The following is a 72,089-nucleotide window of genomic DNA, read 5'->3' on the forward strand; positions in this document are numbered from 1 at the left end:
CTGGCTACTACACGCCATCGAGTAACAGGGAAAGAAGACATCAGTATTAGAAAGAGAGCCTTTTCCTTCCGCAGTGTCCCTCCAGTGTTCTCCACTGATTAGCTTAATATTGTCCAGCTGCAAAAGGGGAAGTGTTTATAGTGTCCAGGTCCAATATCACTACAGCAAGGCAAATGTGGATGGATTTGGAGCTGAGAGACAAAAAATTTACAACTGGTATATTGTTCTCAAGGAGAAAAAATGCAAATTATGACTACCTTCAGAGAATATTTTCCAAATTTTAGATGGTCCTATATGTGTGTGTGTATATATATATATATATATATACATATATATATATATAGAGAGAGAGAGAGAGAGAGAGAGAGAATAGGTAGGTAAATTTAGATGAGAAATACAAATAGTTGACAACCAATTTTATTGAAAAGACTGTGGGGAAATAAGCACTCTTGTACATAGCTGGAAGCAAACTGGAATATTTAGCAAGTTGCATATTAAATTTCCCTTTGACCCAACAATCCAACTTCTAGGAACCCACTCAGGTGATGTACTGGTCAAAGAAGGAAAAAGCATATGCATTAGGCTATTTATTATTGTATTTTTTTCTTCTAATAGCAAAAGATCAGAACCAACTCAAACGTCTAACAGGAAACTTTATAAATAAACAACGGTACATCCACACAATGGATTATTATGCAGCTAGACAAATGAGAGACAAATATTTATTTCAAACCAAAGTTTGACTTGAAAACAAATATTATAGGCCCGTCCATGGCTTAGCGGTTAAGTGCGTGTGCTCCACTACTGGCGGCCTAGGTTCGGATCCTGGGCGTGCACCGACACACTGCTTCTCCAGCCATGCTGAGGTGGCGTCCCACATACAGCAACTAGAAGGATGTGCAACTATGACATACAACTATCTACTGGGGCTTCGGGAGGAAAAAAAAAAGGAGGAGGATTGGCAATAGATGTTAGCTCAGAGCCGGTCTTCCTCAGCAAAAAGAGGAGGATTAGCATGGATGTTAGCTCAGGGCTGATCTTTCTCACAAAAAAAAAAAAACGAAAAAGAAAACAAGTGTTATAGGTAAAAGAACATGTCAATGTTATTAGGAATTAACTTTTCATCATAAAATGAGATTTAAGAATAAAATTAAAGTAGCTGGATTGAAAAAAAACAAGATCCAACTACACGCTTTCTACAGGAGCCCGCTTTATGTTTACAGACATACAGAGGCTGAAAGTGAAGGAATGGAGAAAGGTATCACAAAGATTCTTTTTATTAACTTCTATGATTTTATTTTTGAATCTCTTTTTTTTTAGGAGGAAAATTTCTCTAAAATAATATAGCATTTCCAAATTAAGTGGCTTTTTAAAAAAAATTGTATAGGTAGGGAGATTTTACAACTGCCCATTTTTGTTTTTCTTTATACAACAGGAAGCTGAAACAAAGTTGCATGCCATCTCTTGAAATTAAATAAAGGTAAAGCACACATATTTTTTACTAACTTAATGCCATTTTTAATGTTTGAATTTTATCTTTCCTTCATCCTATTTTTCTTACAAATATGTACATGAGATAAGAAAATAAAATTTTTTGGTAAGCTACCCTAGATATCTTCCTGGAATAAGAATCTTTGCCTTATGAATGGCAGTGACCTATCGAGGGTGGAGCATTACACTGCCCAGTGCTCCTTTGAGCATGGGTTTGCTTGGTACCAGACCTATGCCATTTTAAAGTTTCAAAAGGAGACATGGACTATATCTTGGCTTTTAGGTATCTCATAATAAGTCTGAATTCAGAAAATACTAGAATTGGAAAGTTCCAAAGAGTTTGCATTCTCCACCCCATTCATTTCACAGATAAGGAAACTGCAGCTCATACAGCAATGCATCAGTTAACTAGTGCAAAAAACAAAACTACAGCCAGGATTCCACACTCTTACTCCAATATTGTTTTCATATACACAAAAGCTGGCAATAAATAGAAATCTAAAATATATTTGCCCTGTATTTGCTTCTATAAGACAATACTTTTGCTGGTCTTTTAAAAATATTCGAGTTTAGTCATTGGAATATGCTTATGTAATCACTATTCTACCATTTCTTCAAGAGTCAGATCTGCTGAATTTTAGCTACATGAGACTAAAAAGAAAAATATAAAGGTTTTCTTTTCTTTTGTCTTAATCAGCCTTGATTTTGAATTTTATAGCTTTATCTCTACTTGTTTTATCATTTAATAGAAGTGCTGTAGAATTAAAACCACACTTTTCCTAAAGGTTAAGGCAGACCGTGATTCATCACCCCATGGAATAAGGATTGAACCTTTTTTTTCTGGGAGTTATGAGTGTGCACTCATCTACTGAATTAAATTATCTACACTCACATACAATTGCCAATGCATTGAGCACTTAGCACATCACAGTCACTGAATTCAGCACTATGTGTGTGTGTATATATATACGTGTGTATACACATATACACATACACATAATTTTTTGTGGAAAATCATTGAGGTAAGCATCAATCTCATTCAACAAATGAAAAACTCATTCCAAGAAGACAGGTAGTGTGCTAGAAATCAATAGTAGTAAGTGGCAAAGCCTGGATTTGTCTGCACATTATAAGAGAGAACAGGCAGGGTGCTTTAAGATTGATGAAGCACCTCTCAGATCCTTCCTCATTTAACTGGAACCTTGAATCTGTGAGGGAGGAGAGAATGATTTTCTAATCACATATTCTAACTGGGTGCGATGAATTGGTCAGCACATACCGAGCTGTGGATCCGTCCTGGCTCCCTGTGCTGTGTTCTTACCAGGCGTCTGATACTCCTCTAAGACAAAGTCTAATACCACTCCTGTAATTTCAAGCTTGATGTCTGGGTCTGTTTTCTCATTTATAAAATTATGAGATTGGACTAAACGACTCCCTCCAGTGTCAACAATAGGATTATTTACTCTCTCGCTAAAGTGGAAGAACAGATGAGAAATGGAAGGATTATGGTAGATCTTTTGCTTTTCTTTTTTCACGGTGAACTGTTTTTAAATTCCTATGTGAAGTGGGGTAAAAAACAACACAGCACTATGTATGAAATTGGCAGTCCCAGATTCAATTGCTGATTCTGCAACTACCCAACAAAATAACTAACTGTGTGACTTTGTAAGTCCCCTCAGCCAAGGTTTTCGTTTCCTTGTTGACATAATCTATGAAGTTACATATTCATTCACATGTAGTGAGAATGAGCTGAAATGGGGTAGGGAAAATAGTTTCTTCTTTTTTCAGTTTTATTGAGGTATAACTGACATACAATAAATCAAATAAATTTAAAGTATAACATTTGATATGATTTAATATATGTAGGAAACCATCATCTCAATCAACCCATCACTGCCAAAACTTTTCTTGTGCCCCTTGGTAATCCTTCCCTCCTGCTCCACCTCACACACTCCTCTACCCAGACGATCATTGATCTACTATCTGTCACTATTGATTAGCTCACATTTTCTAGATTTTTATAAATGGGATCATATGAGGTTGTTTTCTCTCAGGCTAATTATTTTGAGATTCATTCATCGTGTTGAATGTGTCAATAGTTTATTCCTTTTAATTGCAGAGTAGTATTCCATTTTATGGACATACTATAATTTGTTTATCTCATCACCTGTGGATGGGCCTTTGGATTGTTCCCAGGTTTTTTTAGAATGGTTGAATCATAGGGTAGACATGTGTAGGTTTAATTTTCTACTGTCAAAATGTTTTCCAAAGTGGTTGTACTGTTTTACATTCCCACCAACAGTGATGAAAGTTCCAGTTCCTCTACTTCCTTAACAACACTTAGTATGGTCTATCTTTTTAAATTTTAACCATTCTAACAGATTCCTAGTGACATCCCACTGTGATTTTAATTTGTACGTCCGTAATACAAACAATTTGAGTATTTTTCATGCATTTATTTGCTAGTCAGATATTTTCTTTGCTAAAGTGCTGTTCAAATCTTTGGCCCATTGTTTTTGGCTTGTTTTCTTATTAATGAGTTTTGAATTTCTTTATATATTGTGGGTACAATTTCTTTATGAGAAATAGATTTTTAAAATAATTTCTCCAAGATTTGTCTTTTCATTCTCTGTTTCCTGATTGATCTAATGTGTGAAATGGTGAACACATTCACAACATACTAAGAATGAGTTGAATGGGAGTAGATATAAGTACTTTATAAACTATAAACTCTTGGGCAGATATACAGGGTTGTTATTCATTATTAGAGCCCCTTCTTTGTTGCAGTTGATTATATTCTATGCAGAAATTGAGAGACGAGGGCACTACTGTCAACCACCCCAGGATTTAAGACAGCCTGTTGTGAGTGTCCACACCCCCATGAAAGACACATTCTACTGCTCTGCTTTCTTGTCTTTCTTGAGCAGAAAACAAAGTAGATACAGCCTGAGTTCTCACTTCAGGTTTAGGTGGAGGATGCTACTTATTTCTAGATCACTTTGTGTTTTATTTTGGTTTAATTTTGCCTACTTCCTTCTTAGAATTCTTCAATGGACCAGATATTCAGCCAACCAAAGAGAAAAAGTTGAATAAATACATGCTCCTGTGTGCCCACGGAGTTGGATAATGCTCTCTCTATTCCCTTTGAGTGAGGGATCCTTGAATCTTAACTCTGAACTGAGCTATACAACAACCTGTTGGCTAGACAATAGAATTATCCAAAGACACAGCTGTGTCTTCACCCTGATCATGTCCCATGCCAAACTTCTGGGTGCTTCCAAAGATCAGGGAAACCAGAAAACTAATTCTGCGTCCATGTAAGATAGGCAAGACAGGAAAAAGAAAGGCAGGCACAAAAATAAAGAAACTGAACCTCCATCAAGTCATATACACATAGAAGACAATAAAGTGAAGTGGACTCTAGAGCCAGACAGACCCGGCTCTGCTACTCACTGGCTGTTGACTTTGCTGAAGTTACTTAATATCTAGTCTTCTTTTCAGATATGAGATGGAGATAATGGTGGTACCTACTTCACAGAGTTGCTGTGAGGATGAAATTATGTAATGTGTGCAAAGCACTCAACTGTCAGGCATATAGTTAACACTCAGTAATGCCTGGCTTTTTAAAAATTATTACTATCCATTGCCTTTTCTAATATTTCTCACCCTTTGCTCCAAGTATTTCCCTTTCTGTATGTGCGTGTGCATGATATGTTATACTTTGAGATCCCTAAGTCTTTCATTTTTCTTTTTGTGCCTACCTACACTGAGAGTTCATGTTTATTCACTATCTTCTTTCGTATTTGCTTTGTTTTAGAAAGAAGGAAGGGACACTCAAAACTGCTCTTCTTTGCTAATTAATAAGACAGATAATTGCACAGATCAGGTCAAACATTTGGTACCATGTGATAAATGACCTCAGAGCACCAAGGTCTTTGGAGAAACAGAATTTGCCATCCCTAAGACACTAACACTTTCTCCTATTTGTACTGGGCATATGAAAGGGGAGACAGGACCATCACCTTCACCAAAGCCATTTGAGTTATCTTAGGGGTCACAGAATCTAATTACTGGGAAGATTTTTAAGAATCACCCCAAATAATAAACCAACTCCAGGCACACATAAAATTGAAAAGATGGATAAAGAAAACCACTCAGTGGTGACTGAGTTTATTTTTATGGGCATCACTCAGGACCCTCAGCTGCAGATCATCTTCTTTGTGGTCTTCCTGTTGGTCTACCTGATCAATGTAGTGGGAAATGTTGGTATCATTATGCTAATCATAACAGACACTCAGCTTCACACACCCATGTATTTTTTCCTCTGCAACCTCTCCTTTGTAGACCTGGGATACTCCTCGGCCATTGCACCCAGGATGCTGGCTGACTTCCTAACAAAACACAAAGTTATCTCGTTCTCCAGCTGTGCCACCAGTTTGCTTTCTTCGTGGGTTTTGTGGATGCTGAGTGCTATGTCCTTGCTGCCATGGCCTATGACCGTTTTGTGGCCATCCGTCCACCCCTCCACTATAGCACTCTCATGTCCAAGCGAGTCTGCTTGGCTCTCATGTTGGGGTCTTACCTGTCTGGCCTGGTGAGTTTAGTTGCCCACACTTCCCTCACCTTCAGTTTGAGTTACTGTGGTTCCAATATCATCAACCACTTCTTCTGTGAAATCCCACCACTCTTGGCCCTCTCCTGCTCAGACACCCACATCAGTGAGATCTTGCTCTTTAGTCTACGTGGCTTCATTGAATTCAGCACCATCCTCATCATATTCATCTCCTATGCCTTCATCCTCATTGCAATCATCAGAATGAGCTCAGCTGAAGGCCGCCTTAAGGCTTTCTCCACCTGTGGGTCTCACCTCACTGGCGTCACACTTTTCTATGGCACAGTCATGTTTATGTACCTGCGGCCAACATCCAGCTACTCCCTGGACCAAGACAAGTGGGCCTCTGTGTTCTACACCATTATCATCCCCATGTTGAATCCCTTGATCTACTGTTTATGGAACAAGGATGTGAAAGCTGCTTTCAAAAAACTAATTGGAAGAAAACCTCAATGACAACAAAAAATGAAATTATGTCATCACCATGTCACCATAGGTAAATGATAGTGGTAGAAGGATTGTGGCAGGAGATAAGAAATGCAAATAACTTTCCAATGAACACTACCCAAATTATCATCTATTTGCTGAGTGAATCTTAATCCCTAAAGAGTTTTCTGTAAACTTTAACTCTATGATCTGAAGGAAATAAAAATTAATGTTTTTGAAAGACATGAGAGCAAGTATACATTATAAGTATCCGTTATAATTGAAAGATCAGTTGCTTTAGAACCAGGAAGATCTCTGAATCTCATTTTTACATCTCTAATCAGTGACAGTGTTGCTAAAGGACTACCTTTTCTCTGTTTTAATTGATTGTTGTATCTAGTCAATACACAAAGCACTCTAAATTGCATTAAATGCTTACAACAATTATTAGAGATAGGCATTATCCTCATTTTAAAGATAGTAAAAGTAAGCTCAGACAGGTAAACAAACTTGTCAAAATTAAGTGATAGAATCAAAAATTGATCCAAAGTCTAGACTTTCCTTTCTGACTAATGGCAAACATTCAATCTTTGGACTATTTAGTAATAAGCCCTCATCTAGGCTCTGCTATTTTCTAGCGATGTGATCTTGGGCAACTTACTTGATCTCTATAAGCCTCAGTTTCTTCATCTACTAAGTGGGGATAACAATGCTTATCTTTTAGTATTTTTCAAAGGATATGCTGTAATCTATGTAAAGAATGTCAAATAAAAATACTTAATAAACATTATTTGCTTTTATTTTTCCTTCATTTCTATCTTAACTATCCAGAATTATGCTATCAATGTGATGTAATAAAGTGAGGGAATTAATTTTTACCCATGTAGTTGGTGGTAGAGCATGCATATCAACTTATAATGGCAACAGAAAAATGGATAGAAGTTGGATGACCTTGGTCTTAGTCCTACTCTCGCCAATAATTCTCTCAGATAAATGCCTTAATATCTCTATACTTCAATCTCTTCATCAATAAAAAAAAGGACTATTATTTTTATTTTTATTATTTCTTGTTCTTTTGGTGAGGAAGATCGGCCCTGACCTAACATGTGTTGCCAATCTTCCTCTTTTTTGCTTGAGGAAGATTGACCCTGAGCTAACATCTGTGCCAGTCTTCCTCTATGTTGTAAGTGGGTCACTGCCATAACATGGCTTGATGAATGGTGTAGGTCCCCACCCAGGATCCAAACCTGTGGACCTGGGTCACCAAAGTGGAGTGTGCTGAACTTAACAACTATGCCACCAGGCGGGCCCAAGAACTATTATTTATACCTTACCATCCAATTAGTTTAAGTGATAAATAAATGCCTTCTGTTTCAAAAAACCTGAATTCTCTTTCATACATTAAACCTTTGTCCAGTAATAAAATCATAACAAAGATACATATGTCAATCATGTTCTCTATAATAGACTGCAACAATCACATGGGTTGGTGGTGTCTTTAATCAAAAAAGAGTTGGTAATCACTGTACTAGGGGCTAGGAAAGGCAAAAATTGATGCAGAAGTGGCTAAGAAGGGATATATCAGAGTGAGATAAAGCGGAGATTCAATTATGCTTCCTCCCTGGTCAAGCTATATAATCTCAGGTGAGATTTTTTTTAAACAATCTGTGCTTAAGACTTGGTGGACCATGTGATTTTAAAGGAAGAGAGAAAGACAGATAGATAAATATAGATGTATGTATGTCCTGACCTCATGCAATTTATATCCATAAGAAGATAAGATAAAATGCAAATACCTTGATTCACAGGGAAAAAAAATGAATAAACACAAAAAGTGCAGTCAAAGTGCTGTGGAAGCTCACACTAGAAAGACAGTACTTCGTCTTGGGAGATTAGGATATCTTTATGAAGGAGGGGGCAACTGAGTTGGGTTTGAAGCATGGCTCAGAAATTAAAGAGGAAAGCAAATGTAGTAGGGAATCCCAGAAGGGGAAAACATAGTTAACAAAGGCAAAGAGGCTGGAACCATGGGACATGTCCATGGGCCATTTTGACTGCTTTGATGGAAAGGTTTGATGGTGAAGCTGGAATGTAGCTTGAGATCCGGCACCAATTTAGGGACACATGAGTTTATTGCTTGGGGCGTAGGGAGTTTATCATTTATGGATTCTAGAGAAGATTCCTCTTTGCTCCCTGAAATCCTGTCACATATCCATTAGCAGTGCAACCTTTGGGGAAACCAGTGGAGAACCATAGCCCTTAGACTGGTAAATCTGAGTAGACTCTGGCTTCTTCAAGCAGGTTTTCGATGGTGTGCTTTTCTTGATGGGGCTTGGACAAAACTCCCACATTTAGCCTTATGACTGGTCTTCTCCTGGGGGAAGAATTTAAACTTAAGAAGTCCCTGGTTTTAATTTCTGCTTTAGAGAAGATAGCTGGAATAATTAGGGTCTAAGCTTCCTTATCTATCCCATAGCTACGCCTCTTCCCTAACTCAGGAGCTATAAAATTGCCAAAGTCCTTTCCTTAGCATTCCAGGCCCTCCTCTTCCTTAAACCACCTCTCTGATATTATTTCTCCCTGCTCTCGTTGTGCAACATATTCTTTTGTAAAACTATTTCTTGAATGACTTTCATATTTTTCTACCTCTGTATCCTTCCCAATTCTCTCCTTTCTCTACTCTCTGATTCTTTGATATTCTTAACTCCATGTCTCAGAATATCCAAACTCTTCTCTTCCTTCAAGGATCAGCTTAAGTACCACACCTTAAAAAGCCCTCATTGAGCTACTGGAGTGGTAAAAAAACACTTTTCTGAACAGCAACATCCTTTAATTTATAGCTTTTTTATGGCTGTATGTGTGGACATTACAGTCATGCACATACGTGTGTAAATGCTTTAAAGGCAGACACTATGTAAGATGTATCTGGATTTCTCCCATTGCAATAGTGAACTCATAATGGACGCCTAAGAAATGCTTATGAAAAGAAAGGAGTGGGATGAAATGTTTGTTGGCTAGACTGTTTCAAACAGCTACATGCACTACAGAAATGTGCAGCCACATGATGTACTCTGGAAGCAGCTGTGTTGTTGTCTGTGTGCTTAACTCTGTTAGAATAAGTGTTAATGAGCCTAATAAGCCCCTTCACCAGACCTGGTTCTAGGAGACTGGAATAGGAGCCAATAATGAATTCAACACTATGAATGGCATCCACAGATGACATCTGAAATTCTACATTGTCAGCTTTATCCTAGCCATTCCCTTCCATATCCCACCTCCCAGAAGTTCAAGTCCCATTGAACTCAAGTACACCATGAAATTTCTCCCTTTGTATACTGTTGCTTATACTAGTCCTATGCTTCAAACACCACTAACTCACCTAGAAAACACAAACTTCTGTTTTATGTCACAAATCAATCATCACTTTATCTATAAAACATTCTTGGACTCACTTTCCAGGGTTTTCTCATCTGTCAAGTGGTCCCAATAACACCTACAACATAGAGTTGCCGTCACAGCTGAGTAAGATATTGTTACCATGGCCAGTTGTCCCTCTTGCTCAAGGCAGTTTTGCTTTTTGCCTACTGTCCTGGAGTAAGTATCAATAGTGCCACCTTTCACTCTCAAAAGTACCCAAGTTCAGATATTAAAATATATGAAGGAGGAGACTCTCACAAGATGACGACGTGAGCAGACTCTGAGCTCACCTCCTCCCGTGGACACAGCCAATTTACAACTACTCGTGGAAAAATTACCCCTGAGAGAGAACTGAAAACCGGATAAGAGGAACTCGTGCAACAAAGGACAACCCTAATTGAGGTGGAAGAAGGAGAAACTCCCTTCGGGAAAGAGAAAACGCCGCCTTCACAAGCCACCAGCTGCACGGCTGCCCAGGAGCGGCCCACAGGTACGCAGCCCTCCCTGGATGAGCGGGGCCCTGAGCTGGGGAGCGCCCCCACTGGGGGCATTTTGTGGACCCAGCACAATCAAGATGAGTGGCAGAATAACTGACTTTGCCTGCTACTAAGACACTGTGGAGTACCCCCAGAAAAGCTGGTTCACAAAGAAATTAAAACCGGCTCTTAAAGGGCCCACGTGCGAACACACGCATTTCGGAAAGCAACCAAAAATCACCAGAAAGAAAGGTGCACAGTGTTTTGGTGAAAACAGACTCACCTGATAGGCCCTGAGTACATCTCAGTGAGAGGTGAGACCTCTCCAGGGACTGGGACGTTGGCGACGGCCGTTGTTGTGGCCCGGTGTGGGCGTGCTGACAGACGCCATTGGAGTTCTCCCTGGGGCCTGCTAGCCCCGGTCTGCCCCACACATTAGAGCACTGATTTAATCCAGCTCAGTCAGGGCAGGCAGCCCACCCTAGAGACTGGCCCCACCCAACAACAAGCTCTCAGGCAACTTGTGGGCCTGCATAGATTGGTGACTGGATTCTTTGCAGCCTGGCATCAGAGCCCACTTCAGTGGGGCAGGGCGTGCACAAGGAGCAGGTGGAGAGTGTGGGGCAGTGGTGGAGAGTGTGGGGCTCCCACTGTGGAGAGTCTGGGTCCACTGCAGGAGGTCGGGGCACGCACTCAGGGCAGGACTGTGTTGACTGTGTGTGTGGGCCTGTGGGCGGCAGGGCTTGTCAGCTGCAGAAGACTTGTGCTTCTCAAAGACCCACATAGGGGGTTTGCCCCACCTTCCAAAGCCTGAAACAATTGGGTGCTCCCGTGCCTGAGGCCAGCCCCACCCAGCTGCAATCCTCAGAGAGCTGACAAGAGACCTAAAGGCTGGAGGCTTATAGCAACTGTAAGCCCCTGAGCCTAACAACCTGCCATGCTGGGGGCCTACTCACCTAAAAGAAATACTGCAACACAAATGTGGTATTAGAACTTGCAGCCAACTGTGCTGGGGCTCCCCACACCTGAGAAAGAAACTGAAGGGCCCATAACAACTACAAACAGCTGAGCATTACAACAGCTGACCAGGAGCATAACTCAGCCTACCTGGGTGCCTACAGGGAGAGCAAACAGGCCACAAGAGAAGGACACACGTAGCCAACATAGGGGTCACCCCTGGAACATTAAGAACTGAGGGAAGCACACTGCACGACTCCTAACGCATCACTTGTATAAGGTCACCTATGCAAGAGCAGGAGACGTAGCTGACCTACCTAATACATAGACACAAGCACAGGGAAAGAGGCAAAATGAGGAGGCAAAGGAATACATTCCAAGTAAGAGGACAGGACAAAACCCCAGAAAAGGAACTAAGTGAAACAGAAATGAGCAACCTACCCGACAGAGAGTTCAAACAAAGAGTGTTAAGGATGCTCACTGATGTGGGGAGAAGAATAGATGAACTCACTGAGAATGTCAACAAAGAAATGGAGGATATAAAAAGGAACCAATAAAAAGGAACCAATCAGAAATGAAGAATACGATACTGGAAATGAAAAATTCACTAGAGGGACTCAAAAGCAGGGTAGAGGATACAGAAGAACGGATCTGCGAGCGGGATGAAAGACTAGAAGAAATTACCCAAGCTGAACAGGTAAAAGAGAAAAGAATTAAAAAGAGTGAGGACAGTCTAAGGGACCTCTGGGACAACATCAAATGCACTAACATCCGTGTTATAGGTGTCCCAGAAGGAGAAGAGCGAAACAAAGGGGCAGAGAATCTATTTCAAGAAATAATAGACGAAAACTTCCCTAACCTAAGGAAGGAAACAGACATCCAGGTACAGGAAGCACAGAGAGCCCCAAACAAGATAAACCCAAAGAGGCCCACACCAAGACACATCATAATCAAAATGTCTAGAATTAAAGATAAAGAGAGAATCCTAAAAGCCGCAAGACAAAGACAAGTTACATGCAAAGGAAGCCCCATAAGGCTATCAGCTGACCCCTCAGCAAAAACCTTACAGACTAGAAGAGAGTGGCATGATATATTTAAAGTGCTAAAAAGAAAAAACTTACAGCCAAGAATACTCTACCCAGCAAGGTTATCATTCAAAATGGAAGGAGAGATCAAAAATTTCCCTGACAAGCAAAAATTAAAGGAGTTTGTCACCAAGAAATCAGTGCTACAAGAAATGTTAAAAGGACTGATTTAAGGGGAAAAGACAAGACCACAAATAGGAAAAATGATCTATTTCCATGATAAGAGGGTAATGGATGCAAATGCACAAAAAAGAGGTTAGATATGTACCAAAAACATAAAATGAGGTAAGAGGGGAGTTAAAGAGTAGAGCTTTCAGACAGAGGTCAAACTAAAGAGACCATCAATTCTGTATAGAAGGAGAAAGGAACAGAGAAGGACTATTAAAACACTGAGAAAAAAAAGTTAAAAAATGGCAGTAAGTACATACTTATCAATAGCTACTTTAAACGTCAATGGACTAAAAGCTCCAATTAAAAAGCATAGGGTGGCTGATTGGATAAAAAAACAAGACCCATATATATGCTGCATACAAGAGACACACTTCAGACCTAAAGACACTCACAAACTGAAAGTGAAGGGATGGAAAAAGGTACTCCACGCAAGTGGCAATGAAAAGAAAGCTGGGGTAGCAGTACTCATATCAGACAAAATAGACTTTAAAACAAAACTGTAAAAAGAGACAAAGAAGGGCATTACATAATGATCAAGGGAACAATCCAACAAGAGGTTATAACACTTGTAAATATCTATGCATCCAATGTAGGTGCACCTAAATATATAAAGTAATTGTTAACAGACATAAAAAGAGAAATAGACAGTAACACTGTAATAGTAGGGGACTTTAACACCCCACTTACACCAACGGATAGATCATCCAAACAGAACATCAATAAGGAAACATTGGCCTTAAATGACACAGTAGAACAGATGGACCTAGTAGATATATACAGAGCGTTCCATCCATAAACCAAAGAATACACGTTCTTTTCAAATGCACATGGAACATTCTTCAGGATTGATCACATATTAGACCACAAAACAAGTCTACATAAATTTAAGAAGATTTTAATAATGCCAAGCATCTTTTCTGACCACAATGGTATGAAACTGGAAATCAACTATAGGAAGAAAATCAGAAAAGCCACAAACACGTGGAGATTAAACAAAATGCTACTGAACAATGACTGGGTCAATGAAGAAATCAAAGAAAAAATCAAAAAATACCTGGAGACAAATGAAAATGAAAATATGACATACCAGAATTTATGGGATACAGCAAAAGCGGTTCTGAGAGGGAAGTTTATAGCAATAGAGGCCTATCTCAACAAACAAGAAAAATCTCAAATAAACAATCTAACAATGCACCTAAAGGAACTGGAAAAAGAAGAATAAACAAAACTCAAAATCATATAAGAAGGGAAATAATAAAAATCAGAGCAGAAATAAATGAAATAGAGACTAAAAAAAAAATAGAAAAAATTAATAAAACCAAGAGCTGGTTCTTTGAGAAGATGAACACAATTGACAAAGCTTTAGCTAGTCTCACCAAGAAAAAAAGAGAGAAGGCACAAATAAGTAAAATCAGAAATGAAAGAGGAGAAATTACAACAGACACCTCGGAAATACAACAGATTATAAGAGAATACTATGAAAAGCTATATGCCAACAAATTTGACAATCTGGAAGAAATGGATAAATTCTTAGAATCATACAACCTTCCAAAACTGGATCAAGAAGAAGTAGAGAATTTGAATAGACCAATCACCAGTAAGGAGATCGAAACAGTAATCAAAAACCTCCCCAAAAATAAAAGTCCAGGACCAGACGGCTTCCCTGGTGAATTCTACCAAACATTCAAAGAAGACTTAATACCTATCCTTCTCAAACTCTTCCAAAAAATGGAGGAGTGGGGGAGGCTCACTAACTCATTCTACGAAGCCGACATTACCCTGATACCAAAACCAGACAAGGACAACACAAAAAAAGAAAATTACAGGCCAATATCACTGATGAACATCGATGCAAAAATCCTCAACAAAATACTAGCAAATCGCATACAACAATACGTTAAAAAGATTATACACCACAATCAAGTGGGATTTATTCCAGGTATGCAAGGATGGTTCAACATTCGCAAATCAATCAACGTAACACACCACATTAATAAAATGAAGAATAAAAATCACATGATCATCTCAATAGATGCAGAGAAAGCATTTGACAAGATACAGCATCCATTTATGAAAAAAACGCTGAATAAATAGTGTATAGAAGGAAAGTACCTCAAAGTAATAAAGGCCATATATGAGACAACCACAGCTAATATCATCCTCAATGGTGAAAAACTGAAACCTATCACTCTAAGAACAGGAACCAGACAAGGATGTCCACTCTCACCACTGCTATTTAACATAGTACTGGAAGTCCTAGCCAGAGCAATCAGGCAAGAGAAAGAAATAAAAGGGATCCAAATTGGAAAGGAAGAAGTGAAACTGTCACTATTTGCAGATGACATGATTTTGTATATAGAAAACCCTAAAGAATCATCCAAAAAACTTTTAGAAGTAATAAACGAATATGGTAAAGTTGCAAGATACAAAATCAACATACAAAAATCAGTTGCATTTCTATACAGTAACAACGAAGTAGCAGAAAGAGAAATTAAGAATACAACACCATTTACAATTTCAACAAAAAGAATAAAATACCTAGGAATAAACTTAACCAAAGAGGTGAAATATCTGCACACTGAAAACTATAAAACATTGCTGAAAGAAATTGAAGAAGACCCAAAGAAATGGAAAGATATTCCACACTCTTGGATTGGAAGAATTAACATAGATAAGATGTCCATACTTGCTAAAGCAATCTATAGATTCAATGCAATCCCTATCAAAGTTCCAACAACATTTTTCACAGAAATGGAACAAAAAATCCTAAAATTTATTTGGAACAACAAAAGACCCAGAATAGCTAAAGGAATCCTGAGAAAAAAGAACAAAGCTGGAGGTATCACACTCCCTGATTTCAAAATATACTGCAAAGCTATAGTAACCAAAACAGCATGGTACTGGCACAAAAACAGATACACAGATCAATGGAATAGAATCGAAAGCCCAGAAATAAACCCACACATCTATGGACAGCTAATCTTTGACAAAGGAGCCAAGAACATACAATGGAGAAAAGAAACTCCTCAACAAATGGTGTTGGGAAAACTGGATAGCTACATGCAAAAAAATGAAAGTAGACCCTTACCTTACACCATACACAAAAATTAACTCAAATGGGTTAAAGACTTGAATGTAAGACCTGAAACTATGAAACTTCTAGGAGAAAACATAGGCAGTAGACTCTTAAACATCGGTGTTAGCAACATATTGTCAAGCACCATGTCTGACCGGGCAAGAGAAACAATAGAAAAAATAAACAAATGGGACTACATCAAACTAAAAAGCTTCTGCACAGCAAAGGAAACCATTAACAAGACGAAAAGACAACCTAACAGTTGGGAGAAGATATTTGCAAACCATACATCTGATAAGGGGTTAATCTCCAAAATATATAAAGAACTCATGCATCTCAAGAACAAAAAAACTAACAACCCAATTAAAAAATGGGCAAAAGACCTGAACAGACATTTCTCCAAAGAAGATATACAGATGGCCAACAGATACATGAAAAGATGTTCAAAATCACTAACTATCAGGGAAATGCAAATCAAAACTACAATGAGATATCACCTCATGCCAGTCAGAATGGCTATAATTAACAAGACAGGAAACAACAATTGTTGGAGAGGATGTGGAGAGAAGGGAACTCTCATACACTGCTGGTGGAGTGCAAACTGGTGCAGCCACTATGGAAAACAGTATGGAGATTCCTCAAAAAATCAAGGATAGAACTCCCATATGATCCAGCTATTCCACTGCTGGGTATTTATACAAAGAACTTGAAAACACCAATGTGTAAAGATACATGCACCCCTGTGTTCATTGCAGCGTTATTCACAATAGCCAAGACTTGGAAGCAACCTAAGTGCCCATCGAGGGATGAATGGATAAAGAAGCTGTGGTATATGTACACAATGGAATACTACTCAGCCATAAGAAATGATGAAATCCAGCCATTTGTGACAACTTGGATGGACATTGGGGGTATTATGCAAAGTGAAATAAGTCAGAGGGAGAAGGTCAAATACTGTATGATTTCCTTCATTAAGTAGTAGATAATAACAACAATAAACCAAACACATATAGACATAGATTGGATTGGTGGTTACCAGAGGGGATGGGGGGAGGGAGGAGGGTGAAAGGGATAACGAGGCACATGTGTGTGTTGATGGGTTGTAATTGGTATTTGAGTGGTGAACATGATGTAATCTATGCAGATATAGAAGTATAACGATGTACACCTGAAATTTGTACAATGTTATAAACCAATGTTACTGCAATAAACAAAAATTAAAATAAAATAAAATAAAAATAAATAAATAAATACATTTCATTATCGTGTTTCATATCAGTTTCCAAAATGCATTTTCTACTTTCTAGAATCATTTGCCAGCTATAGTTTACTTGATTTCTCAAAGTTGCAATGAAAAAAAATCTGACTTTTTTTATGCTTAATTTAAAAGAACACATTTGAAACTTAGAAAGGGAGAAAGAAAAGCTATAGGAAGCTAAAGAGATTCTCATACAATTAATTAATATCACAAATAAGGATAGATACACAGCCAGCAGTGGTAGTCTAGAGGTTACAATCTCTCATTGCGGTGGCCTGGGTTTGTTTCCCCGTCAGGGAACCCTAGGAGTCGGAATCCATTCCATGGCACTAACAACAACAACAAAATATATACACACTAAAGATGCCTAACACCACCTGCCTACAAGTTATGTTTAAATTAGTATAACTGTAACTAATCTTGCCCATTTTATCTTTCTCTTATTCATATGAAATTTACCAGAGAGTATAAATAAAATTGTGACCTAATCAATCATAGCTATCTTAACAGGCAAAACAAGCTATCAACACTGCACTTAACACTCTTCTGTTTTGACTGTGCAACTCAGGGAACACTCAGTCTCTAATTCTAAAAGTTTTTGTTAATACTTGTGGACTGTATCATTTATATAACAATTATGTCACTTGATAGGTTTCATTATCCTTGTACGTATTTGCCACTTCAAATTAGTTTCTCTTTATAAGAGCTTTAATTTTAATCTTAACATTTGTTATATAACTTTGAATTTTCATTTTCAAAGGCTTATATTTTAACATTACACTGGTTAACATGATGCTTATATCATCTTTGATTTTTATGTATATGTGAAGGCAAATATCTTAATCTACTTCATGTATTTTCTTGCATGCGTCAAGAATTAAATACGTTCTACATGGTGATAAAAATAAATAAATAAATAAATAAAATAAAATATATGAAAAACCTAAGGAGTATTTTAAACACCTTGGGGCTTAATTAAATGGCCGCTTTCCTCTGTGTTAGAGAATTACCGTATACATAATTCTGCTATAACATTAAAACATATGCAGTTATGCATCACTTAACGATGGTGATACGCTGAGTTGACTGAAGTGTTGTTGCAGGGCTCATGACTGTGTTCCTCAGTATGAAGGCTTCCTTGCTAGACTGAGAGACTTTAAGATAGTCTTATTTTTTTATCCTCAAGTCCTGGGATAAGTGCGTAACAAATGTTCGTTGAACAAATGAATGACCATGACCTGCTAGACTAAAGAACTACCGAAACCTAGTCCCAATTCCAGATCTCAGGAAACCTATTAAAAATATGTGTAAGATCCAAAAGTTCATAGGACATTATTGCATCATATTTTAAGATGATGAATTTATAGAAGTTTAAATATCATGCTAATGTGCTCTTAGTTTACAAGTAGTACAGCTGGGATTAGAACTAATTTTTACTGATTCCTAGTTCAGGGTTCTATAGCATAGGGAAATGTCCAGCATTGTAGAAAGTGAAGACATGATCAGAATTGAGGAAGAGGCTTGGAGAACCTCTATAAAGGTCTAGTTCATGGCTATATTCCATCTGATGATTTGATTAGATTGATTAGTCAGGATTTAAACAGGCTTGTATTGTGAAACCCTTGTTGAAAGACTCACATTTGCCTATGGCTATGGCTAGCTGAATCTTTGCAAGATTAAATGGGCTAGAGAAGTCACCATAGCATGAGTAAGTGAGGAAAAGACACAAAATAGGGGATGATATCAAAGAAGCAGTTCAGCTTTCAGATTATGCTGAAAGAGTGGTATTGATGAGGAATAATTAGGTTCACCATGACTTTCTTCCCTTTCAGTATTTTACAATTCTCATACTTACTACCTGGAATATTAAAATGTTGTTATTTTTTTACTTTAAGAGAAAATATATCCAAAAGTAAATAGTAAAGCTGGTAACATGATGTGTGATGGTGGTGTTTATTATATCCGCCACACCTACAGTGACGACATTTAACCATTCAACATTGCATTATTGTCCTTAAAACTAATCAACCAAACCCAAAAAGTGAAACTATAAAGCCATTTCATAATAAATTTTGACAGGTTTATAACATATAAATTTTATAATACATTTATAAAAAATCTATTCTAGAGAGGATAGAGATAGCTAGATATAGATAGAGAGATTGATAGATATCTAAAGATTATCTAATCAAACAACTTTCATTTTGCAAATAAAAGGAATGAAGTCTGTAGAAAAGTGTTCTCATAATACACAATAAAACTGGTAAATCAAGTACTGAAAAAGTGTAGTTCATGACAGTAGTTCACTCTCTAATTATTTTGTTTACTCTGGGCTTTACTTTTATTTAGAAATGAGCAAAGCACTAGTTAGTATATTTCCTAGCTATGCTGTCTTCATGTTGCCATAATCCCAAACAAATCGAGGGGAAATAACTCAATAGAACATTTGATGTTGTGAAGGACCAGTAATTGTTGAGTTCACCGTTACTTGTGTTAGTCTTAAAATTAATTGTTGTTTGTTTTAGCAATGATTGTAACATAAAGTACATAGAATCATCAGTTAAATGTCTTTAAGTGTTATTTTTCCTTTTAAGTCAAAAGAAGCAAATACAGGAAGGGAAGAAAATGTGTCCTGAAGTGTCTAGATGAGAACTAGGATAGGACGTGGGCTGTTTGGATGGCATTATTTTTCTTAGTTCACCTGACTCCAAGTTACCAATCAAAACAAACCAGTCAAAATGAATTGACCAGGTCAAGCAATTGCTCTAAATAATGACTTTTTTAGAAAAACAATACAAAAATATTTACTTCTAGTTGTTTATGTGTTTTGGCTATGTGTGGCCCCTATGAGAACGGTTTTGTAATTTTTTTCTGCATTTTTAACTAATTCATCCATTTATAGAGTTTGAGGGGTAAGGACTGGTAATGTTTTTTATATTTAATTTTTTTATTGATGTCATAATAGTTTATAACATTGTGAGATTCCAGTTGTACATTATTGTTTGTTGGTCACCATATAAATGCGCCCCTTCACCCCTTGTGACCACCCTCCAACTCCCTTCCCCCGGTGACCACCAAACTGTTCCCTCTGAAGGACTGCTAATTTTTGTAAAACAAAAAAGCTTTCCATTTTATATACCTTTAGGCATTTCACGTTTCTTTATCAAGACTAATTGAATGCTATGTTTCCAATTTACAAATAGCCAACTTAGCATGTATTTCTTATTTGCTAATGTTTGGGAGAGTTTTAAATAGTACTTTTTACTTTAAATAAATCGTTTGAAGAAAGTTAGTTAGAAGTATACCTTTCTAATCCTCATTCATGTATTAAGCAAATATATAATATATAAAGTCATTTGTGTATCAAGGCAAATATACAAAAAAAAACCCTACTGTTTGACGAATATGGTTGTTTGGTTAGTGATTTCGCTTTTTACTTTTTAAATCAACTTTAAACCAACGATGTCTACTTTCCCTATTCCATCAGAGATGCTACATTTACTGATTATATATAAACTTTATATTTAGGGAGAAGAAATAGTTACATTTTAGTTGTATATCTGTGAAAGGAAAATTACATTCTTTTTATTTTATTCTAAATTGTGAAATAAAGTGAGAAAATTTTAGAAAAATTTATCTTTAATTTAATAACACGTTAATCAAAGGCCATATTTAAGCTTAAGTATATTAATTCTAAATTATATTTTGATATTCTCTTAATTCAAGGAATAATTATTTTTAAAGATACCACTGGTTGAAAAGCTTCAAAACACAAAAAACATTGGTTTCCTCAAATTTGTGATTATATATATAACTATCTGTGTTTGACACAGCATCTAGAGAGTCCTTTCAAAAAAATAAGTTGTGTCATATCACCCTTCTTCACAATACTTACATTTTACCAAGAATAAATCCCGACTTCTTACCTCAGTCAACTCAGCCCTGTATGGTCTGGCTGCTGCCTCCCTCCCCAGCCACACCTCCCTCTGCCCTGCTTCTCACTAGTTTCCTTTATTCTCTCAAATAGAGCAAACTCTCTCACACTGCCACAGGCTTTGTTCACAACCATCCTCCACCTAGAAAGTTCATCTCCTCAATCTCACTCCTATCTTTCCTGATCTTTGCATGCAGTCTCCTCAGAGAAGGTTACCCTACCTGTTATTGTCTGTCACTGCCTCTTGATGATTATTTCCTTTATTACATTGATCACAATTTGTCAGTATAAGTGTCTATATTGTATGTATATTATAAATATTTGTGTATATATGAGGAAAAGAAGTGTTTCTCTTTTATTTAACATTATGTTACATAGTATTTCAAAAATATGTAGCGAATGAATGAATTAATCCGTTAATTAACATTTGACTAAATCTTCTGCTTCTGATCATTGCTATCCTCTTGTTCATACAGTCAGCCTAAGACCACCAGGAACAAAGCTACAGACAGATAAAACCAGATTTATTGATCCATTGCAAAGAGGAATACCACATTCCAGGATTTGGAGGGAAGGGAGGAGTTAAAATTTAAATGAAGCAATATTGGGGCCGGCCCCGTGGCTTAGCAGTTAAGTGCACGCGCCCCGCTGCTGGCGGCCCAGGTTCGGATCCGGGAGTGCACCGACGCACCGCTTCTCTGGCCATGCTGAGGCCGCGTCCCACATACAGCAACTAGAAGGATGTGCAGCTATGACATACAACTATCTACTGGGGCTTTGGGGAAAAAAATAAATAAATAAAATTATAAATGAAGCAATATTTTGACAGATTTGTTGCAAAGCAGAGCTGTATATAAAGGGGTCAAAATCAGTTGTAAACCACAATGTAGGTGTAGGTTCTTGTTTTCTTGGAAACTACAAAATTAAGACAGATGTGAAATGCTGCTTCCAAAAACCCTTATGTGAAGTTCTGATCCTGAGTTGAAAACTAAGACTGCTTCTCTATATCAAGGTGCTTTAGATCCTCCAGGCAGGAGTAAGAAGTTTCATCTTACTGGTATAATTTCAAGCAATTAATTCCAGATAGTCTATAATTTTAGAGAACCAAGATTTCTTGAAGAGTAGGGAAATAGTAGTCACTCAATGAGGGGAGATGGTTTGACACATTAAAGCTGTGGCTTGTTCCTGGGGGAGACATTTCCTGTTGAATTTGCAGCTGGATTTATGTGTCTTTTATGAATGGCAGGGCAGATATTGACAGTCCAAGCTATTTTTTTCCTCTCTTCATATTCAGAAGTCAATTATCTTAGATTAGCAGTTAACCTTAGTGTCCCATTAAGAGCTCTCATGTCCTCTGTTTTGCGATAGCTCTCCTTAAAACTCCTTTCACATCCTGGGTCCTTAGGCTATAGATCAAGGGGTTGAGCATAGGTATGATCACAGTGTAGAACACCGCAATGATCTTGCCTCCAGCCCTGGAGGACTTCGACTGGGGTCTCATGTACATGAAGATGGCAGTTCTGTAGAATAAGGTCACCACTGTCATATGAGAGGCACAAGTGGACAGTGCCTTGTGCCTCCCAGAGGCTGACTGCACGTTGAGAACTGATAGAAGGATTCAGGCATAGGAAACAGCAATGAGGAGAAAAGGAATGAAGACAATGATAATACTGAAGATAAAAACAACCAGCTCGGTAAATGAGGTGTCAGCGCAAGCCAACCTCAGGACGGAAGGTACCTCACAAAAAACGTGATTCAGGACATTGGGCCCACAGTAGGGCAAACTCAAGGTGAGGACATTGATAATCAAGGAACTCAGGAAGCTACTGGACCAAGAAATGGCTGCCAGTTGGACACAGGTGCATTGGTTCGTAATGACAGTATAATGAAGAGGATGACAAATGGCTACACATCTGTAATAAGCCATGACACCAAGGAGAACACATTCAATCATGCCAAAGGAGAGGGAGAAGTACATCTGAGCAGCACAGCTGGAGAATGGAATGGTCTTCTTTTTTCCCACCATGTTGGACAGCATTTGTGGGACATTAGTGGATATGTAGCAGATATCCAGAAAGGATAAATTAGTGAGGAAAAAGTACACGGGAGTTTAGAGACGAGGTTCTATCTGGATAATAGTGATAATAATAATATTACCAGCCACCGTTAATAAATAGAAGAACAAGAACATAATAAAAAGAATGAGCTGCATCTTTGGCTGAGATGAGATCCCCAGAAACACAGATTCAGTCACCGTGAAGTTTGTTTTTATCATATCCATTTTTCCGGCCACCTCCCTCTTCCGGAACCATCCACTCACCTGAAGACAAAAATCAAATGCGTTATATGTCACAGTGTTGGAAATTCAAGACACAATTAAGAAAGCAAGGAGAAGTCTTGGTATGAGATTATATCCTGAGTATCTGAATTGTACTACAAATGGAAAGCTTTTTTTCGGCTTTTGGTTGGAATAGTCTCTTGATGAGATTAAGAATTTCAAACTCAAGTGCTGATTAAGTTAAGCAGATATTCTTGCCTTTTCTCTAAGAGTATGCTCTTTTGCTTGTTCATAATCTTTCTAAACCCTACTCGTTTTTCAAAGCCTTCCTCATGCCTCATCTCTTCAAAAAGACCAGATTGTGTCTTGGTTCTACACCTGACAACAGAGCAGCATGATGCAGCACTCACATAAAAAGCAGTGAAGGGCCTTGCTTCATGCGCTATCCACCAACCTAAAGGTACAGACAGAAACAGCAGCCTGTGGTTCTTCTGTATCGTCCTGATGCAACTTTCTAGTGCTTAGACACCCTGATACCCTAAAGAACAAAGACTGTGCACACCAACAGCAAAACCACTCATGGATCACACTAATTGCCAATTTTCCCAGCTTCACCACTTCCAGACTGTGGAGTCTTGGATGGTTTCATTATGTATAAAATGAGAATAATGATGGAACCGATTTTTTTGAGGATTGAACTAAATAATGTGTATAAAGAATTTAAGACAATGTCTATATGTAGGGGACAATCCACAAATAACATCTATTATTAATAGCCCTAGTAACATTCAGTAATTCTATGTTTATCTGAAATTCACCTCCTCTAAAAAAAAAATTGCAGAGAAATAATATTATTAAAAAGGATATAGACCATTTAAAAGAACTAGGTCTTGGGGCCAACCTGGTGGCACAACCAGTTAAGTGCTCGTGCTTTGCTGCGGTGGCCCAGGGTTTGCCGGTTCGGATCCCGGGCGCGCACTGACGCTCCACATGGCTAAGCCATGCTGTGGCGGCATCCCATACAAAGTAGAGGAAGATGGGCACGGATGTTAGCCCAGAGCCAGTCTTCCTCAGCAAAAAAAAAAAAAAAAAAAAAAGAGGAGGATTGGCAGATGTTAGCTCAGGGCCAATCTTCCTCACACACAAAAAAAAAAGAAAAGAAAAAGGAAAAAAAAAATGAACTAGGTATAGTCACTGAGAGCTTGTTAGCCCCCACCCTCTGCCTACTTACTCTTAGCTTATGCACAGAGTTAGTATGTTTGGTTAACTGACTTGCAGCCCTGAGCAGATTAAAAGCAATGACTTAGAAAAATTGAGGGTAATGAAGAGTTCTAGAGGTAGGCACAGTTACGATAGCATGAAGAAGTTGCCAATCATTCATTCACTCACTTGTTCATCTTTTATTTTTTTATTTCTTCCTTCCCAAAATACGTCTTTGATAATCTAGTACGTACCAGATGCTGGGCATACACTGGTAAACACAACAAAAATTTTCAATCTTTCATAGAGTTTACGGATTGGTAGAAAGTTGCGATGAAGGAAACAAACTGATTCCTGAGGGAGTGGGGAATCTTATCTAGAAGACATTTAAGAACCAAGTAAGTAGTTGTGGGTCATGAAAAAGACCACTCTATGCAAAACATCATTTTTCAAATAATATTGATTCATATGTAATATGTTTTAGAGGCCTTTCTGATATTTTGATTTAAGTCATGGTTTTTCAAATCAAATAATTCGGCGAACTGGTTAACTAAATTATCTAAAATATGATGTCCAGGGATAAAGGAGAGACGGGTCTGGGAAGAGGAGAGAGGAGTTAAGTCACTGTCCTGTTTTCATCAAGAGTAGCAAGAAAGGGAGTGAGCAGGAGAGGCTATAGAGTTCCCTTCCAGACCCTCCAAACAGTGGTAGAAAGCTCTGCTCCAAATAAGAAAAAGTTTTGATGATTTTTAGGAGTTGCTAATGACAACAAATGACATCCACAGTGAGTTTCTCAGATGACAACAAGATGGCACACAATCAGGAGGTCACATGACTAGAAGTGAAGGGCATGGGATCCGCCATTGGAGCGCTGAGGTTACATGCCTGGCTCCACCATGAGCCAGCTGAGATGCCTTGCACAATTCATGCACCAATCTGTGCCTAACTTCCTTTATCTGTAGGATGGGGGCAAGAGTAGCATCCTCATAGAATTGACAGACAAGGTAAATGAGATAATGCATGTAAAGCATCTAAAAGAGAATTAGGCATATGTAGTAAGGGCTCAATATTTGTGAACTATTATCATTATGATCCATGGGATCCTCATTAGAGGATCTTTGTTAAGTGTACAGAACAGGAATTACTGGCACTCCTCACCCTCCACCCAATGACAGAGAGACTAAGGCTTTAAGACAGTAAAAAACTTGGCCGAAATCACTTGAAGAATTTCTGAATATTCATGCAAACACCTACAACACACATGTGTATAATGTATCTACTATAGGAAAAAAAAAAAAACAAGCCAGAAATAATAGTCTTGGTTCCATAGGCATGCGTGTGTATCTAGAATCTTGTTCATGTAAAGGAACATAAATATATTGGTTCAACATTTAAACACTTTCTATTTTGAAGACAATAAAATAAGATACTCTCTAGTTCCTCTAAATGCACAGGTGCCTCAAAGAGAATTTTTAGTCACTTTATGGCTGCAACTACTGAAAGTCAGCTAGAACCCATTCAGTTGTCAATTTTTCAGGATATAAATCTTTCTTTCTTATCAGAACACACAGAGTTGCATATCTATCATAAGGATAAGAGCAATAAAGACATTTTTGTAAATAAATACCCACAATGTGAAGTAAATTCATCAAATTAAATATGCGGCTGCAAAAGCCCTGGATATTTTGTAATTACCTGTAGATTCTATATAGACATCTCAATCAAGCAAGCAGTCTCCTAGTTAACTGTGCACACTTCATTTTACCTCACAAGGCAAGAGCTACTATTGCCAAATGCTTTCTTCCAATTTGTCTGCCTGGAAAACTCTTATTCAACCTTTTAAATATTAGGCATGCATGATATCCTCTTTGAAACTCTCCTTAATTTAATTCCCCCAGACAGGGTTAATCAGAGACCTCTCTGCTGAATCATTTCCATTCTTTGAACAGACTCTGTTGTTGTATATGTGTGTGTGTGTGTGTGTGTGTGTGTGTGTGTGTGTGAATAAAAAGTTATTAGTCTATCCCTTCAATTGACTTTGGATTTCTAGGGATCGTGTCATGTTTATTTGTTTTTCCATTTCTTAGCCCACAATAGACACTATTAAACGTTGATAAAACTTAAGTAAACTATTCTTATTTTCTACTTTTCTTAGTCTTGAGCTCAGATTAAGAATAAATTCACTCTCATGGTAGCCATGATTTTAGTTGGTGAATAAAGTCAAGCAAAGTCATTTACTCCCTAATAGTTTATTTTTCTGAATAACACGGTCTCATGCTCAAAAAGCTACCTAATTCAGTTTGAAAAAAAAGAAAAACAGTTGATGTGCCTTGGTGCCAAGAAGGTACAATGAGTGCTAACTACTACTTTGCTCAAGTTCAGGTTATTTTGGCAACATATAACCACAGCATATTAGGCATTTTATTTATTACATGAATAAGTGACTCATCTTTCCATTCTGCAAGTCACAGGAAGAATCTAAAATATATTTGACACCAAACTAGAAAAGACTAAGGTTCCTTCATAAATTCAGGATTTTCAAAAGCTAACTCTTTAATCTTTGTGATTTAAATCACTTGCATATCATTTCCTCCAATGTGTAATTAAATTGTTTACTAAGTTTGGTAGATAGATTTGATAGATAGCAGTGACATTGTTGACCTTTGGTAGTATCTCATTTTCCAAGAACAATTTCACAAGGCATTATAGTGTAGGGCTAAGCATCAATTCTGGAGAAGGACAATCTGAATATGAATTCTGACTCCATAAATTCTCGGCTGGGTCACTTGGGTAAGTTTCTAAACTTCTCTAAGCCTCGTTTTTCTCCTGTTAAGTGGGAACTATATTGATACTTAATTCATAGGATTATCTTGCTTACACTAGAAAGTGCATCTAGCAGTTTTAGCATAGCATCTGACACATAGTAAGAGCTTAGTAAATTATAGCTAACAATATTATGTAAACTTCAAGTTTACTCAATTTGCTAGAAATATACTTGTGTTGTAAGCATGGAAGGACTATTAGACATGATCATAAGGGAAGTACTTGCTATATCCCTGTAGAGACGTTTAGAGCCTATACAAACTCATACAATCCCTATGTGTGTTTAGTATTGCCAAAACTTGTAATGTCCTTTCATTGGTTATCAGTTCATCAATCAATGAAATGTATTATTAAAAGATCAATTTAAGGACTAAGAAGTTTAAGGACTGAGAAGAGTAGAGATAACATCATTTTTCTGTCCCTTACCTAATTAAGAAAGAAATTAGGAAGGACTACCAGGAAGCCCATAAATATTTTTCTAATGAATCTGTCACTGAGTTATGAAAATTGTAATAGAAATGGAATGATCATTTTTGAATAAAAACACCACTTACAGTGCTTACACATTACAGTGTAGATGGTAATTTACCACTTAGTGTGAATTTGTTTCTCAAGTCCTCTTGAACAAATGATTGGGATCTGCTTTAAGATACAGCATGGAGGGAAAGAGGAGAACAGGGAAGCAGGGGGTCCTGGAAGGCCGTGCTCTAAGAGGGGGCCACCTGAACATCAGGAAGAATGCTACGCTGGAAAACATCCTAGCAAAAGTTAACAAATGTGGATGTTTAATAGAGGCAAATAAATCACCCCCACCCCAGAAAAAAAGCTTTCTCTATGAAAAAACAAAAATCACTAAAAAATATTAATTGCTATCTATTATAATTCTGTATTACATGACAAGAATTTTTAAGTACTTTGTTGATAGTAAATCACATCTTCACAACTCCAAAATCTATTTATATCCATTTTGACGATGAGAACATTGAAGATCAGCTATACTATTTTATCAAGACAGAGTACTTAGCAGAGCCACAATTTGTACTCGAGTCTGCCTAATTCCAAAATTTCCTTTAGTTAGACAACTGCTGGTTTTATTTTACCATTACTACTATTATTTTTTTAAATCTCACTAGCAATTGTAAACATAGGCACAGCAGACAAAACATACCCTAAGGCCGTAAGTGATGTGTAGAAATAATCTGCTTCAAAAAAGTCCTCACCACATACTCATGCAAACAGAAACCCATAAAAGACAAAACAGACATGACATCCACGTGCAAAAAATACAATTCCATGAAGATAAAATAAATCTTCTTCTATGATAACCACAAATGAGATACTGCTATAACCCAACTCAGCCCTTTTATAGATTAAAAACAAAGATAATGAATACATACACAGTGAAATCCCTGAGTCATCTGCGTTTTCTCATTTTAGGACCTTAGGCTGAATTTTGGATTCTTGAGGGATAATGTCCCAGACCAGTAATTAAAATTTACTTATTTGTTCTGAGGGATTCCCGATGGATGCATTTATTGTCTGTTCCTCCTCTTCTCTCTCCCCCGCATATGAACCTTTGCCACGGTTAAACGCAACATGCCTTCCAAGAGACCAGGGTGTCCTCATCCTTCTGTATTGCCTAATACTGGTCATCATGAAAATGGGTGCATTTATCACAAGAACAGTAAAACCTAAAAAGCAGGCTTCAGAGACCATACACAGAGTCATTTCCTGGAATCAACTGGAATTTAGAGATGGTTATGATCTTAGTATACTTTCAATAATCTACATAGCAAATTTGAGTCCAAAGATCTCTTCTTGATTATAGCAAACTCTGGAACCATCTATTATTGCACAACAACTAAACAGAAACTGTTTATAAGGAAATAGTAAAGCCAGCAAGGGAATTTACTAGTCTTGTGAGCTCAGACGTATCATTTACACTGTCATGAGCCTTAGTTTATTCATTTTTAAAATGGGCATAAAAATATCTAGACCACTACATCACTCCTTTGTTATGGAGCTAAATGGGAGAAAAGAAAGAATAAAGACAGGAAGGAAGAGAGAAAGGGAAGGAAATTAAAAGTTAACATTTATTAAGTCCCTTCAAAGTACAAAGAGCCAGCTGAGTCAAGTAGTGCCTCCACATAATAATATAACGTAATCTGGTGATTCTCAAATCCTGAATGCACTATAGTCGATTGTTGTAGTGTATTTGTTTGGTTTTAATATCCGTGCCCAGGCCCTATCCTGAATCAATTAAATCAGAATCTCTGCAAATAGGACTTAGATGTTTTGAAAAGCTTCCCAGGTGAGCCACTGAGGCCTTATTTTCCCACTATTTTTACTAGGAAAAAGGATACATTGGTGGATTTAGAAAAAGCTTAGCCCAAAATCTTCATCCTTTTAGGGAGTTTCATGTCATTACCTCCCCACTTTTCCCTACTATATTCCAACTTTTAAGAACTGTTGTGTGAAAACAGTCTAAAAACTACCACATCCATCTAAAACTTTTTGGAATGTCCAATTCTACTGTGCTTTAATAAAGCTGGAGTCTCCCAGATTAGATCCCCACCAGGTGTCATCCTCCTCAGACTGCATTGGATCTGGAATTGTGATGGAAGCTACTCAGTATGCAAAGGAAAAACAATACATGGCAGACATAGCATCTTTTAAAGTATACTTTCTCATTTGAGCCTCATAACTCCTGGAAATAGAGAGAACTCCACTAGATGGAAATCCAGAAAGCACAGATCACTTGTCTAGGTTTGTGTAGTTCATAAGTGATATGAAAAGCACTTAATGGTTTGTCACATTAATATGTACATTGTCTAGGGCCGTGATCAGCACAAGGACCTATGTAAACCATGGAATTTTCTTGAAGCAATATGGGATCCTAAGACAATATGATCCATGACCTACCACTAGCAGAGCTTGAGTGTTTCTGTGACTAGTAGACATTACTCAGTATCAAAGGGCCATATACTGAATGCAGCCTTCGGTATTCCATTGACTCAAGCAAGTCCTGTTTTGTAGATCAGTCAGTCAACAATTATTTATTGAAGGCCTACTATGTATTAGGCACTCCACTGGGAATTAAGCAGTCACAAGAAAATCTGTGAGATAACAAACTCTCATGAAACTAATTAGATGACAAACTAGTGAAAAATAAATGAATAAAATTGGATACTGATAAATTCATGAAGAACATCAAACTGGGATGTCGGCAGGATGGCAGAATATGAATTTTCAGTGATCATAAAACTACTGTGAAGAACTACATGCCAACAAATTGGATAACCTAGAATAAATGGATAAGTTTCAAGAAACAAGACAACCTTCTAAGACTGAATCATGAAAAAGATAGAAAATTTGAACAGACCAATGAAGAGTAAGGAGATTGAAGCAGTTGTCAAAAACCTTTCGGCAAAGAAAAGTCTATGACCAGTTGGCTTCATGGGTGAATGTTATCAAGCATATAAAGAAAAATTAAAGCAAATTCTTTTCAAACTCTCCCACATAATTGAAAGGAGGGGACACTTTCAAACTCATTTTATGAGGCCAGCATTACCCTGATATCAAAGTCAAGGGTGTTACAAGAAAAGAAGAGTATAGGCCAATATTTTTGATGAACAGAGATGTAATAATCCTCAATAAAATTTTAGCAAGTGGAATTCAACAGCACCTTAAAAGGATCACACATCGTGATCAAGTGGTATTTATCCCTATGATGCAAGAGTGGTTCAACATATACAAATCAATAAGTGTGATATAACACGTTAAGAGAATCAAAGATAAGAAACACATGATCCATCTCAATAGATGCAGAAAAAGCAATTGACAACTTCATCATCAGTTCCTAATAAAAGCTCTCAACAAATTCAGATTAGAAGGCATTGACTTCAACATAATAAGGTATGAAGGACAACCCCACAGCTAATATTACGCTCAATGGTGAAAAACTGCAAGCTTTTCCTCTAAGGTCAGGAGCAAGACAAGGATGCCACTTTTACCTATAGACAAGTCAGATTGCCTTAAATTACAAGTCTTCTGCACATCAAAGGAAAGAATCAACAGAGTGAAGAGACAATGCACAGAGCTGGAGAAAATATTTGCAATTCATAATCTGATATTTGCAATTCATGATCTGACAACAAAATACTCAAAAAACTCAGTAGCAGAAAAACAAAAAATCTAATTAAAATGGGCAAAGGACCTGAACAGACCATCTTAAAAGAAGACATACAAATGTCCAATAGGTATACAAAAGAGTGCTCAGCAACACCAGCCAACAGGAAAATGCAAATCAAAACCTCAGTGTGATATCACCTCAAATCTATAAAATGACTATTTTCAAAGAGATAATGTGAATGTGGAGGAATAGGAACCTTTGTATACTGTTGGTGGGAAGGTAAACTGGTGCAGCCATTATGGAAAAAAATATGGAGCTCCTCAAATAATTGCAAATAGAACTACCATATGATCCAGTAATCCCATTTCTGGGTATATAGCCAAAGGAAACTAAACCAGTAAATCAGTATTTCTAAGAGACGCTGTGTTCATTGCAATCTCATTCACAATAGCCAAGGCAAGGAAACAGCTGAAGTGTCTGTTGACCAAAGAATGGATGAAGAAAATGTGATATATGTATATATATATGTATATGATTGTGACATTCAAAATTGACATACATATGATTTATATATATGATTTATATATATTATATAAATATATATCTTTATATATGATTTATGTATTTTTATAAATTTTATGTATATAATAATTTTACATATAATTTCATAAATTACATATATTTATATATATGATTTATGTATATTATATATGTTATAGATATAATGTGGTTTATATATTTTATATGTATACATTATGTATATACATTTTATATATAATATATATATACACACATAATGGAATATTTTCCAGCCCCAGCGGAAGAATGAAATCCTACTGTTTGTGACAATATGGGTGAACCTGGATGGCATTATGCTAAGAAAGAAAGGCAGAATAGACAAATACTTCATGATCTTGCTTGTAAGTGAATATAAAAAAGTCTAACTTACAAAAGCAGAGGGTAGAATGGTGGTTGCCAGGGGCTCGGGGGGTGGGGGAAATGGGGAGAAATTCAAAGAGCACAAAGTTTTAGTTATGCAGGATGAATAAATTCTGGAGATCTAATTTACAGCATAGTGACCACAGTTAATAATACTGTATTTTATACTTGAAATTTCTTAAGAGAATAGATCTTAAGTGTTCTTATCACACAAAAAAAATAACTACGTAAGATGATGGATATTTTACTTAACATGACTGTGATAATAATTTCACAATATTTATTTATATCAAAATATCACATTGTACATCTTAAATATATGCAATTTTTATTTGTCCATTATACCTCAATAAAGCTGGAAATAAAAAAGAAAATCAAATTGTCTATGATAAAAAAGAGTAACAGGCTGCTTTGGCCTGGATTGTCAGAGAGGCATCTCTAAGAAGGTGGTGTTTGAGTTGAAACCCAACTAGTGAGAAGCAGGCAAAGTGAATATTGGCAGAAGAGTTCATAGTGCACAGCCCTGGTATGAAAAAGACAGAAGGCCCATAAAGCAAGAGTCTGGACAGAGAATGAGGGCAGAGAAAGGAAAGAGATGATACCAAAATTAAATGATGTAAAAAAAAAAAAAAAAGAAAACAGTACAATAACTTTACATACTCACCAGAATGGCTAAAATTTAAAGGACAAAAAAAGCTAATTTTGTGAGAATATAGAGCAACTAGAGTTGGTACATGCTGATAAAGAGGATATAACTTAGTACAATCACTTTGGAAAACTATTTAATAATATTACTAAAGCTGAATGACCCAGCCATGCTAATACTAAGTATATATTCAAAGAAATGGGTATATATGTTCACTAAATGATGTATACAAGAGTAGATGCACTTTTAATCATAGTTTCAAACTGGAAACTATCCAAATGCTCATCAAAAGTAGAGTGGACAAACATAATGTGATATATCTCAAGATGGAATATGAGACAACAATGAGAATGAATAAATTATAACAGCATGGAACACTATAAATGAATCTTACAAACATAACCTTGCATGAAAGAAAACAAAAACAAAAAAGTGCATAGTATATGCTTCCCTTTACATAAAACTCAAAAACAGGTAAAACTAATCTATGACTAAGAGTCAAGATGGTGACTAATCTTGGGAAAGGATGGAAATTTACTATAAAGGAGAATTAATATAACTTCTGGGATACTGGTAATGTTTTATTTTTTTAAATACGGGTGCAAGTTACAATGATGTGTTAAATTTGTGAAAGTTCATTAAATTGTACATTTTGCTTAGTTCACTTTTCTGTATGAGGTATATGACATACATATATATGATACATATATATATGTAGATCTATAGAGATACATATATGTGTTTCTCTGTGTGTGTGCATGTACATATTTTACACATACATGTAGTCTTAAAAAGAAAATTATGTAGAGGACAAATTATTCAGAACCTTCTAGATGAGTGTTTCTCAAACTTCAATCTTGAAACTGCATATTAATCACATAGTTTTCTTGCTAAAATGTAGATTCTAATTCAGTAGGTCTGAGGCGGGGCCGGAGAGTCTTCCTTTGGAACAAGATACCAGGTGATGCTCAGGATGCTGGCTTGTGAACCAGACTTTGAGTAGAATGGTTTTAGGTCATGGTAAGGAGTTTAGATTTTATTCTGATTATAATATTTGAGGACTTTAAGCAGCACTATACTATGATGTGATTTATAACTTAAAATTGCTTTGGCTGTTATGAAGAAAGTAGACTTTAGGGAAAAACAAACAGAGCAGTGGTATCAGTAGGTGAGAAAAGTTGATGGTGCCTCTGATTAGTATTGTCTTGATAAAGATGGCTGAAAGTGGAAGAAAACAAAGAGAAACTAATTTTGGTAAGTTCTTGTGTAGCCTTCATCGTTGCTACCATAGCTAATTTGTAATGTGCTCACTATTTAATTACAAGGAAAGAGACTCACCAATATTCTCAGTGTGGATCATTTGTCCACCTGATTACTGAATGTCTTTTCTGCAATCAGTGTCCCCTAGTGGACATTTTTAATGGAACATGAATATCTTCACACTGTCCTTTCCAAGAGATTTGTCCATATACCTCTGGCCAACTTCCTTGTCATTAATTTTCCAGTCTTATTCTAAGTCCATGCTCAGTCCGTCAATTTACTAGTCACTTCTCATGAAACAGTGTAGAGATGCAACTCAGACTACCCCCCTTTTTATTCTAAAAGAAGACAACCCATTGCACCCCCATGATATTCTGTGTGTGCACACTTTGGACCTAAATTTGTATCCCTAACACTACTGCTCAGCATTCTTAGAGGATCAGAAATTCTTAGAGGATAGCTCAGTCTATATTTTCAAAGTGAGACAATAAATAGCATGTACCTGAAATCTTCTGTTGTGTCCAGAAAACGTGAATGCTTCTACAAGTGATAGAGGCAGAGCCAAAAGGAAGCAACTTAAATAGTCTCATGCTGGTGACATTGTGACATTCTGAGTATCAATAAAAAATCACGGTAATAACCAAAATAATATATTTTTTTAATTGCAATATATTGAACTAATGAATGCCAAGGAGTTCAAGATACTCAAAAAAAGAAAAGCAAATATAGAGAATATTAGAAGGTAGTAATAAAACAAAAGAAGGGGAAGTATAATAGATTATTTCATTTTGATTGAATTTTAAAAGGTAGTGTATGATTAAATAAGTATGTAGTGTATGGAAATATATAGAAATTCAAATAAATTTAGATATGCCCATGTTTTATTAGTATATGAGGCAAATAATAAGTGTAAATAACCATGTTTTCCGACTAGTTCCAGTAAAATTAGGAGCTCTACAAAGATTAGGAAGGAATAATCAGCACTAATGAATACTAATAATAATCAGCAACAGTTGTCTCACAGAATAACCCAAGTTGAAACAGAGTAATTCCAATATTCTGAGTTAAATAAGATGTCTTAAGTGAAAAGAACGAATTATGCAGACTCAGCGTCTGATATCATAGATGAAGATGGAGTACATTTATTAACTAGAATAAACTTATTACAGATAAATTATTCTTGAATAATTCTCATGTATTAATATATTATAATTATAATTATATATATAATAAGTAATAATATATATATAATAAATAATAATAAAATGGTTTATTTAATTATGGCTGAGAATTGAAAAAATAATTTTACAAGAAGATGTCATTTTGCAGAATAACCAAAAACTTTGGTTTAAACTGGTGGATATAAAAAATTATATTGACATTAAAAGTTTAACTATAAAAAAGGAAAATCAATCTTTGACACATTGCTCCTGTTTTATTTACTTTAGGAAAACTGTTTTATTTTCCAGATAAGAAACCACTGCTGGCCTAAGAAGATATTTTTATTAATTTGTATTTTGTAAGGTTACCTTAACTCCAAGAAAGGTCCAAAAAACATTAATAAACCTTAAAAAGATTAAAAATGAGCATATCAATAATCTTAGGAAGTCATAACACTAAATATAGACATAATGAAGAAATAATAACATATTTGTCATCGTTGCATTGGGAATGTTTTGCCTTCAGTAAGTATTTAATTAGTCAAGAAATCAATCATACTGAGTGTTTAATTATAGTATAAATTCCTAATGTTCTTGAGGAAACACTGTGAATTCTTGAATCCTGTATGGATGTACCTGTGTTGATAAATTTGGCTTGATTAATCCTTACATTGCATTCTCGGTTTACCACTTTTAGAACCCAACTCATACATACATCCCAGATTCCTGCCCATACAGATTGGTGAAATCTGACAACATTTTTAGTGTATATTTCCTCAAAGAGCAAGTCTTTAATTTCTTCACCTGGGCTGATGATGTTTAACTTTCACTATAGAGGCAATGTGGAGTGGTGAGGTTGGGTGTTGAGGAGAATTGCATGAGCTCATAAGGTAATTCCCTAAGTGCCATCATTGGAAGAGTTTTGTCCAGGGAAAAGCTGATTCCCTTGGGGGAAGTTAGGGACTGCTTCTTCAGGCAAAGATTTTTGTTTTCAGTTCTGTCCTTGTCTGCTCAGTGTTCTCATTCCATTATTTTGTAGTCCTAACTCTTCCCTCTATCATCTCTTTTAGCTTACCATAAAACCTCTGGTAATGTTTAGCATTTAATTGTTATTGATTTTCTGCAGTTCTTACAATCAAGCCGTGGCATGGACCTCAACCACATCTTTCCTGAAAGACTAAAGGAGTCAAGAAACTCCTTAAAACATGCAGCTGAGGTTTGAACACGCCCTTTCTTGTTTACAGTAGGATAACCACAGTTTTCAGTTCAAACAACCCCACGATTTTTACAACCAATGTTATTGTGGTCATGATTAATGTCACAGCCAATTGATCTCTCAGTGCTCTGCCCTCCAGTTACACTTCATGCTGTGACATTACTGGTGATAATTTAAATTATCATGATGCCACTACCTGCCATGGCTTACCAGCACCCCAGTTCCCTGGCAAACGATATGTCTGCACATTCTTTAAATATGTGAGAAAACTAATTCCAGAGACTCAGTTGAAGAGTTTGATTCTAGAGCTACTCCTAATATTAATTACTCTCTCAGTCAGAGTCCTGTCAGGAAAGAGATGGCCTACTCAAATTGGGCAATTTGAGGAGAATTTAATAAAGGGACTATTTACAAAGATGTGAACAGAGTACGGGAAAATCACAAAGGATAGACTAGTCCTTTGACACAGCATCTTACTACATCTAGGCGTGAGGGGAGAAGGGAAAAGAGCAGTTATCAGAAGCCAGAGAGAGAGAGAGATTTTGTGGTGAGGAAAACCAAACAGTCTAGGGATGGTCTAGGGATGAATGTGGCCTTCATTGACTGTGCAGAGAGAGAGTCTGGGAATAAGTCTTCTGACCCAGTCTTTTCTCCCCTTTCAGCTCCTCCTCCCATTGGCCAAAATTAATTGATACAGTTTATACAAGTTGGTCTCCTGGAGCAGAGCACACGATGGAAAAGGATGGCAGTTGATCTAGAGTGGCAAATGGAAGACATCCAAGCATCCTACAGAAATATCAGTACCTATGTGTTTCTCAATATTCAAATGTACATATGTGGATGCATATAGGTTACATATATATATATATATTTATATATTTGAATTTAGCAAAACTCAATGTTGAATACTCAGGAAAATTATGGTTGAATCCATCTGTCACTGGGGAATTACAGTCTCTAAACAAAGTTCTGAGTCTTATAAAATAAGATTGATCTGCCTTTGTTGAGGCATAATTTTGTTCAAGTGCCTTGTTTGCTATTTCTCCCAAGCTACAAAACCATGAGGAATTCTATGGATACAAAATCCTTGGGATCTACTAATTGTTATAAGAGATTCTGGAACATGCTTATTTGAATATTGGAATACCAGTATATATAATACACCAGCAATGAGGTGTTGCTATGAATTTCAATAAGTTATGCGACTCAGGTATTACTGACGGCATAGAAATTTTGTTTTATTCTCACAATGACTCAACAACTGTTTACATTCTGTTATATGACAGGAGCTACAAAGCCTCATTTTCATATGCCGTCACCATTCTGTGGCAGTTTTTGAAACTGCTGAGAGGAAAAAGGGAGACTTAGATTTCTCTACTATTTGTGGTGAGAAAGGGCAATTTATGTTAAAGGAAGGAATGGAAAATAAAACTATACAATTGACACACACACATACACACACACACACACAAATAGCCATTGAGAACCATTCACCAAAGAAGTGAGCTTTTGTGACTATCTCAAGAGCCCCAGAGGGCAGCAGACTAAAGAGAGACGTCTATAATCATGCTCAAAATAAAATGTGAAAAATTTAAATTTTTAAAAACTTATATTTGCCCCAGAAGACAGAAAGACACAAGGAACATTTAAAAACAGTGTCGAACAACAGCTTACCATGACTGTCAGGTTGTCATAGTCACCAGATGAGATTGGCCAGAAGAAGACTCCTTTCTTAAAGTAAAACTTTAACCTGTAACTGAGCATCCATGTTTAAGCCTCGAGGGAAATACCGTGAAAATATATGCACTATTTTCTTTGTGTGTGTTTGTATTGTAGTGTGAACATTTTCTATTGAGAAGATCCACAGAGTTCAAGTTCCCAAAGGTGTTAATGACTCAGAAAATTTTATTATTATTTTAAAGGAATGGAGCATAAGACAGAGAAATAAAGAAACCAACAGAAGATGGGGAGGGCACCATAATGGACAATTTGGACTCATCAAGAGAGCTCTGGGCCAAGAGCTCCAGCTCTTGACTAGCAGAGTAAAATAGCAGAAATACTTGCCATATCACCACTATTTTACCATCTTTGCTCTTTTGCACAATAATGATTTCACCACTTTGCAATTATATAACTTTAATAACTAACATGATTTAAAAATGCTTAACACATAATATCTATTATTGGATTTCAAACAAACACTCTTCTATCCTGCTTAAATCTCCCTACAATCTTATAAGAAATTCATTATTACAGATGAGAAGTGCATTACACTACAGGTGAGTAAATTGATTCTTGGGAGGATTAAATAAGTTTTCAAAGGTGGCTAAATTATACAGTGTTGGAATCAGAATTCAGCCCAGATCTGTCTGACCCATATCTCACACTGAGCAGTCCATATTTCCTCCCAGAATTATTGTCTGTTTTCCTGCAAAATACCTGTGTATATACACATATTAGTTCATTTAATCTTTACATCCTTGTAAAGTAGGACTGCTGTCATTCTAATAATAGTGGTCAATATTGCAATGTTTCTCAAAATATTTCATAGCATCAACTTGCATCAGAATCACTTGGACTACTTGAGGGAGAGATTCCTTGGAACTCTGACTTATTATATTTGAATCTCAAAGGGGTGAGGCCTTGGAAGCTGCAACTTTAGCAGCTGTCACGTGGTGCTTATGCTTTCTGACTTATAGGGTCACTGATGTATTGAATGTTTTTCATGTGTCAAGTCCTCTGATAAGTAGGTCAAAAACTTTATATCCTTTAATCTTTATGACAGCCGTATCTAGTAATTACAATTATTATCCTTGTTTCAAAAGTGAGACAGTTGAGACTTAATATAATTAAGTAATTTGTATAAGGTCTTCTGACAGCTGGTAAGCAGTGAAATGGAATTTGAATCTGTGTCATCAGCCTGAAGACCCAGTGCTGTCTCTGCCTTGACTACCTTCTAATCATGGGCGCCACTGATTGAGGAAACATAGTTCCTAATAACTCTTCAATATAAAAGACAATTTGCTGCTCAGATGGAAACTACCTCCCTCACAAGTACACTCTATTTTGAAATTAAATTTGTCTGTATATTTCAGTGGTCAGACTGTATATCCTGTGACTATTTGTTCTTGGTTTTTCTTGCACATGCCTGGGAATCACACAGAATAGTCAGAGATTTCTAGTTACTGCAAGTATTGTGGGATAATAAACAATTCCTTTAAGGCTTCAATGTCATCATTAGAGTAGACCAGAATAGGGATTTCACTGACATACATCTTGAGAATTAAGGCAGTCCATCTGTTCAATCATTCAGCAAATATTATTTGTACCTACTCTGTGCCAGATGCTGTTTTGAGCACTTACATCCAACAGTGAACAAAACAAGCAACAAAGCATGCCCTTCTTGTATAAATATATATAAATGCAAATATAAATAAAGCAAGGAAAGAGGATAGAGACTGCTGGGTGATGCGGAGTGGGCACAATTTTGAAGAGGGTGATCAGGAAAGACCTCTCAGAGAAGGTGATATATTTTTGAGCAACTAATGGAAGTAAAAGAATATTCTAAGCAAAATGAACAGCAAGCGTAGATATTTCCAATGTGAATGTCTTTGGGCTGAAAATAAAGTACGTGTGTACATATGAGTGTGTAGAGTTCATGCAGTGAAATGCAGGCATCTAGCCAACAATTTTCTGAGATAGAAATGTCCCATTGCATTGCAAAGCTGTCTCATTTCCACCTATGCTTCCCTCTCACTAGATTATCAACCATCTTTGTGAGAGGACAGCATAGATTAGGGCCTGAGGCTCAGCAGGTCAAGGGTTATTTGTTGCTTCTCTTCAAGATGTGACTAACAGCAAAAATACCAAAAAGGAAGGAGGGCTTATGTCGTGGCAGGAGGGGGCTAAGGAGGAATTTGCTGTGGTAGAAAGGGCACAGAATGAGGAGTTAGATGCACTGAGTTTTAGACTCAGTCATGCCCACTGATTTGCTTTATAATTCCCGGTAGTCACTGCATCTCTAGGAGGTCTCTCTCTCTTCATTTTTCTGATCCGGAGTAGGGGTGGAGTAGAGTGTTTATGCGTTCGTTATTCAGGCTTGCTGCACACATGTGGATTTGAGAGGTGCTAGTTGCCTGCCTAACACCACCAAGCTTTTTGCCACAGCCCCTGACATTACAAACATTTAATACTGGTCTAGGTGAAGGCTTTGTCTCAGAGAATGTTCTGAGTGTGACATCAAAAGCCGTCTACCATCTCATCTAACATCATTCCAACAAATACACTACATACTCCAGACAGATCTGACACACTTGCGACAGTTTTTCCACCCTCCAGTCACTCCACTTCCTGCTTCTCTGCTTTGATAGTTGTAGTTGCTTTTTCATTGCCAGAAATCTTCCTTCCACATGATAACTGTCCCTGCATCTTCAAGCACATGAACACGTTTTTCCCTCCTGCGTAAAACCTTTCATAGCACACACATGCTTCCCTCACTGCTCCTAGCACGCCGTCCACTCTGGCCTGCCTCCCACTATCAGGTACAATAGATAATTCTATCATAACCTATTGCACTCACTTGTTTACGAAGATTTCATTTCTCTCAATAAACTACACCCATCTTGAGGTCAGGCCCCACGCCTTAGTTCCATCTCTTATTCGTAGTACCTAGCAGAGTATTTAGAATATAGTAAATGCTAGGTAGAGACGCCGGTTTGAGGACAGATGATGAGCACTGAGAGAACTGGTTTTGAATCTTGGGTCTACAAGCCTCAAATACTGTGACCTTAAACAATGTATGTACAAACATTTCTATGCCTTAGGCAGCTCATCTGTAAAATGTGAATAACAATCACATTTACTTCACAAGATTATCATGAAGATTAAAATAAAATGACTCCTTTAAAGCACTGAGCAGAGTGCCTGGCACATACTAAGTACTCCATAAATATTTTGATAAATAATGGAGAAACTTGACAAGTTGCTTTTGGTGACATTAGCAAATCTGACACCTTTCTTGTCACTTAAAAATTGGGTAATGAGTTGATGAAAAGTGAGACTGAATGTTTGTTACAAAATCTATCTGTATAGACACTCAGGATGAGTGAAATCCACTTCTAAAACAATACAGTCATTGCTGAATAGAAGCTCAAAAATCATGACTCTCTGAAGTACACTTGGTGTTGAGGAAAGACTATGGATTTTATAATCAGATCTCCTTGAGTTTCAATCCTGCCTGCACTTACTTCTGAGTTTACCTTCAGAAACTTAATTAACTGCTCTGGATCTATTTTCTTGCCTATAATGGGAACTGCAGCACATACTCCATAGAGCTGTTTGACAATTAAATAAACTTCCTGGGAAGGGGTTTTGCAAAAATGGATTTCTCAAAATATAGTGATTATTATTAATACTTTTTAAGTCGTTCTCTTCTTTTGCATTGAGAAAGATTCTCCTCAATAAAGTTAGCACAAATTTTGGTTAATTGCCTTTTCAGAGACTTTCAAAGCTATGAACCACTGAAGTCTTTAAGGGATCATGTGCACTGGGGAGCCTGAGCAGGTATAAGTTATCTGGATCCATGGTGTGGTCCTTTGCTGCTTGGGACTGTGAGAGTTGCAGGTAAGTGTCCTGGTCCTGGGTGAGGTGAGTAGCATGGTTCTGCACTCATAATCAGAGTTAGCTGTAAATGTAAGAGACACAGGACTCTGCCAGAAGATGATTTGGGCACCACTTGGAAGCATTTATCTGACCCCACATATATGACGTACTCATCTGGGACAGCATTTGAATCTTTCAGCATTATCTTATCGGTTTTTGTTAGTGTGTCATAACAAAAGGAGAGGGGGGCCAGGCCAACGGAGTAGTGGTTAAGTTTGCACGCTCTGCTTTGGCAGCCCAGGGTTTGCAGGTTCGGATCCCAAGTGTGGACCTACGCACCGCTTATCAAGCCATAATGTGGCAGGCATCCCACATATAAAGTAGAGGAAGATGGGCATGAATGTTAGCCCAGGGCTGATCTTCCTCAGCAAAAAAAAAAAAAAAAAAAAAAAAAGGGAGAGAGAGAGGGACCCATGAAGCCTACAAGTAACTGTTAACCTAGTATCAAATATAAAAGGACGTGCTTAGTGGTTAAATAGCAGTTCTCTGGAGTAAGACACCACCACCTTGTAACTGTGAAATTACTAGCTACTTATTAAAACTCAGTTTGGTCATCTGTAAAATTATTGCTATTAATCTTTAAATATACCTAGGATGGATTCTGTGGGAGTAATAAAATAATGCATGTGCAACACTAAGCACAATGCTTGACTCAGAGTAAAGTACTCAAAGTTGTTAGCTATTATTTTTATAAATGATCAAATCCTGGGATAGTTACGAGAATCAGAGAACAAGAGAATCAGGAGACATTAAGTTTAAGATTGAGTCCAGGAGTTCTCAACTTTTTCCCTCAGGAAACTCCTTTTATCCCATGGATTCATGTTTTCAAAGATTTTGTTCAGCCACAAAATTGTTCTCAGTTTATATCGAGTGATTCATTTAAAATAAACAGCCTGTAAAATCTCATAATAAGCCTACTAAGTAAAATGAGGTGAATATTGAACTGATATATATTTCCACCAAAAGTAGATGGGAAAGAGTATATTCTAGTGAAGGGAAAAGGAAATAAGTTAAATTAATGGGATGTGTGTAATATTAGATAATGAACAATGCTAGGGAGAGTGATAAAGTAGAAAAGAGATATAAGAAATGTGAGGGATGTATATTGCAATATAGTGATTGAGGAACATCTGAAAAGGGGTAATATTAGCGGCAATTAAGACTTGAAGAATGTGAGGGAGTTCGCTGTAAAGATATCTGAGGAAGCGCATTCTAGTCACAGGGAGGAGCAGCTGCACAGGCTCTGACCATGTGCTGTTTGTTCTATGAGTGGAAAGGAGGGCAGCCTGGCTGGAGCGGAGATAACAGTGGAGGGGAGAACAAGAGAGTCAGACGCAGAAAAGTAATAAGATTGTACACTTTGTAAGGATTTTGGCTTTTACTGTGAATAAATTGAGAAGTCATTGGAGTGTTTGAAGAAGAGGAGTAACATGATCTACCGGTATTTTAACAGGATCACTCTAGCTGCGTTGTTGAGAGACTCAAGTGGGGTGAGCACGGAAGCAGGGAGACCACTAGGAAGCTCTATAATGATGCAAATGTGAGATAATGGTGGGTTATTCTAGAGTAGAACCATGGGAGCTGGGAAAAGTTGGTCAGATTCTGGATCTATTTTGAAGGTAGATGCAAGATGTTTCTGATTAGTCAGCTACAATGTAAAAGACAAAGAGGAGTTGAAAATATTTAATAGTTTTCCCTAAACTGAGATAAGGCCATTTACTGCACTGGAGAAATCTGAGAGAAAAGCAGGCTTAGCAAGGACTGTTAGGAACTCAGTTTCTCTTGAAGTGCCCAATGGACATCCTGTTAGAGATATCAAGTAGGTATTTATATCCATGAGTCTGGAGTTCAGGGAAGTGAAATAGTCAGGAGATTAAAAAATTAATAAAAAGATTCACATGTGGAAATCACTTAAAGAGGTCGTTAAACTGGATGACTCAACAGGGAGTGATTGTGGATGGAAAAGGGAAGGGATTCAAGGGTTATTTCTGGGCACTCCAAAATTCAAAGCTGGGAGCACGGATGATACTGAGAACACACAACCATGGAAGCAGAAGGAAACCCAGGCAAGTCTGATGACCTGGAAGCCGAGAGAAGAGAGTGTTTCCAGCAAGAAGGACGGATAAACTATGTCAAATGCGGCAGATAAATCAAATCAGAGGAGGACTGAAACGTGGTCGTTGGATTGAGTTATATGGTCCCTGAACCTAGACGAGGGCACCTTTAGTGGAGTAATAGTTGCAAAAGCTTAGGTGCAACAATCATCTGTTGTTCTATATTTACTCAGAAATAAGTCAATTTATTAACTTTGGTTTTTATTAACACTAATATTGACAGTCTAATAGGAACTGAGTGTTTTTCTGCATTCCAAGAGGCTGGGCATACATACTCACGTTCACTGAGATTTTTGTTTATTTAGCTACAAAACCACTTAGGTTGATGGGAAGTTAGTGTGAATGGAATTGCCCATGAAGTGTAATACAGATGTCCTGTTGCTGGATATATTCCCGTCTACCCATTTCAGGAGAACATTTATAGTTGTATGTGCAGAGAATCTTGAAGAGGGTGAGCAGATTTCTTTGTCATCAGATGGAATACTGAGTCTCATCATCATATTCTAAGACATATATTTTCTTCACAATTGTTATTATTAAGGAAAAAATTCTTAATAATAACAAATTCTAAAAGAAATAAAAATGTAATATAACGTGCAAGTTTCTAGTACCATGTTACTTATGTAGTATACATGAATTACTTAAATTTAAAATTGGCAATTTAGATTATTTTTATTGTTATAATATATATAAAATACAGTAAATCCTGTGTACTCTATAATGCCATCATAGTACATCATTCTTCTGTAGATTTTTCTCCAAAACTTTGTATATATCCTCTTTTTTTCCTTATGATCTCTTGAGTATTTTCTTATGCCTTTAGATATTATTATGAAATATGAATTTATAATGGCCGCAGAGTGTCTCAGTATATGGAAGTACTGAAAGAAAAATACTTGATTCTTTAAAAAGTATGTTAAAAATAGGTGAAGTTCAGCATTTCAGATGCAAATAAGTAACACTTTAAGCTAAGAAGTCACATATTTAGCAAAAAAGCAAATTGACATTGTGAAGAAGACGAAAGTATAAGAAAATAGAAATTATAAGGCCAGGCTTCCTTTACTTGAACAATCATTCCTAAGGGAAAAAATAAATAACCAACTTCAGAAATTTGGAATTGAACATTGTTATAGTCGTTGAACAAGGAGACCATTACACTGAGGGGGCTCTTATACCTGGTAGCCTATGTAAGCAAACCAACGTCTAAGACAGAGTCACTGCACTTGAATCGGAGAAAATGAAACTTCAGAACAACCAGTCACAAACTGCCAGCTAGGTTTTCCCAAATATGGCAACCATTTCAGATATAGTCAATCAAATAATTTCCTTGCTTTCCTTTTATGTCTTCTTTATAAAAACCTGTCTCTTAGCTCCTGATGGGGGCGAGTTCCTAACCACTTTCAGTTTGAGACTTGGCCGGATTCAAATAGATGTAAGCTCAAGTCAGTTGTTAAAAATTTTAATGTGGCTAAGTTTATCTTTTAACAATACATAGTCATAAGATCTAAGTGGTTTGTTGCAAAATGAAAACTCTTTCTAAAATGAACGCTTACGTTGTTGGATCCTAGATTTCTAGGTTTACCAGGGATGTAATGTTATTTATTTACCATATTGTGTATTTTCTCAGCACAGTGAGTCAAGCTGAAGTCTCATTTTCTCTTCTCCTAGGTAAGCTTCCCTATAGCCATGCAGAGGGGCAACCACACAGTGACAGAGTTCATCCTGGTGAGCTTCACAACAGACTCCATGATGCAGTTGATCCTGTTTGTGGTGTTCCTTGGCGTGTATTCTGTGACTGTGGTAGGAAATACCACCCTCATAATGTTGATCTGTAATGACTCCCAGCTGCACATGCTCATGTATTTTTTTCATTGGGAATCTGTCTTTTCTGGATCTCTGGTATTCCTCTGTCTACACCCCAAAGATCCTAATGACCTGCATCTCTGAAGACGAAAGCATCTCCTTTGCTGACTGTGTAGCTCAGTTCTTCTTCTCTGCTGGGCTGGCCTCCAGTGAGTGTTACCTGTTGGCCGCCATGGCTTATGACCGCTATATGGCCATCTCAAAGCCCCTGCTTTATTCTCAGGCTATGTCCATAAAGGTATGTGCATTTTTGGTAGAAGCCTCATATCTTGGTGGCTTTATTAACTGTTCCATCATCACCAAAAGAACTTTTGCCGTGGAATTCTGTAGTGATAATGTCATTGATGACTTTTTCTGTGATTTGCTTCCCCTGGTGAAGTTGGCTTGCAGTGGGAAAGATGCCTACCAAGTTGTGCTGTATTTCCTTCTGGCCTCCAATGTCATTACTCCCACTGTGCTCATACTTGCCTCCTACCTCTTTATCATTGCCACCATCTTGAGGATCGGCTCCACCCAAGGCCGCCTCAAAGCCTTCTCCACATGCTCCTCCCACTTGATCTCTGTCACTTTGTACTATGGCTCCATCCTCTACATCTATTCTCATCCCCGAACTAGCTAGTCTTTTGATACGAACAAAATAGTTTCTACATTTTACACCGTGGTGTTCCCCATGTTGAATCCCATGATCTATAGCTTGAGGAATAAGGATGTAAAGGAGGCTGTGAATAAACTCTTCAAATAAATCAAGATTCTCTCCTTCTAAGGAAATGCAGAGACAACATTTGATCAGGTTACTATGTTTCAAGAAAAGCTGCCATTGTGTTCCATCATGATCAAGAATTCTTACCACGCAAATTAAAGAATTGGAACTCTTGATACAGGACAATACATGAGACTTAAGATGAGAAAATTAGGGCAATTTAAAACATAAAATTTAAATGTAAAATATAAGGATTTGTATTGAATTTCATATTACTCTAGATTAAAAACAAAAATTTAAACCTCAAAACTGTCCTCTGCCTTCATAAAGTGACAGAACAGCCCACTCCTTTAGCATAAGAATATGTTTGGCTGACTCATATGTATAGAATAGTATCTATATAGTTATTTCCAAGAAATAGGAAAAAATACCCTGAATTCATTTTTAATATTTAACTATGGCTATTAACTAGTTGTAATCACCACTTTCCATTCCCTTAACAGAATTTCCTAGGCATTTTTAAATATACTTTTCTTCCCCCAGAAGCATTAGCACAAAGACCCAGAGGCACCCTTGAAATAACTCAGTATAACTACACTTAGTGAGAATGATCTCTCCAGTCTATATGTCTCTTACATAAGTTCTTCAATTAAGCAAAAATCAGTCAAGTCCTCATAGATATGATTTTTATGAATCACTGTATAACTCTCAGGGATCCTCTATTATTTTATAGGAGTGAACCTACAAGGGCTTCTACATACAAATTGTGACAATGGAAACACAATTATTATAATAAAAATAATAACAAGTCTAGGGAGGTGAAACAACTTGAGAAATAAAAACCTATGAGTACACATTACTCAAGAGAGAAAAACATTAGAGAATACATACAGGTAGTGGTAAAGAAAAAGGGCAGATATGATGAGTTGCTTTTAATTTTGATTTTAAAAGTGAGGCAATGTTCCTATAATTTATGTTGATAAAACATGACTATGTTCTTGTTTCTATCAGTATAAGCAGTAACTAAAAAAAAAAAAAAACGAAATGCAAGAAAGTGAAATTTAAGCAAGTAGTTCCCTAAAAATGTAGGAGCTCCATGCAGAGCAGGAAAGATTGATCTGCACTGGCAGTGATACACATTAACCTGAAGAGTCAATCCAAGGTGTATAATCAGTACTAGCTGTAACACACGGTAACCCAATAGACACAGGGCCCAATAGTAAAAGTCCAAGATGCTTGATTTAGACAATTTTCTAAAATAGAAAGCTACTTATGCCAACTCAGATTCTTATTATCTAAAAGAGATCTCTGTATTTCCCACTAATAATAAAATTCCTATAACATATATTCTTTTTAAGCAATATTAACAGATCTAATTGGTGTATTACAGTGGGAGAAAGTCAGTTATTTAATGTTGTTTACATGAAACTAGAAAATATATCATTCCAGTGGGAAACATTGGTTATAAAAAATAAAATTGGTGTAATAAACCTTTTCTTAAAACATCCTAGTATCATAAGTCCTGATATTTAACTACCAAAAAGATGCTCAAACTACTAGTCAAGAACTCTTATGTTAAGGGTTTTAGGAGAAGCAGCCAAGTCCTAGCCCCCAAATAATTATCAAGATGTACTCAGCTACTGTAACTTTCACTGGCTTAAGTGTATGGTTATAATATTTTGTGTATGGATAAGTAATCTTAACTCCAGAATCAAGTCTAAATAATGTTACCAAGACTGTAATAAGAAGATAAAGTACAATTAATAATAATCTTGGGGAGACATACACATAAATAAGAACCTAATAAAAATGTAATTACACAAGTGGCATTGATGTTTTAGAATATGTTTAAGTGCAAGTTTGACAGTAAATGTTTTACTCACTGTTGGGAATGTTTCATCTGCAGTTTATAGTTGTGAAACATTCAAAAAAATCTTCCATATTAATTTGAAATTACAGTATAAATTCCTAATGGAATTTTAGTACTCAAATCACAAATGAAGTTTGAAGTCTTACAAAAAAGTAGTTTCTAAGTTGTGGCTTTTAGATATATGAGTTTTAATAAACATTTTTTAAAAGTACAAATAGTATAAGGGTGTTCTCCTCCATGTAGAAATCTCTTGAGCTTACATGTTTTAGTAAAAAAAAAGAGCTCTGGTGAGAAGCAGACCGTGTTGTTGAGCCCCTGCAGTATGCTGTGGCCGCTTGATATGAGGGTCCATTGAACTCGAACTGTCATGTGTCAGGAAAGAGCCTAACATTTACAGACTATGTCACCTCATACACCTGACTAGTGAGAGCCTCCCAATATATGCATGTTTGGATATAATTGTGTACATATGTGTGAACATAAAGGGTTTAGGACATCTTCTAAAGAAAGTCTATGACTTTGAAGGTTCAATAAAAAATGACAGTCTCTCAGCCTCCTCCACAAATCCGGTGACCTCAAAATGCATTTTTTATCCCTCAAAGCCTACAACTGCTTAGTGCTAATGTGAGCCTATGCAACTATACAGTTTTTGAGGTTATACATTTGTTTTTACTCCAAACTGATTCTGTCCATTTTTTTTCTCAAGACAAAAGTTACTATTCCTGCATCCTTTCTCCAACTTGTCTACCTGTAAAACTCGTTCACTCATGACCTCCACCTTGCAGATCCTCAATTCCTTTGCTCTCAGAGAAAGAGATGAGTTAAAGATGATGAATTGAGATCCCCACCCTTGCATCTTTCAAGTCTTTGATGAAAACACTAATCTCTGCACTTCCCCCAGGGATGTGATATTGCATTTTGTTTACTATCTAAGCAGAGGATGTCTAAGGGGAGCAATTTCAGGGACTTCTACTTGAGCCTTCCAACAGTAATAATGCTCATTCCAAGGGTCAAGGAGGAGGAACTAGAATGAGGATTCTGTTTTATTCTGTATATCTACGCCCTATGTGATTTCTGGATCTGGGTAAATAACGATCAGCTATATATCTGGTCCCATTGCCTATAGCAAGAGATGCACTCAGGCCAAAATTATCTTTCGTGTTGTTTCCATGAGACCCACTGGTGAATCTGGTGTTCTCTCTGGTGTTTTTACATCTCTGGAGATTAGTGTCAGTTCAGAGCCAGTATCTAATAACCCTCAAAAGATCTGGATACTTCTCTTTCCCAATATAGGAGTACCCTCATAAATGGCTGCAAAACCATCCACAAGTGGGCTTTGAGGAAGATAAACAGTGTACACGTTGGCCTAGTTTGAGGATCCTTCCTCAAAGAGATTGTGTTTCCCCATCATAATATGGCTTCAGTGGCTTAAAACTAGCTTAGGTCAGAGAATTATGTAAGAGGCTGTATTTCCTCACTAGAACATCTTGAGCTAATTTTGTCCAAGTAAAAATATTTTTTCTTTATAAGAAAAATAGCACCTTGCTTGGTTTCCCATCTACATCATCCTTTTGCCACAAATGTCTGGACAACAAAATACTTGGTTAGCATCTAGAGTTTGTGGTGTATGTGAGTAATTGTTTGCATCTCGTCTCTGACGTATGCGGTGTAATCTGGCGTTCTGGCTGCCCGTTTGTTTTTTCAGTTGGATAGCCACACATGTGAACTTCAGCAGAAGCCAGCTCACCACATGCTGTTTATAAGCTCTATTTGTTCATGTCTCTGTGCCGCAGAAAACTGATCTCTCAATGTCTTCCCTTCACTCCTCCATTCCATTATGTCATTGGTGATCAGTTAAATAAGTTGAATGTCACTAAATACCATAGATTGCCAGTGTCCCACTTCCCACTGCAATAAGTTTGTAAGACTAATCTTCAAATATGCAAACAATCCAATTCCATTTGAATGCTGTCTTCTGAGACTACGTCTAGGATCAGTATCAGTTATGAACCTGGCAGGTAGCAGATTGCTAGTTATACTGGTTAATTTGGGGAGAGATTAATAAAGGGATTATTACAAAAGAATGTGTGTCGTGTAGGGAATTCCCAAGGAAAAGGATAATAATCCTAGGACCACTAACTTCTGAGAGATATTCCTCCTCCATCCCTGAAGGTGCAAGAAGAGAGAGAGGTTACGACCACTGGAGGGAGAGCTGTGAAAGAGAGTCACCTGGAAGGAGCTGTGGTCTAGGCCCAGGGATGAAGCCAGCTGTGGTATGTCTGCAAGCAAGGAGCTTGGGGAAGATTCCTCTGACCTCACTCTCTTCCCTGCCAGTGACAACCACTGGCTAATTCAATTAAGTAGATAGAGGTCAAAGAAGCCCACCGATGGAGTTAACACAGCTGAGCATCCTGGAGCAAAGGCGAGGTTCAAAAGACCGAGAATGAATTTGGAAGGATGAAAGAAAAATGTTCAACATCTAACAAAAAGTTATCAGTATCATTGAACATATATGCTTTAATGTGCGATGTATGCATGTGAATATATATGGTATATGTAATATATGTGCACACATATGTTCAGTTTAGCTTCTACGTAATTCAAGAGAGAATGAGGATGAAAATTCAGACTTATTACATTTTCACCAGGAAATTGTAGTCACAAAAATTTTTTCTGTGTCATTAAATAATACCTAATTTGTCAACATACAGTCTTGCTTAATTGTCTTGTTAGTTATTTCCCAAGCTATGAAATCCTGAGGGGTTGCAGGAATCTACCCCCTGGGGAACCAGAAACTGATAAAAACAATTCTGGGACAGGCAGATTTGAATTATGTTGAGGTGATGATGTGGCTGGGAATTTTAGGTAAGTTGCCTAATTCAGATGTTACAGATAGATGGAAAATTTCACTTGTTCCTCACAACCAGTCCAAAGGTCATTTACATCTTAAGATACAATAAGTGCTAAAAAAGGGCCTCTTGGGATATCTTCACCATCTTCCTGTTGCAGTTTCTGAAACTGCTGAGAGTTCACGAGGAGAAGTAGCATTTCTCACTATTAGAGACAAAAAAATTAACATTACAGAAAAGGACAAGGGAGAAAAAGAAACTAAACACACAAACAAACAAGCAATCACCGGGAGCCACTTACAAAAGAAATGTAATTGTCAATATCTCAAGCGCAACTGAGGCAACGGAATGAAGTAGCAGAGATTACTAAAGACGGCTAGTCTGAAGGCTAAAAGATATCGAGAAAAGTTTAAATTTATTTCAGTTTGGTATTCTTTAAGAAAGCACAGAGGCATATAATATTTTTGAGAATTCCAGAAAAGAGATGTTTATCTCTAAACACAAAAATTTGTATTTTAATAATTTTGATGGAAAAGGCATTGTTTAGCTTACACAAAAACATAACCTTAGTTATGATGTGGGGCCGCTGAGTTGCGAGTCGAAAAAGAATTTTCAGACACGAGCCGCTCGTTCATTCATGCACCTTTATTTTGTGTTCAGCATGGGGACAGGACCCATGGGCAGTAGAGAGCTGCATGGAGACAGGACCCATGGGCACTAGAGAGCTGCATGGGGACAGGACTCATGGGCAGTAGAGAGCTGCATGGGGACAGGACCCATGGGCAGTAGAGAGCTGCATGGGGACAGGACCCATGGGCAGTAGAGAGCTGCATGGGGACGGGACTCGTGGGCAGTAAAGAGCTGCTGCATGGAAGAGTCTGTGTGGGGCCGTTATATACTATTCTTAGCTATTTTGGTATTCTATAGAAATGTCAAAAGAGAAAGTATTAGGTGGTCTGGTTAGCCTCAAAGATTAGGGCATGGGGGTGAATGAATGAGATGTGTCATTGCATTCCAAGGTAATGTTTGCCTCAAGGAACATGTAGGCAGGAGATTAAAGTCATTGATTACCTCCTGAGGGAAATTCCTTCGCTCCCAGCCAGAGGTGATTGAGTAAGTAGGGGCATGTGAGACTCAGTGGCGACCCTGTCAGTTATGGAGAATAACATGTTAGCTCCTTAGCAAACACAGCCAGATTACCTTAGTCTTCTGGTTCTGATTAACAACTACAGAACTCAATTCTTCAACCAGTCCCTACCCAAGGAATTGTGTGCCCCATCTTGTTTTTGTGTTGACATTAGGATTCCAAGTAGATCTGTTTATAGCTCATCTTTTTAAATGTATAACGTTATGCAACACATCTTTACATTTGTTAATAACTTGAGTCTTCGCAACATTGTAATGCAGGCAGGACTCCTGGAATAAAGAGTAAGAATAAGAATACAACTGATATTTATTTCAACATTTCAAAGATGTTATCTCTAAGCAACCTGCTTTACAAGAATTGGGCTACTTAAATGAAAGCAGGTTCCTGGGCCACACCCACAGACTACTAAATCCTTGAGTGTGCTGTATTTGAGAACCACTGGTTACTTGAGTGTGTATGATGGTGCCAGGCACTGTGCTTAGCCTTTATTTGAATTTTCTCCTTTACAACAACTCTAAGCAGAGAGAAGTTATCCCTGTCTTACATATGAAGAGATTGAGGCTTTACAATGTTAACTAATGATGGAGAACTTGAATCCTTGTTATTGCCTGAAAGTCAAATGCTTTTTCTATGACGTCCGGGCTATCTCTGGTTTGAGCAGTCGGCTCTGATTTCTAAGACATGGTTCCTATCCATCATGACATACAATGACAGAAAATCTGTTACTGAAATCAAAAACACCTCCTTCACAGACTAATTCAATTTGGGCAAACAAATATTGGGTAAAGATATTTTGTAGGCACATTGCTTTGTTTCTTCTTTTTCTTGTCTGTGTGGGAGATCAAGATTTGGCCATCCTAAAATATATCTCTTTACCTTGATTGTTTTCTCTGAGGGACATTTGACCTCCCCCACTAACTGCCTAAAGAATTTGACATGGTGGCTCCTTCCTGGAACAGATCTTCTATCATGATGGCTGTAAAGAGAATGTAGGATAAATGTTACAATAGGAAAGGCACCAACAAGCCCATCTTATCAGAAGTTCTGTCTCTCTGGCCACATTCTCTGGATGGCCCTGCAAGGAGTTGCCAGACAATCATTTACATTTATAAGGGAAATCTCCATTTGTAAAGGTATCTCCCTCTCTGTATTGGGAAAAGATGGGGGGATGGCCTCATTTCTAGAGGCTTATCAAAGTGGAAGGTGAGGCCTTAAATCTGCATAATAACCTTACTCTTGTTTACTGTGCTTTAGTGGTAATCTCCTGTAACTGACTCCCCCCACCCCCAATATCCTCCTTTGTCATTGGCTGAACATGGTATTTAAGACGAGAATTTCTGCTATTGTGTTGAGAAACGCAGTGTCCCTGTTATCTCCCACGTATACATGTTATTAAACTTGGTATTATTTTCTCCTGCTAACTTGTCTTGTTAATTATTTGGCCTGCCATAAGAACCTTAAGGGAAAGGGCAGAGGGAGACTCTCCCTCTTCCGTGACATCTGCAAAGAACACAAATGGCTGTGTATTTCTGGTGCCAGGAAATGCATGTAAGATATCAGTCTGCTGACGTTTTAAGGGCCTCGACGTAAAGAATCCATAATCAATCTATAAATCAAAATTGGGGTGAGTTTATTATGAGCCAACTTTTGAGGACCATGGCCCGGGGACTTCCTTCCCCAAGGAAGAAAGGGCACCAAAGAAGTGGGGTGTACAGAGCGGTTATATACCATCAAAGAGCATGTATCACATAGGATTGCAATGTCCTGTTTACAATAGCCACAAGATTGTCTGCCAGATTGCCCTACCAGAATAACTATTGATGGACACAGCGGGGAGCAGGTCTGCTGTCTCCATGGGTGTGGCTGGTGTCAGGTCTGTTGTCTGGAGCTAGGTGGTTACAGGATGAGTGTAGCAATCAAATCCTAGCCTAGGGAGAAATGCTGATCCTTCAGGAAATGCCAACATGGGGGAAATTGCATCCTTATCTTAAGGGCATTTACTCTTCTCTTTGGGACATGGCAAAGCAGATACACAATGCATGTTTAAAGACGACAGGCCCTGTTGGAAAAGCAAACTCAGGCTGAATTAGTTTTACCCCAAATAGCTCCCTCATGTGCTCCAGTATATCCTATTGCTTGCCATTTATTTATCATTTCCCCCTTTTGATATATAATCTTTTGATAGAAAGCATTGATGATCAAAATATTGTCCCTCAGCGCCAGGATGGTTGTTGTCTGCCCTGGGTCCATCATGTCCTTTGGTGTCAGGGTTTTATCCCATTTATTTGCCCAGTCGTCTCCGTTGGGGGGGAATCGAGTGGACAATCAAAGAGGTATATATATATTAATAAAGGAAGCATTTCATGGGTTTTGGATTAATTTTAGGTTGTTGCACAAACATTGTATATGTGCTTTTTATGACTCCTTGTGTTTATACTATTTACAATTACAGAACAAGTACAGTAACAATGACAATAATTTAACATCTTTGAAAAGATTAGTTTAAAATGAGTTTTTAGGCATAGTCCTTATCAGAAAAGGAAATTTGTCCCAGTTATAAGATCAATTGACCATCTTAAGTTTTATTATTCCAGCCTACACACCAATCTTACAGCACTGAGTAAGGAAAACAGCAATTAGTTTAAATGTTATGACTAATACAACAATTCCAAGAAGTAATAGGAATAGGAATTGTAATCTGGATCAAAAAAAGGAATCGATACAAGGAGGGAGCCAACCAAATAACTCAAGACCGGGTGCAGGATCGCTTAAGGCATTCACCTGCTTTTTCACGTGCTTTAGCAGAGATGACACATTGGAAGACTCATCAGGTATAAAAACACAGCATTTAGTTTGAATGATTGCACGTGTACCACCTTGGGATATAGTTAAAATATCTAAGGCCATTTTATTTTGAAGGACAGTCTTTTTTATTAAAAACATTTTAGTATTTAATAAGGCAATTTCTACTTTGCTGTCGTTAAGGGCTTCTGTGTGTGATATGACATCCTTTAGCCCCAAAAAGGAACAAATATAGCTAGCTGCTCGGTGGTCATACCAGGGGAACACTGAATGAGCCTTTCTGGCCTTAAGAAGAGGACAGTTGGCAGCAGGTGTCACTGTGAATCCTTCCCTGCATTTAAGGGAAGCTTGAGGCACTGTGTTTTAGCCATCCAGACAGTAGTCAAGGCCAGAGATTTGTTCCATATAACCATTAGGTTATATTAGGAGCCACCGGATAAACGCCTGGACTTTAAGACCAGTCTGTTCCAAATCAGTCGCTTTCCTTAAGTATGACAGTATTCTGAAAATCTTAAATGTAACGATTATAAAATAGGTATACAGTTTAAGCATAACAAAGGTTTAAATGAGGGGATTTAAGGTTGGGAATACAGGCCTGGTCCAGAGTCTTGGGACAGCTGCCTACCACGATGTCCTCTTCTCATCCTGGTTTGGAGATATGGGTATTGGCCAGTTGAAGTCAGGTATCAGAAATAGGAACTGAAATCCACTCAGGTGGAAAAGTCTCTTTTTTAAAATGAGAAATGTGAATCCATAAGTCTATGCTTTTTGATTCTGCAGCGCATGAATTTGTTAAAAGTACCTGCTATGGTCCTTTCCAATAGGGCTGTAAAGAGTCTTTTATTAGATGTCTCTTTTCATAAAGAAATTTTCCAGGTTATAATCCTTAAGGTCTGGGAGCTCTTTGTAAAAAGAATCAGCTACCAACTTCTCATATATATTTTAAGTGTCTCAATGAGACCTTGACAATAATTAAGATATTTTCTTTAAGCAAAGTTGATTTATACATTTTTTCATCTAATTACATAGGTCGTCCAGTTATTATCTCAAAAGGAGACAGTCGATGTTTACCAAAGGGCATAGATCTAAGATTGAGGAGCACTAGCAGAAGAGCTTTTGGCCATGAGAGATTAAATGCTTCTGAAAGCTTTGCCAATTGAATTTTGATTGTGCCTTTAGCTCTTTCCAGCGATCCTGAGGAATGGGCATGGTAAGCACATGGAAATGTTGTATCATTGACCAAACATTACAAATAGATTTAACTATTTGTCCAGTGAAATGAGTTCCCTGGTCACTATGTAACCCAGCAGGAATTCCCCAAACAGGAATTAGTATCTCTAATAGTAATTTACCTACCATTAGAGCCATTGCTCTTCTGCAAGGAAAGGCCTCAACCCCATGTGAGTTGGGTGTGTGTTCTCATGCACAGATCATCACAGGATATATTTATCCTTGAGATGGTGGTATTTGGACAAAGTCCAATTGCCATACCTCAAAGGGTCCCTTAGTAAAGGGAAAGTGGCCTTGTGATTTACGTAGTAGTTTCCCTAGACTGTATTTTGGGCATATAACACGATGAGCATAGCTTTATGAGTCACTGTGGGAGAAAGTTTTTAAAAGCATTGCTTTTCCCACAAAGTTATCTTTTCAAATGCCCAATGGGTTAATTGGTGTATATCCTAGAGCAGTGACAATTGTGTTCCAATAGGTATTATGGGTTTCTTACTGGGCGCAAACCACATCTGTGAGGGAGTGTCAAAAATTCCCCCTTTTGACTGCTGTTGGGAGAGAAAGAGAATCTCCCTCTGCCCTTTTCCTTAAGGTTCTTATGGCTGGCCAAATAATTAACTAGACAGATTAGCAGGAGAAAATAATACCAAGTTTAATAACATGTATACATGGGAGAAAGCAGGGACACTGCGTTTCTCAACACAATAGCAGAAATTCTCGTCTTAAATACCATGTTCAGCCAATGACAAAGGAGGATGTTGTGGTGGGGGGAGTCAGTTACAGGAGATTACCACTAAAGCACAGTAAACAAGAGTAAGGTTATTATGCAGATTTAAGGTCTCACCTTCCACATTGATAAGTCTCTAGAAATGAGGTCATCCCCTCTTTTCCCAATACAGAGAGTGAGATACCTTTACAAATGGAGATTTCCCTTATAAATGTAAATGTTTGTCTGGCAACTCCTTGCAGGGCCATCCAGAGAATGTGGCCAGAGAGACAGAACTTCCCACAAGATGGGCTTGTTGGTGCCTTTTCTATTGTAACCTCTATCCTACATTATCTTTACAGCTGTCATGATAATAACTCCTTCCTGAAACAGATCTTTTGTTTTAAATTCTTTAGGCGGTTTGGGAGGGGAAACTCAAATATTCTTCCTGAGTTCTCTCAGTCCTTATTGTCTTCAGCTCGAAATAATCCGCATACCAGAGTGGTGCCTCCTGGGGTAGCCTGCCCTGAGCACCATCACTGCTATATCTGTCTCTCTTCTTTGGTGATTTCTTTTAAGCCTCTGGAAAGAAGTCTTTTACTGGGTGAGCAGAGTTAATAGGAATTAGCAGGCATTCTCAATGCTGGATAGCATATCCAGCTTGGTAATGTCTTGCTTATCATTTAAGTAAGACCCATCTGTAAACCAAATTAAATAGAATGCACCCATGATCCTTTCTCTTGTGCTATTGGAGGCAAGGTAGCAGGGTTAAGATAGTGAGTAATATTTACCTACACAATATAACCTAAGAAGTTTTATCATTTACTTGACAATGCTTCCCATGCAATTTAGCATACGAAACAAGCCTAATTAATTTAGTGTCTCCCTCTTTAGAGGGAATACATTTCTTTGAGAATTGCCTGGGCCCTTTGAAAATTCTCAAAGGAAAAAGTTATAAGCAAGATTTATTTAGGATTTGTATTTGGGGGAGTTTGTCAAAAATTTCCAAAGGTTTTAAAACACTTGGTCAGACAAGATCAAGGAGTGGCTGATCTTGTCACAGTGAAACAATGCTTAGTTAACAAATAGCATTTAAACAGTCAAAAAGACCTTAATAGAGAGAGCACAGTCTTTTGAACATAGGAGATTATCTTAACAAAACATAGATCTCTATCTCTTAGGTAAACTTAAGAAAATTATCCTTTTAATAGAAAGAAGACCAAATTTCAATTTTGTACCAGCTTACTTTTGATATTAAAACTTATTCCCTTAATTAAATTTATTTTAATCTTAGCCAACTTGACCACATATAAAACTCTTTTTTCAGGGTTTCTCTTTAACAAACCTTGTATAACTTTCTGTTTACATTCAGAATTTGTCCCATGCCATCCTTTTTTCTCTTCTAGTACTTTGGGACAAATTTATCTTTTTTAACGAACCAAACAAAATATTTCCATTCTTTGTACCTTCTTTATGAAAACATACTTCTTACTCTCCTTGAATACAAACATACATTTTTTAAATTATTTAGTAGCTTAATCACATATTAGAAAATTTTTTTAACCCTTAGAATCTTTAATTTCTAAGTAAAAACTAGGTAAGTAATTATAAACTTTCTTTTACACTAACAATCCGTGGCTTGACAAATTTATATAGACACTTTTTATAATTTTGGGAAATATGTTACTTTATAGTACAATCTTTTAAATAAAACACAAGACAAGTTTACCAATAGACCCAAAACACCTTTTAGTTGTCCTGTAATAAGAACCCAAAGTAGATAAACCTATATTTAGCAATCAATGTCTAATATCTTACTTTATTTGGAAGTGATCTAGATACTTAACGAATTTTTATGACTTAATTTAGCAAAACCCTAAAGTTTTAAGTCACCAAAAGAATTTGGAAGCTATATACACCATAACACATAATAATTTTTAAAAGTTCACTTAATACTCATCTTTTTCACATCTATTTAGTTACTTGTTCCCAATAATTATTTAGATTGCCTACAAGACTTTATGAGACATTAGATAATGTTAGCCATCATTTAAGTTATTATTTTTGTTAACCAGTTTTGTAGTAGAAATAACATCAGCTTATTTGACAAATAAAGGCTGCGTGCCTGTATTATATCCAATGCTGAAAACTAACAAGGTTAAATAAGCTTTTATTTACCAAAGACTATTTTATATCACATTAACTTGAAAAACATTTGGATTTAGAAATAACTTTTATAAGTGCTTACTTCAAGTTAATTGAATAGAGCTCTTAATTTTGACCATACCCTCCAGAGGTAAAATATCACACACATACAACATACATGTAGACACACACAAACATGAACAGACAGACACAACAAAGATTTTATAGCTGCTGTTTTAGAAAATTTGGCAGTTTCCGTCTGCAAAAGCTTCTTTTGGATTTGTTTTTCTTTTTTTCTCAGTCTTAGGCCCTCTGCTGTTTAAGCACCTGCACAAGTCTCTAGAGTTCAGAGGCAAGGCTGCCCAGCTGGTAACTGGTCGAGCAAGCTGGATTTCCTGCTTTTCTTTTAGTTTTATTTTGCTATAAAGTCTGAACAATTTCTAGGGACTGTGTAGTGGGTCAAAAATGTGCTGTTTGTGAGTGTTACTCCCTAAAGAAAGGTCGTAATCACTCTCCTACGTGTCTCGGTTTCTCCCGCTGGCAGCCCAGGTACCATCGTTGGGGTTCGGAGTGCGCGGGTGACCAGCCCTCATGTGCGCATCCCCAGAAGAACCTGTGATTAATTAATGTGAATGATAGTGGAACTCCCTATAGGACCACTGCATGTCATGAGGATCACCTCTGACACTCCCGCTGAGATTCTCAGTCGCCTGAGAATGCCCGAAAGGCCAGGAGGAGTAATGTCCCTTTTCTTTGGAGCTGAACAGATTCAGTCTCTCATTTCTCTATCAAGCAGTTTTGTTCAGACCTTATAAACACAATTTTTTCCAATTTTAAGCCAAATTAAAAAGGTCAGCATGTCCCATTCAATTCAAAAGATCCCCCTAGGCTCCCATGGCCTAGGAAATTCCCCCTAGGTTTCTCTTTCCTAGGAATTCCCCCCTAGGTTCCTCTAACTTAGGGTATGTACTGGTACCCACTTAAGACACCTAATCTTAAGCCTTGAAAACAGTTCAAATAAACTCTGGACCATGGACTTAAAATAAGGAGGTCCAGGTTTCAGGAAAACTCACTGGGGTCACCTGAAGAATGCAGTGATCTGGGGGAGGGCTCGATGGGCCCCTATTGGTACTGAATGCTGGTTCAGTGTAGATTCCAGGTGGTCTCTGGTAAGTTTCTCTGAAATTCTACCTCAACTATGCCAAGAAATGTTGATGTAAATAATCCATAATCAAATCTATAAATCAAAATTGGAGTGAGTTTATTATGAGCCAACTTTTGAGACCATAGCCCGGGGACTTTCTTCCCCAAGGAAGGAAGGGCACCAAAGAAGTGGGGTGTACAGAGTGATTATATACTGTCCAAGAGCATGTATCACATAGGATTGCAATGTCCTGTTTACTATACCCACAAGATTGCCTGCTAGATTGCCCTGCCAGAATAGCTATTGATGGACATGAGCAAGTCTGCTATCTTAATGGGCGTGGCTGGTGCCAGGTCTGTCATCTCGAGCTGGGTGGTTACAGGATGAGTATAGCAATCAAATCCTAGCCTAGGGAGAAATGCTTACCCTTAAGGAAATGCCAATGTGGAGGAAGTTGTATTCTTATTTTAAGGGCACTTATTCTCTTTGGGACATGGCAAAGCAGATACAAAATGCATGTTGAAAGGCAACAGGCCCTGTTGGAAAAACAAACTCAGGCCGAATTAGTTAGGAAGCCCCAAATGGCTTCCTCATGTGATCCAATATATCCTATTGCTTGCCATTTATTTACCAAGGGTAAATGACATCATTAACTGTCACTCAGAAAGTCAATTCTATTGACTTGGTTCTCTTCCAACTCAGGCTTGCCCAGTCATTCATTCATTCATTCACTAAATATTTACTGTTTGTCTATTATATGCCAGGTACTATCCTAGGCACTGGGCATATAAAAATAAACGAAACAGACAAAAAATCCTGCAATCATGGAGTTTACATTCTAGAGGCCTCCTATCTCTGCTTGACATCACTCACCCAGCAGACTCATGAAAAGGTAGACAGAGTGCTATATCACCACAGGTAATTTTACCACTCAGGGATACTCTCCAGTTATTTTCTATCCCTTCATATACTCCCTAGAAGAATCCTATAGAGTCACTAAGTGAAATACAAAGCTATGGAGAAGAGTTTCTTAATAGAGTCATAACATCCTTTAAGAAACATTTTTGAAATGTGTGGTGGACTTTTGACTGTCACAAAGATCAGGCACCCTACTGGCCATTTAGTATGTAGCAGACAGGGATGAACATGGTTTGCAACCATGGGGCAGTCCCATCCGAAGAAAAATGTCCCACCCTCTACATCCACTGTCTTGATGGACAATTATACATTGAAAAAAGAAGTTCATAATTATGTGAGTTTGAAATTTACTCCACTTTACAAATAAACATAAAGTATTTTTTACAAGTTTTGCTATACATCAACTTGCCTAGGATTTCTAAATTGAACAAATGTTGTGATTTGTTTTGTTTGGAACTTTGTCAAGAAGTGTTCACCTTGTCAAAAAAATCTTATCACCAGTGTAAATGTCACTCTTGATATTTGGGTCACAAACACATTCATGATGATGTTACGTAGATATGTATCCATTTCACTAAGTATTCCAGCATTTACATATTTAAATTCACATTATTTTATAATAAATCCTATAATTATTACCATATGATAATTGTATTATGAACTACTTTTCTTTTTTATCACTTTTACATTAGATAGAATATTTTATATATGTATGCATAAATATGTTTGTAGGTAGATTATATTACCTATAAATTTCACCTTAGGACTATGAAGGAAGTATTAAAAGTGTATGTTATAAAGTGGAAGTTTTTGAATTGTGATAAAGTTGAGTACTATTACCATAGATGATATCAAATTGGGATAAGTGTCTTTTTAAGAATTGTACATGGCTAGTTATAAAAACTGGAAAATAATGCTAAGTTTCAGGTTTCTAGACCCCAAAAGACCTACAGTGATAGTCCATTTTTTTTTAATTTAGAATATTCAGATGGATTAATTTTTTTGGTCTCCATTCTGAAATTTCACCCTGATTCTCAATTTGGTTTTCTCCCTGGGATTTATGACAAATGTGCCAAAGGCTCCTGCACAGTAGCTGAGGGGAAAACTTTCTCTGTGATTATGGAGAAAAACTATGTAGGAGAGACAAAACTTTACCTTAGAGTTTTAAGCTGGTCTGAGATTAAATTGATATAAGACAGATTAATAGGACAAAAGCATACAAATTTATTTAATATAAGTATTATGTGACATGGAAGCCCTCATAAGGAAATGGAGTCTCAAAGACATGGAAAAACATAAATGTTTTTATACTAGGTTGAAGAAAGGGAAGCAATAGTTGAAAAGTAACTAAAACATATGGGGAGGCTAAAGGAAGATAAGAATTATTTTAAAGAGAAGAGCAAAGTTGAAGGACTCATGCTTTCCAATTACAAAACATACTACAAAGCTATAGTAATTGAAACAATTAAGACATTGGTGTATGGACAGACATTAAGATCAATGGAATAGAATGGAGAGTCCAGAAATAAACCCTTACATTTATGGATTTGATAGGTAGGGATAATGCCTCCCCAAAATGTCTATGTTTTAATCCCTGGAAACTGGGAATATGTTAGGTTATGTGGAAAATGAATGTTAAGGTTGCTATTCAGCTGACTTTAAAATAGATTATCATGGATTATCTCCTGGGCCCAATGTAATCACGAGAGTCCTTAAGATTTAAAAGAGAGGGAGAAGAGTTCAGAGTCAGAGGGACATGTGAGTATGGAAGAATGGTCATAGAGATACAATGGTGCTGGTTTTAAAGATGAAAAAGAGGGACCATGAACCAAGGAATGTGAGCAACCTCTAGAAGCAAGGAAATGGATTCTCTTTTAGAGCCTCCAGAAAGGAACACAGCCAGACCAACATTGTAATTTCAGCCCACTTGGATCCATGTTGGTCTTCTAATCTACAGAACTGTAAGATAATATATTTGTGTTGCTTTAAGCCACTAAGCATGCAATAATTTGTTACAGGGACAACAGGAAACTAAAACAATAGTCAACTATTTTTTGACAAGGATGCCAAGATAATTCATTGGGGAAAGAATAGTCTTTTTATGGTGTTATGACAACTGGATATTCATATGCCAAGGAATAAAGTTGGACCCCTACCTCAAACCATATACAAAAATAACTGAAAATAGGTCATAGACCTAATTGTAAGAGTTAAAACTATAAAAATACTAGAAGAAAACAAAACAAATCTTTGTGACCTAGAGTTACACAGTATTTTCTTGGATGAGACACAAGAGTAAGTAACAAAAAAAATAGATAAATTAGACTTTATCAAATTTAAAAGTTTTTGTATATCAATGAAGAAACAAAAAATTGATGAATTGGACTTTATCAAATTTAAAAGCTTTTGTACCTCAGTGAAGACAATGAAGAAAGCAAAAATGATCACCCAGATGACGGGATAAAATAATTGCAAGTCATATATCTAATAAAGGCTTGTATATATAATATACAAGAATCCTTACAATTCAGCAATAAGAAGACAAAAAACCTACTTAAAAAGTGGTACAAAGATTTGACTAGATATTTCTCCAATGAAGATAAACAAATAGACAATAAGTACATGAAAAGATGCTCAACATCATTAGTTATTAGGAAAACGTAAATCAAAATCACAGTATTATACCTCTTCACACCCAATAGGATTGTGACAATCAAGAAGAGAGAAAATAACTTGTGTTGGTGAGGGTAAGGAAAAATTGGAACTCTATACCTTGCTGTTGGGATTGAAAATTTTTACAGCTAATTTGGAAGACAGTTTGGCAGTTCCTCAAGATGTTGAATATAAATTCAACATGTGACTCAGTGATTCTATCTTACATATCCACACATGTAAATGAAAACATATGCCCATGCAGAACTTGTACAAGAATGTTCATAGCAGCTGTCAAGATGTAGAAGCAACAACGTGTCCATCAATTGATGAAATGGTGACCAAATATGTTATAACCATTTAAAAAATATTCACAATATAAAGGAATAAAGTAATGATATTTGCTAAAACATAGATGAAAAGGTTTAAAAAAAAGGAATTATTTTTACAAGGTCTGTTTGTGCAGAATTCTTTTGGTCTCAACTTCTTGTCCTTGAAATTAAGAATGTTTCTTTTCTCCTGGTACAGACAGGGCAGCTCTCACATGAGAGTTTTATCTCCTGTTTTCAGAAAGAAAGGGAGAGATCCAAGTGTCCTTTTTGTATCTGCTATTATTTCAAAAGCCATTAGCTCAAAATAATCCTTATACCAACACAGCATATTTTGGAGGGATACATTCTGCCACCTTTCAAATGTCACCACCTTCTAAACCATAAGAACTTTTCCAGTTATCATGGATTTTGAACATCTTTTCCATTTCTGGCTGGGAAATTAGAAAGGGATGTTTTCTCTCAGTGTCTAAATTTAATTACCTCTTCTCTCAGTTAGTTTTCACCCATCATCCAGTATTATGTTCTTAATATCATCTAACACTAAGTGAAAGTATTTTTATACTTGTTTATTTGTTATGTGTCCCTCCTTTCTAAATAAAAGCTACACAAAATAAGTGTCAGCCCTATCATCTTCACTGCTGTGTCCTAATGCCTAGACAGTACCTAGGGCTCAAGAAATATATTCTTTAAAAAATGAATAAACCACCGACAGCACTAAGGCTTTCATATTAGTAAAAGAATTTTATTGAAATGAATATATTGAGGCTCAGAAAACTCCCATTGCCTGTCCAAGTCAGGCAAGATTCCTGCTCAGATCTCCCTTACCCTAAAATCCACAGACTCAAAGAGAGAAAGCCCTCCTTTGGTATTGGTTGGGGAATTAGACTCTTCACTCTTCCACTTGTAGGTGAGCTCCCTTTAAGCCATGGAGAGGAGTAACCACACAGTGACAGAGTTCATCCTGCTGGGCTTCACAACAGACCTCATGATGCAGCTGGTCCTATTTGTGGTGTTCCTTGGTATGTACTCTGTGACTGTGGCAGGAAATACCACCCTCATAATGTTGATCTGTAATGACTCCCAGCTGCACACGCCCATGTATTTTTCCATTGGGAATCTGTCTTTTCTGGATCTCTGGTATTCCTCTGTCTACACCCCCAAGATCCTAATCACCTGCATCTCCGAAGATAAAAGCATCTCCTTTGCTGGTTGTGTAGCTCAGTTCTTCTTCTCTGCTGGGCTGGGTTTCAGTGAGTGTTACCTGTTGGTTGCCATGGCTTATGACCGCTATGTGGCCATCTCAAAGCCACTGCTTTATTCTCAGGCTATGTCCATAAAGCTATGTGTATTTTTAGTAGCAGCCTCATATTTTGGTGGTTTTATTAACTCTTCCATCATAACTGAAAGAACTTTTGCCTTGAATTTTTGTGGCGACAATGTCATTGATGACTTTTTCTGTGATGTCCCACCCTGCTGAAACTGGCATGTGATGTGAAAGAGAGCTACCAGGCTGTGCTGTACTTCCTCATGGCCTCCAACGTCATTACCCCCACTGCGCTGATACTGGCCTCCTACCTCTTCATCATCACCACCATCTTGAGGATCCGCTCCACCCAGGGTCGCCTCAAAGCCTTCTCCACATGCTCCTCCCACCTGATCTCTGTCATCTTGTACTATGGCTCCATTCTCTACATCTACTCTCGTCCACGTTCCAGCTATTCCCTTGAGAGGGACAAAGTGGTTTCCACATTTTATACTGTGCTGTTCCCCATGTTAAACCCCATGATCTACAGTTTGAGAAATAGAGATGTAAAAGAAGCTCTGAAAAAATTTTTCAGTTTAGCACAAGCTGAACTCTAAATTGACATAAATTTCTCAAATCAGTACTCAGTGAAAATGGAATTCTTCAGGGTAAGTTTGGAGAACTAGATTAAAAAAAAAAACATAAACATATTTTCCATTCAAAGAAATCCAATGAAAGAGACTTACTTCTTTGTGTTAGTTTGTTTTGCTTTTGTGACCAAACTGTAATCTAAACTATAGAATATGGAATCAATTTAATATTAATACAGGTTTTGAAAAGCAGCATTGGAGTTTAATACAAAATAGAAGAGTATATATTACTTTGGGATCAAAGGATCACAGTTTATTTTACTATCTATGCTGAGATTGACCCTTTTTTTTTTCCTCCCTACACGATGGGCATTATGGGAATGTGAAGTAAATGTTCTATGGATACTTGATTTGTAGAATACACCCCAAATCCTTATTGCCCAGTACACAGAAACTCCATCATAATGGAACAATAAGGAATGTTAAGAAATTTGTGATGAAAAGAGAGAGTAGTGACATGTTAGACAATAAATGAAGATGAAAAGAAAGTTCACAAACATCAGAGCTAATACAAGTGGTAAAGTGGCTGCCACTATTTGCTTTAACATTTTAATTTAAACACATTTTATAAATGTGCTCATTACACCAAGAGCTGCAATCTTTCAATAACAAATTCTAACTTCTTAGCCTCATGCTGCTTATTTGTCAAACGTGACTAATAATCCTTAATTTGTGGCATGGTTGTAAAGAGTATTGAATAAATAAATTAACTAAACCTGCCTCGTACTGACTATTGAGCTGTAAATTTCTTTCTAGTTAAAATCTTGGAAAAATAAAACAAGCATTGGGTCTAGAATATAGTGGAATTTTGTTTCTTGGTTTGTTGTTTTAGTTTGTACAGCTTGAGGTTGTTATTTTCCTTCATGGGGAATATGTAGCATTATAGAATGAGGGAGAGCATGGCAGAGTAGTCCTCTGTAGAAGAGATCACTCTTTTACAGTGATATAGAATCCTAAAGATACATCTAACACGGTGGATTTAGAAAGATGTTTTGATTGCTTTTATTTTCTTATAATTTAAACAAGTGAAACATTTTGAATAATATTAAACTGATGTAGAAGGCACAATGGTTACAAATATATATTCTATATACTCCATTAGAGCTTTATGAAAATATTACGGAGGAATTAAGAAAAATAAATGTTTATAAAATTTTGATTAAATTTCCAGCAGTTTAACCATTCCAAATCTTTTTCTCAACAAATACAGTTTGCTTGCAAGATCAAGGTCAAACTATGTGCATGAAACCATCCAATTTTATTTTCTCATTAAGAGACATCCCAAAGATAATCAAGATGATAAATTTTATGAAAATCAAGTACAGCAAAGAAGCAAAATACAATATTGTGGGACATCAAACAACTCAATAGTATAAGTTTAAATTTGTTTAATCACAATAAAATAATAATAAACAAAAAATGGTTTGATCAATGTGTCATTGTTTTACATATAACTGATTGAACATACTTGAAAAATCACAATGTTTACAAATTATCTATAAGAAAATAATTTGGAAAATACAATAAGACCATTCTGCAAAAAGATAACCTTCATCTCTGTGGCCTTATGATCTGAGTTGCTTTCCAGAAGGCCAATTTGACATCTTTGTTTCTCAGGCTATAGATGAGAGGGTTGAGCAGTGGATTGACCACAGTGTAGAACAGAGAAGCCACTTTGTCTCTCCCCAGAAAGTAGGTGGAACTTGGCCTTGAATACGTAAAGAGTAAGGATCCATAGAAGAGCATGACTGAGGTTAGATGAGATGCACAGGTGGAGAAGGCCTTGTGCCTTCCTGAGGCTGAACGGATCCTCAGGATAGCCAGCACGATTTTGAAATAGGAAATCAGGATGGCAAGAATGCTGGAGAGGACAGTGAATCCCACCATACCTAGGAGGAGTTTTTCATAGACCTGGGTGTCTGTACAAGACATTTTTACCAATGGTGGTACATCACAAAAATAGTGGTCAATAATATTTCTACCACAGAAACTCAGGCGGAAAGTGTTGGCAGTATGGGCTACAGCATTCAAGAACCCCCCTATGTAGGAGGCAGCAACAAGTCGAGTACAGAGAGAACTGGACATAGTACTTGAATAAAGTAATGGATTACAGATGGCCACGTGGCGGTCATAGGCCATGGCTGCTAGGAGATAGCACTCAGTGTAGGTTACAGCACAGGAAAAGAAAAACTGGGCTCCACATCCAGCCAAGGAAATGCGCTTGTCTTCTGAGACACAAGTGGCCAGGATTTTGGGAGTATACACAGAGGTGTACCAGAAATCCAAAAAAGAAAGATTGCCAATGAAAAAGTACATAGGCGTGTGCAGGCGGGAATCAATACGGATTAAGATAACCAGGGTCATGTTCCCTGACAAGGTTATCAAATAGAGCATCAGAAATATTCCAAACAGAATCAGCTGCCATCGGGGGTCTGTTGAGAAGCCCAGCAAGATGAATTCAGTCAGGGTGGTGTGATTTCCGACTTCCATGTCCACAGAGAAACAAGCCTAATAACAGTTACGAGAAAAAAATGTTTAATGATTTTGCTATTGAAAGAAATAAACAAAGGTATCAATTAAGTCAGCAGTTACTTGAGGCTTATGGACTTTTATCCTTTAGTATCTAGAATGATATAATTTCAGTCTGAGATTTGGGAAATCACAGGTATTGGAGTAGAATCTGATTTTGAAATTGAGCTTTCACTTAATAATTGTTTAATGTAGGGAAATACCATAATTCTCACAAAACAGATGAGAAAAATGATGACTCCTAACATGTTGTCAGATTGAATGAAGAAGAAATGCATGAAAAATACCCTGCCTGATGTTCAGTACATAGTGAGCAATCAGAAAATTTCAGTATCTTACGTATGTTACTAAGAACTTATGTATCAGGCATTGTGCTGATAGTTATACAGAAACAGGTATACTGTCCTATTCCTGCCACTATTAGTACAAATAGAATAAATAAAAAAATGTTACTCACTGTGTGACGGTTAGTACTCTGAGTCCTATACTTAACCCACTTAATCCTTACCACAACTTTATAAGGTAGGTATCGTTATGATTCCCATGTAGTTAGGAAACATTTCCAATGGCACAGAACTGTTCAACAGCAGAACCAGTATTTGAACCCAGAATTTTCTTTATCAAGGGTATATGCTCTCAACCGTAAAGCCTTTTATAGGTGAATTGTTTCTCTCTTGTTCTCCTAGCTAAGGCAATGCTATAATCCTCTGACAACCTGAATTTCCTTACCTATTAAAAAGAGCTTTAAAAATAACTTTTTTATACAGAACTCTTTGTTTTCCACTTTCCCCTAGTAGATGTAAGACATATACATAATTAAGGCATTTTTTTATATGGTGCATAGTGAACATTAAAAAGAACCCAAATCTGATGTCAAGGATTCATTGAGAAACCATGAATCCTTCCAAGTTCCTATCTTGAAGCTCTGAAGCTCTGAGACCAAATCTAAAAGGCGGTAACCAATTTAAAACATTACGGAAGTAGAGTTGATGCCCCAGGGCTTTAGAGCTGATGTCCCCCTAACTATAAAGGCAGTGGGAGAAAGCTAAAACCAAGAGAGGATTGTAATTTATTCTGATGTTTGAAACATGTACCTTTGAGCTAAGCCAGAGTTAATGTTGTAACTACGCAAACCCAAGTCTTCTACCTGGAAGTCTGGTGTTTCTGCTTGCTAGGAAGCAAGCTATGGTGTCCAAGTCTTTCAAATGCAGCTGATGATGTTATAATAGGTTATGACTTCATTGATGACACTGTGGTAACAGCAGCTTGAAGTACATAATGGATCTTTCCTCATTAACACACAAAGCACAGATGCTTTAGCCCTACACCCAATGTTCCATAATCTAGCTCTAACTTACCTTTAAAACCTCTCTCTCACCCCTTGTCTTCATCTATTTAGGAAGTCAACCAAATGAAATTCCTCACATGATTGATTTCCCCAGAATAATCTCACAGATCATGGGAGCTTCACAGTTATAGTGCTAAGATGCTATTCATGTGTACCTATAATTCCTTTTTCTGAATCTATTCAAGCTTGAGTAGAATTACTAGGCAGAAATATATTATTATATATTGATAATGTATAATGTATAAAATGGTGTGTTACAGCCACCATCTCAATGGTTACTAAGAATTTTCTCTGCTATGTCATCATGTGTCTGTACAAGAAAACATATATGGATCTTATTAAACTCATTTTTAATACAACATAATTTGGGGAAAAAACGGAAATATCTGACCAGAGTCAATTACTTCTACCTCTACCCTCTAAAGAGGCAAATAACTAATAAAATAAATATTCTGCTCTAATCTCAAAGTCCCAGAGAGTTATTTAAATGAGGCCTGGAAAATGAGCTAAAACGAAAAGTGACCCGAAAATGCTCCCAATTTATTTTAAGTTGAAGTTAAATTCCATACAATGGCCTCAAGGTCCTCCAAGAGCCTACCCTCCCTTACCTACAGGTCCGTATTTCCTAAGACTCATGCCTTCCCTCATTCTGCTCCAGCTTAGGTGACTTTCATGCTGTTTCTCAGAAAAATGCCAGCCCTGCCCAGCAACAAAGATTTCTGTACTGTCTGTTCCTCTGCCTGAAACACTATCCCCAGATGATTCCCAGGCTGACACTCTCATCTCCATTAAGTCCCATTCAAATATCATTTTCTGACTAAGACTCATCCTCATCACTACTTTAAATTCCATGCCCTTTTCCCACCAATAATCCCCATTCTTCTTATTCTGCTCAGGCTCTGCCTTATTTTCCCCCAGATCTATTGTCATTTTCTAACTCTTGTTTATTAAGTTATTGTCCATTTTCCCCCATCAAGGTGCGTTAACCACAAGGCAGAAATATTTCTGTGTTTTGCTTACTACTGTATCCAAGCATACAGAACAGTTCTTAGTAACTGGCACATAATAAATATTTCCAGAATGAATAAATGGATAATTACCTTTATATCTTGAAGCTATTTTTCCCAACATAATGTCTACTTCTAACCTAGTTCCAACTATTCAGGACAAAAATCTACCCTCAAGTGGACTTTCCTGGCTCAGTATACTGTATAACTAATAAGATGCAAGAGTAAATAGAGGACTCATAACTATAACCCAAAATTCATCTCAAATTTGAAATAAATTGCAATTAAATTGTGAATTTGAAATAAAAAAACAGAAAATATCAGAGCCAGTTATGCTAAAACATCACATATAGGACAGCTTTTCAAGTTATGTGTTCCCCTGCTCCCTTTCCCTGTGTTCCCTGCTCCCTTCACTGGAACACTTAAACTTCTATGGATGAATGTGTCCCGTTAGCACCTAAAAATGAGTACTTAGAAGTGAAAATATCACACACTAGTGCTTTGGAGTGCACAGTATCACAACCACTAGAGACAAAAAGCATGCCACATTTTTTTTTATCTTCTTGATTTCTCCACTGTGTAAGTGAATATATGATGACCCAGCATAACTACCACGCTGAAT

The 72,089-nt window shown here is 37.1% G+C and overlaps 3 protein-coding genes and 2 pseudogenes across 3 annotated transcripts; 3 read left to right on the forward strand and 2 right to left on the reverse strand.

Annotated features, from left to right (window-relative positions):
- The first annotated feature begins 5,627 nt into the window (after window positions 1–5,627).
- On the forward strand, window positions 5,628–6,559 carry LOC131395662 (olfactory receptor 5AR1-like; annotated as a pseudogene).
- Window positions 6,560–22,248: 15,689 nt separating this feature from the next.
- LOC131395663 (olfactory receptor 2G3-like) lies at window positions 22,249–23,184 on the reverse strand (annotated as a pseudogene).
- Window positions 23,185–46,006: 22,822 nt separating this feature from the next.
- Window positions 46,007–46,937, forward strand: LOC131395664 (olfactory receptor 9G1-like). The gene is given in 2 exon segments (XM_058527511.1): window positions 46,007–46,195; window positions 46,197–46,937. Coding segments are annotated over 2 exon segments (918 nt in total). The 5' UTR covers window positions 46,007–46,018.
- Window positions 46,938–65,615: 18,678 nt separating this feature from the next.
- Window positions 65,616–66,550, forward strand: LOC131395665 (olfactory receptor 9G19-like). Its single transcript, XM_058527512.1, is given in 2 exon segments — window positions 65,616–66,159; window positions 66,162–66,550. Coding segments are annotated over 2 exon segments (933 nt in total).
- A 1,584-nt stretch (window positions 66,551–68,134) lies between these two features.
- Window positions 68,135–69,076, reverse strand: LOC131395666 (olfactory receptor 9G4-like). Its single transcript, XM_058527513.1, has one exon. It carries the CDS (start codon window positions 69,071–69,073, stop codon window positions 68,135–68,137), a length of 939 nt encoding a protein of 312 aa, XP_058383496.1. The 5' UTR covers window positions 69,074–69,076.
- Window positions 69,077–72,089: the final 3,013 nt, after the last annotated feature.

This window comes from Diceros bicornis, chromosome 31, assembly GCF_020826845.1.
Source record: "Diceros bicornis minor isolate mBicDic1 chromosome 31, mDicBic1.mat.cur, whole genome shotgun sequence".
Lineage (NCBI taxonomy): Eukaryota > Metazoa > Chordata > Mammalia > Perissodactyla > Rhinocerotidae > Diceros > Diceros bicornis.

What these genes read in the sequence shown, in the direction of transcription:
- LOC131395666 (XM_058527513.1), bottom strand. Translation starts at nt 69,073, where the DNA reads ATGGAAGTCGGAAATCACACCACCCTGACTGAATTCATCTTGCTGGGC.